We start from the raw sequence: 62,538 nt of genomic DNA, 5'->3' as shown, positions 1-62,538 counted from the left end.
CTACACCCATTAAACAAAGGGTCATTCTATGGTAGCGAAAAGTGTTTTTCGGTACCATACCTCCATTTTTTAACCAATAAGAATAAGCCACATGTAAGGTATAGATGAATAAATTAAAAATTCAGAAAAACCAATACTACAAGTTACCAACCGGTCACTATGTCTTTAAAATGGAAGCTATCTCATCCACATTACATTTAAATTATCTTTACAACCACCATTTATATTATTGAACAATTTATTTTATAAAAATTGTAAAATATTTAAAATTTTGTAAAAATAATAATTTTGTGAAATAAAATTTGCCACTTATTTTATGATATAGGGTTTTGTTATAATTAAATTAAAATGAGTATTTATTATTAAAAATTAGAATTATGATCAATCAATTATTAAATTTTTATTAATTGCAATTTATTTATTTTTAATAGAGAAGATGTGATTAAATATTGAAAGCATTTTTTGGAAGTGGAAAAAAATTCTTAAAATAAAAAATTTGAGAATTTTGGAGAGTTTTAGGGAATGGCAAAAAAAATATGAGGAAATTTTATTTTTTTTTTAATTTCAAAATTTTTTTTTGTGTCTAACTCCCATCATTTGTAAGAATGATTAGTATGGCTGAGCAATATTGATGCTATTAGAAGTGACAAAAAAATTTTAAATTAAAAAAAAAATTAGAAAAATTAGAAGGTATGAAAAATGTGAGTGTAATTAGTATTTTTAAAGAATTTCATAACTATTTGGAGTTGGAATTTTTTTAAAATAAATTAAAATAAGTAGTTATTGTTTATTAGTATTTGAAAATTATATTATTAATTTTTTATTGTAAATTTGATTATTTTTGTTGGGACAAGTTGGATGAAATATTGAAAGTAGGAAAACCAATCGAAGCTGAAAATAAAATTGCATGATTTCAATTAATTCTAAGCATAATTTGAGTCATCTCCAATTTTTTAGTGTATCATTTTTTTAATTTTTTTTTTTGGGAGGATGTTTTTCATCATTTGTGTAATTAGTATGGATAATCAATATTATTACATTTTCAAGAAAAAAAAATTTTAAATTTGAAAAAGATTTTTTGATGTTTTAATGTTTTTAACTTTTTAGGATAATTTCCATCATTTTTAAGATTAATTAGGATCAATAAACAATATTATTGTATTTTCAAGTGGAAAACAAATAAAAAAAATTGTAAAATTTCAAAGTTACGAAAAATGTGAGGAAATATACGAAGAATGTAAGGATTCCTTGTACTCACATTCTTCGTACTCTTCCTCACATTCTTTGTACCCTTCCTCACATTCTACGTCCTCTCCCCACATTATTTATACCCTTTTAACAATTACTTACTATGTTAAAATTTTAATTTTTTTAAGGATAGTTTCCATCATTTTTAAGTTTAATTAATATCAATAATGAATATTATTATATTTTCAAATGGAATTTTTTTTTTGGAAAATTGTAAAATTTCAAGGTACAAAGAATGTGAATAAAAGTACGAAGAATGCGAAGATGGGTATTAAGATTATAAGGATTTCTCACATTCTCCATACGCTCCAATTTTTTAGTATTTTAATTTTAATTTTTTTTAGGATAATTTCCATCATTTCTAAGCTTAATTTCAAATAAGAAAATATGAAAAAAATTTCAAATTTCCACAATACGAAGAATGCGAGGATTTCTCATATTCTTCATATCATTCCTTACATTTTTCATACCATTCCTCATATTCTTTGTACCCTTTTACATTTCCAAGTGGAAAAAAAAAAATCAGAAAATATGAAAAAATTTCAAATTTCCACAATACGAAGAATGCAAGGATTTCTCATATTCTTCGTACCATTCCTTACATTTTTCATATCATTCCTCATATTCTTTGTACCCTTACTCACATTCTTTGTACCATTTACAATTACTTAATGTTTTAAAATTTTAATTTTTTAGGATAATTTTCATCATTTCTAAGCTTAATTAATATTAATAACCAATATTATTGTATTTTCAAGTGGATAAAAATTTAAAAAATTCAAAAATTTGTAAAATTTCAAGGGTACAAAGAATGTGAGGAAGAATACAAAGAATATGAGAATTTTTCCAATTTTTTAGTATTTTTATTTTTTATTTTTTTAGGATAATTTCCATCATTTATAAGCTTAATTAGTATCAATAAATTATATTATTATATTAATAAGTGGAAAAAAATTCAAAAAATATAAAAAATTATCAAATTTCTAGGATTCCTCACTCGTACTCTTACTGACATTCTTCGTACCCTTTACAATTACTTAGGTGGTGTTTGTTTTTTTACTTAATTCTAAATAGAACCTTAATACTTAATAGTATTAAATATTAGGTTGTTTGTTTTTGTAGTATTTTATTTCTATTAAGTATTAAAAAGCAAAAAAAACCATTATGTTATTTTTTCTATTTAGAAAAAGCCACATGTTTTGGCTTTTTCTATTTAGTAAAAAGTTTATAATAAGTCATGAAAAAGTAAAAAAAAAAAAACCTAAATTCTAAAACTAAATGGTTTTCAGCAAAAAGCCAAAAAAACAAACAGCACCTTAGTGTTTTAAAATTTTAATTTTTTTGAGGATAATCTTCATCATTTCTAAGCCTAATGAACATTAATAAAAAATATTATTGTATTTTCAAGTGGAAAAAAAATAAAAAATTTGTAAAATTTCAAAGGTACAAAGAATGTAAAGAATGGTACAAAGAATATAAGGATTTCTTACCATTTTCGTACTCTTCCTTACATTCTTCGTACTCTCTCTAATTTTTTAGTTTTTAAAATTTTTTTTAAGGATAATTTCCATCATTTCGGAGTTTAATTTATATCAATAAACAATATTATTATATTTACAAGTGGAAAAAAATAAAAAAAATATGAAAATTTGTCAAAAGGTACGAAGAATGTGAGGATTTCTCATATTCTTTATATCGTTCCTTACATTCTTCGTACCCTTCCTCACATTCTTTGTACCCTTACTCACATTCTTCATACCCTTTACAATTACTTAGTATTTTAAAATTTTAATTTTTTTAAAGGATAATTTTTATCATTTCTAAACTTAATTAATATCAATAAATAACATTATTGTATTTTCAAGTGCAAAATAAAAATAAAAATAAAAATAAAAAATCGAAAGATTCAAAAAATTATAAAATTTCAAGGGTACGAAGAATGCGAAGACGGATATGAAGAATATGAGGATTTCTCACTCTTCATGCCCTTCCTCACATTCTTGGTACTCTCTCCAATTTTTTAGTATTTTAATTTTTTAATTTTTTTTTAAGATAAATCCATAATTTCTAAGCTTAATTAGTATCAATAAACAATATTATTATATTTTTAAGTAGAAAAAAATTCAAAAAATATAACAACAACCCTTGATCTTTAATGGAGAGCAACTCACTATCTAAAAAGACTTCTACGACTAAACATTAAAATGAACAAATTTGCTAACATACAAACAAGGCTCAATGTCCTAACAATCTTCTTCTTTGACAATTTTGTGAATAAACATCTGTAGACCCTCAATTTTGTCCTTCTAGCACATGTCCTATTAGTTACTTGTTCAATACTTTACAGTAGTTCCTCGGTGGCCCATAGCTACTCACGTTACTTACCTTTCTTGAGCCACCTCGGAGACTCTGGTTAAGGGATCGTCTAACCCCTTTATTGTGACCCTTGGCAATTTTAATTTAGACTTAGACACTTTCCTAAACACCTTAGGCCCACTTAGATATTTCATTGGGCTTAGTTCACTTAGGTCCACTTTAGCACTTTTTTTAAACCCACTTTTTATATGACTTACATGATTGCATGGCCTGCATGACTTGTGTGGCTTATATGGATTTCTTTATTATTTTTATTTTATTTTATTTTATTTTATTTTATTTTATCTTATCACAAGTTTTCTAAATCATATTTCTTAGCTTTTGGGCATGAGGAAACGGGCCGCCATCTATTTGGAAGGAGAGTCAACAGAATTAAAAAAAAAAAAAGATTTTGTTTTTTTAGAAGGATAGCACATATATTATTTCTATGGGGGAATCGGTTATAAAAGGGAAGAAAATAAGAAAGGAAAGAGATTTAAAAAAAAATGAGGGGATTTTCCTCCAGTAGATTTGGAGGGTCTCTTTTGGAAAAGCTGATATATATACGTGAGAGAGGAAGAAAAGTGGGGTGGGGATTCTTTGATTGTCAAGGGCAGAAAAGCGCATAAGGGTGGAAAAGGAGCAATTGCAGCTAACTTTGTCCAGGTATGCTTCTGGTTACTCTGGGTGTTCTGACCCATATTTGATTTCTCCATTTTGGTCATTTAGAAATATCCAATGTCTTGTCGTTTGGTGTGGACGGAAAGGGCCACAAGTTGTTTTGCTGAGATTGGTCGTTTACTACTCCACCTTGTTTCGATTTTGATTATTTTATGTGTCATTGATGTTTTTGGAAATATAGAACTTCATGCTTGAATGTTATCACGCTCGGTTTTTTTTCCTTTAAATCCTATTCTGCATAGTTCCCTCCGCTCTTAACCCATGGATTAATACTTGAAGTGGGGTTATTTATGCTTATTGATCAACATCTTCTACTCCGCCTTTTCCTGATATCTCACGTCCGGAATTCTGTTCGGCCAACGTTCCACCTTCTCCGGATATCTCACATCTGGAATTCTGTCCGGCCAACATTCCATCTCCTCCAGATGGCTGACATCCGGAATTCTGTCCCGCCGCCATTCCATCTCATCTGGATGTCTCACATCCGGAATTCTGTCCCGCCGCCATTCCACCTCCTTCGGATAACTCACATCCGGAATTTTGTCCCCCCGCCATTCCACCTCCTCTGGATAACTCACATCCGGAATTTTGTCCCGCCGCCATTCCATCTCATCTGGATGTCTCACATCCGGAATTCTGTCCCGCCGCCATTCCACTTTCTCCGGATATCTCACATCCGGAATGTCCGGCCAACGTTCCACCCTCTCCGGATATCTCACATCCGGAATTCTGTTCGGCTGACGTTCCACCTCCTCCTCTATTTGCTTCTTTGATTGGGAATTTATTGTTTTTAAATTGAATTTTTGAATCATTTTTCAACTAAATATTCCTAGCATTAAAAAATCCATCTTTAATAATCCCTTGCTGCCATTTTTCCTCTCGGCATGCACTTTCACTACTTTCTTTAACTTTCAACCATTTTCTTGATCTTCTTGATTTTTCACAAGCATGAATAACTTTCATGATTCCAAACAATGGAACTCATAGAATCAACTCATGCGAAATTGATTAGGGCATTGGAGGGGGGCCCGACATTCATGATATTCTCTTCGATAGTGTCTGTTTGATAATTGATTGATTGTGCTTCCTCTTTGTGTTATATATGAGATTATTGTGAATTAGTTATTGAGCTAACTTTGTTTCCCATAGAGGAGTATTAGCTTGCTATCCAGGTACGCTCTCCATCTCTCCACTTTTGAAATTCCATGAATATCCATATCTTTGTGTACCATGCCCTTGCTTGATGACATGCTTGATTGCCTTGATGTATATTTGATGTTTGTTTTATTATCTTGGATAAAACACATGTTGTGTGATATATTTCTACACTAACTTTTATGTTTTATGATGGCGCTTGAGAAGCCGTTCAGGTACGCACTTCGACTCTATCTTATAATCAAATTTTCTTGTTAGATATGCCATTTTTTTGTAATCACCTTAGTTAACCCAGGTATCCTCAATTAATCAATTAATTGCCACACTTCCCTCAATTTAGTCAGTAGAGACCTCTTTAGGGCTTAGAGGGATGCTACCTCCTAGAGGTACCTTCCCAATAAGTAATCTGATCCCCGGACCTAGACTCAGGTTTTTCAAAGACATGTTTTTCCAAAAATTATGGAGTCACATTTTAGGGTTTTTCTTTCTTGTTTTATTTTTCCTTTAAAATAAAAATAAAATAAGTGGCGACTCCAACTTTTTCTAAAATTAATTTTTCACAAATAAAAAGCGAGTCTCGCTGATCAAGTGGGGACGCACGTGAAAAATGCGGGTCCACAAATTGGCGACTCCACTGGGGATTTTGAGGATCAAGCTTGAACACTAGTTGAAGAAAATGTGGCGTTTAATTGGTCGATTAGTGGGTACCTCTCTTTTTTAGGCAAAGTGATTCGATTTGCTTGTTTGGTCTGCTATCTTAACATGTTTGACCGTCTTGAATGATCACTTGATTGTTTTGCTCACTTTAGCATGATTCACTCTCACATATACTAGATAGGACTTTGATTGTTTGATATTTATCTGCTTCGCATGACTGCTTGTTGCATGACAACCCTTTCTCTTGCATGTTCGTATGATTGCTTGTCTTCGTTCACTATCTCACTTTAGACCTTAGGTTTTCGGATGCACCCACATCTTTCGTTGTGCACTTTAGATTATCCCTGAGTGTTGAGAGATGGGAGAGCCTTCACCTTTAAGAAACCCCCTGGGAACACGAGGAAGTGCATGTGTGGAGGTAATGACCACCTTGCATGGAAGCACCCCGTCTCCTTGGAGGCATGCAGAGGGTTGCGTACCGCCGGAGGGTACGATCGCTTCTACTAGGGATCCTTTGACCCACCCATTTTATCCTATAGAGCCACCTCAACCTTGTAGGCTAGCCTAGATCCAATTAAGATTTCATTCCTACACGTGGGTGCATCTGTGGACCTTCAGAGCTGCCTTGGTCACGATTGGGATTGGTTATCCCTTCCGTAGTCACCTTTTGGTGTGATCAGAGATGGGTATCAGATTGAGTATATTTGGGCTTTACATCTACGCACTTGGTTATTACAGAGTCACATTCGTACCGCACCTTATCTAGTGCTTCCATATTTGTAGGAGGGTTTACCGTGATCGACCTGGATTCGCCTTTGTGGATTAGAGTTGGAGGTAGATTGACCAGAGTATCAGGCCAGTCAGATCAGAGATCAGATCAGAGGGATATGGACTCACAAGTAGTTACCGTTGATCAGTTTGCCGCAACCATGGCTTCTATCCAAGAGGCTATAGCTAACCTTGGTTAGAGGATAGATGGACAGTAGACCCAGCAGGTCCTAGTTCAGGAGAGTACCCAGTTCGAGACCACAGTATTGCCACCTCCTCTGCCCAGCCAGTCAATACCACATGCTATACCTTTCACTCTGCATAGTCAGATCAAGGCTGCCCTGCCTCCTGTCACATCGCCTATCGCGACTTCAGAGGACCCACACACACGTATGGATAGACTTGAGCAGAAGTTGAGACAGATGAGGGCTTTAGATGGAGTCATTACTTGGGAGGATTTTGATGGAGGACCAGTGGCTAGTTTGCCGGCCAAGTTCAGGATGCCCGAGATTGAGATATACACAGGCATAGGCTATCCTCTCATCCATTTGAGGCTCTATAGTTTAGTTATGAGGGCCCACGGACTGGACGAAACCTAGATGGTTATGCTTTTCCCTATGTCTTTGAGTGGTGCGGCACAGCGTTGGTTCGCTTCATTGGATGCATCTCGCCGCAGAACTTGGGATGACTTGGCCCAGGAGTTTTTGAGACAGTTTGCATTTAACACTGTCATTGATGTTTCGAGGAGAGAGTTAGAGGCTTTGAGGCAAAGGCCAGATGAGTCAGTCACTTCATTTATCTCCCGCTGGAGGGAGAAGATTTCACAGATTATTGATCGTCCTTCAGAGAAGGATCAGATTAGCATGATCATGAGGAGCTTGTAGCCTAGATTTGCTAGACACTTGATGGGATTTCCCCATACGGATTTTGGATCTTTGGTACAGCCTTTGTATGGTATAGAAGAAGGCATTGCTAGAGGATTGTGGTCCGAGTCTTCTCCTATTGATTCTAAGGGGAAGAAGCCTTCATGAGGATATAGATCAGGAGATGTTGGTGCTATCAGTTCAGCAAGGATGAGATCTCCTACACACTATCGGACAGTTGGGCAGACTTCTGGATTCTACTATCCACCATCACCCCATGTGCAGTATAGGCCACCTGTTCCCTCCGGACCCATGACTCCTACTTACCTACATCCAGTCTCACAACCTGTTTTTGCCGCACATGTCACAGAGAGACCTCCTGCCCCATATGCCCGACCCCAAGCTCCACAGACCACCAATTATGTGAAGAGGCCATCACGTCAGTTTGCTCAGTTAGGTATGCCTTTGAGTCGAGCTTTTCAGAAGCTCGCAAAGGGTGGATTATTGACTCCATTAGCATCCAGGCCTTTACCCCAGCCCATACCACCTCGCTTTAGGATGGACTTACATTGTTCCTACCATCAAGGACCAAGGCATGACACGGACCATTGCACTGCTTTGAGACATGCTATTCAGGACTTGATAGGCCAGGGCTTAGTCAACTTAGGGCAGCCAAGTGTGACTACGAACCCTCTTCCTGCTCATTCTACACACGCAGTGTCTCCATCTTCAGGAAATATCCATCACATGGACCTTATAGAGGATGACAGTATACACATGTTGAGTTGGGATCATGGATTACCCGAGCCGATTGTTTTGCATGACAATTATGAGGTTGATGGGGTTTCATTGGTCCCTCAGACTCCTGCACTATTCAGTTTGATCCCGGACAAGGCACCATTCCAGTTGACTCATCCCACACCCTTGATTATTGGATGTCAGGATACTTTTGTCCCGTTCACTTTATGGCCAGAGGATGACAATTTAGAGGGGAGGGAGATATAGATTGTGACTCGTAATGGGAGGATAGCTCAGCCACCACCACCAGCAGTCAGACCATTTGAGGGTCCAGCCTCTCATGAGGAGGTTATGAGAGAGGATGATGAGGTTTTGAGACAGCTACAGAGCACTCAGACTCGCATTTCCATCTGGAGTTTATTAGCATCATCCAATACTCATAGAGATGCTTTGATTCGAGCCTTGAGTCAGATCAAAGTAGAGACTACCACCACTCCAAAGAGATTGATTCATATGATGACGGCCGGCAGGGCCACTTGCATTGTGTTTTCAGATGATGACTTACCACTTGAGGGTCTAGATCACGTACGCCGTTTATATATCACAGTTAGTTGTTCAGGCCGTAGAGTCCCATCTATCCTACTGGACAATGGCTCAGCCTTGAACGTCTACCCTTTAGCCACTGCTATAGCCCTTGGTTTTGCACCTTCAGATTTTGGTCCTTCGATTCAGACAGTCAAAGCATATGATAGCACCAAGAGGGAGGTTATGGGTACTTTGGTGATTGATTTGCAGATTGGTCCAGCCATATTCTCTACTTTGTTCCAGGTTTTAAGGATTCCTGCATCCTTTAACCTATTACTTAGCCGACCTTGGATACATAGAGTCGGAGCTATCCCTTCTTCCCTTCATCAGAAGGTGAAGTTCATTCATGATGGGCAGGTTATCACGGTATAGTCTACCAGAGATATGTTAGCCTCTTCCGAGTCAGTACTTCAGATTAGTCACAGTGAAGATGACCTATTTTTGACTGGATTTACTTTTGATGAGATACAGACTCTCGAGATTGAGGATTTTCATAGAGACTTCGTGGCTATGTCATTTGATCAGCACAGTAGCACAGTGGTTCTTGATATGATGAGAGGTATGACTTTTCTACCTGGCATGGGGTTAGGACGACGTCAGTAGGGACCGAGCGAGTTCATAGCTGCCATTGACCATGATATGACATTTGGACTTGGGTTCATTCCTACTGAGGCCGATTACCGTTACATGGCGCGACTGCGTAAGGAGAGGGTGAGGGCTCGTTTATCCCACACACCATTTGATTATCCTATTCGACCCTATAGGATGAGTTTGGCCGACTACTTCGTCAGAGGATCGGAGATTCGACCCCGTGTAGAGGAGGTTCACAGTGTGGTTCATACAGATAGAGAGATTGAGCTTCAGCGTCTGTTTCACCAGTTACAGTTGAGTAATGGGGTTCATGGCGCTTCTATTTCTATGGCTACTCCTACATCTCCAGATCGAGCTAGCATGTTGTCTCTATGCTTTCCGGAGGAGATCACTGATGATGGAGTGATTGTTGATCCTACTGAGATGGTTGATGGCGTTGTGCCTCATGACGAGTACCGAGATGAGATGGACATGATGACCGTGAGCCAGATTACCAGCATTGTTCAACTTCAGCCTGTTTCAGCATTGGATATGTTTGGGGTGTCTACCAATGAGGTTCTTGAGGAGACCCAGATTATTCATGTTCCAGAGCTTCTAGAGGATGACAGTAGTTTGTTTGAGGGCACTGTTAACCCAATTGAGGGAGCGTCCGACCTTGTGGACCCACCTCTTTCTTTTGATATTTTATCGGGATTTGTCTCCCGTTCTGACGATGTTTCTGTTGCTTCATTTATGGATTTGAGTATTTTTTAGTATTCACCTGCCTCTTGTGATAGTACCTCTATATCTGCACCCCACTCACCCACTTCACATATATTTGATATAGACGATGAAGTTGCATGGCCCGATCCGAATAGGGACTCTTCTGTTCATGACTCTGATTCTGTGGATGAGAGAGTTTCACCTGCTATAGGGGATGTTGAGACTGTTGATTTTGGCACAGAGGATCAGCCTAGAGAGCTGAAGATTGGTTCACCCCTATCTACAGATGAGAGAGATAGACTTATTCATTTACTCAGGTCATACTTGGATGTTTTTGCATGGTCTTATGAGGACATGCCTGGTCTTGATCCCTCTATAGTTCAGCACCACTTACCTATCCTACCACATGCCAGACCGGTTGAGCAAAAATTGAGACGATTACATCCACGTTGGAGTCTGCAAGTGAAAGAGGAGATTCAGAAACAACTCAGTGTTGGATTCATATCAATGGTTGAGTATCCAGAATGGTTGGCAAATGTCGTCCCAGTACCCAAAAAGGATGGCAAAGTTAGAGTTTGTGTGGACTTGAGAGATCTTAATAAAGCCAGCCCTAAAGACGACTTCACTCTCCCACATATTGATTTGTTAGTTGATAGCACTGCAGGCCATTCGATGTTGTCTTTCATGGATGGGTTTTCAGGGTATAATCAGATTTTGATGGCTCCAGAGGACATGGAGAAGACAACCTTTATTACTGAGTGGGGTACCTACTGTTACAAGGTTATGCCATTCGGGTTAAAGAACGTAGGAGCCACTTATCAGAGGGTCGCTACTACTTTGTTTCATGACATGATGCATAGGGACGTTGAAGTTTATGTGGATGATATGATTGTGAAATCTCAAGGCAGAGCAGATCACCTAGAGGCTCTAAAGAGATTCTTTGAGAGGATCTGGAAGTTTAGATTGAGGTTGAATCCCAAGAAATGCACCTTTGGAGTAACTTCTGGGAAGTTATTGGGACATATGGTCAGTGAGCGGGGCATAGAGGTCGACCCAGATAAAATCAAAGCCATACTTGACATGCCTACACCAAAGACTGAGAAAGAGATTAGAGGTTTTCTCGGCAGATTACAGTATATTAGTCGTTTCATAGCCAGATTGACAAACATATGTGAGCCCATTCGACTTTTAAGGAAGAACCAACCAACAGTTTGGAATGATGATTGTCAACTTGCATTTGAGAAGATCAAGGGGTATTTGCTTTCTCCTCCTGTTTTAGTGCCTCCTACGCCAGGACGTCCGCTTCTTCTATATTTGTCAGTTTCAGACATGGCCTTGGGATGTATGTTAGCTCAGATTGATGACTCAGGGAAGGAACGGGCTATCTACTACTTGAGTAAGAGGATGCTGGAGTATGAAGTGAAATATGTTATGATTGAGCGCCTATGTTTAGCACTAGTTTGGGCCACCAGGAGATTGAGGCATTACATGACAGAGTACTCAGTGCATTTGATATCCCGCCTAGATCCATTGAGGTACTTATTTGATAGACCTGCATTGACTGGTAGACTGATGAGATGGCTTGTACTTTTGATAAAATTTGATATCTAGTATGTTTCTTAGAAGTCTATTAAGGGAAGTATTGTCGCCGATCACCTAGCCTCACTACCGACATCTAAGGATAGACTAGTTGATGATGATTTTCCAGATGAGGAGTTTGTTGCTATGACCAACTTATCAGGATGGTGCATGTACTTTGATGGTGTAGCCAATCAATCAGGGTATGGGATAGGTGTTCTGTTGGTATCCCCTTAGGGTGATCATATTCCGAGGTCCGTTCGTTTGGCATTTTCTGATCGACATCCTGCCACAAATAACATAGTTGAGTATGAGGCTTGTATCCTTGGTTTAAAGACTGTATTGGAGCTTGACATTAGACAGATGGAGGTATTTGGTGACTCAAATCTGGTACTTAGACAAATTCAGGGGGATTGGAAGACTAAGGATGTGAAGCTTAAGCCATATCACGCTTATTTGGAGTTGCTGGTTGTGAGATTTGATGACTTGAGATATGTTCATCTACCTAGAGCGCAGAACCGGTTTGCCGACGCCTTAGCTACCCTAGCTTCTTCTATGGACATTTCGATTGATGTAGTTATACGTCCATTGCTGATTGAATTGAGGTCTGCAGCCGCCTACTGTTGTTTGATTGGAGAAACAGAGGTCCAGGATGATCTACCTTGGTATCATGACATTTATCAGTTTCTTAGATCTAGCATATACCCTGAGGTAGCCACTACCAAGGATAGGAGAGCACTGAGGAATTTGGCCACTAGATTTGTCATTTGTGGAGATACCTTATACAGACGATCAGCTGATGGTATGCTTCTATTATGTTTAGATCGAGCCTCTGCAGATCGAGTGATGAGAGAGGTTCATGCAGGAGTTTGTGGTCCGCATATGGGAGGACACATGCTAGCTCGTAAGATTATGAGGACGGGTTATTTCTGGTTGACTATGGAGACAGATTGTTGTCAGTTTGTTCAGAAATGCCCAGAGTGTCAGATTCATGGTGATCTCATTCATGCACCGCCGTCAGAGTTACACGCTTTGACCTCGCCATGGCCATTTTCAGTATGGGGTATTGACATTATTGGGAAGGTTTCACCAAAATCTTCCAGTGGTCACGAGTTCATCCTAGTTGCCATAGATTATTTCACCAAGTGGGTGGAAGCCGCATCATATGCAAGGTTGACATCTGCTAGGGTTGCCAGTTTCATCAGGTCACATATCATTTGCCGCTATGGGGTTCCTCATGAGTTGATTTCAGATAGAGGGGTGCACTTCCGAGCTGAGGTAGATATTTTGTTGCAGAAGTATGGCATCCGACATCATAGATCTTCAGCATATAGGCCACAGACCAACGGGGCAGTAGAGGCTGTGAATAAGAATATTAAGAGGATTTTGAGGAAGATGGTTGAAACTTCTCGAGATTGGTCAGAGAAACTTCCTTTTGCATTGTGGGCATACCGTACCTCTTTTCGCGCCTCTACAGGAGCTACACCTTACTCTTTAGTATATGGTATGGAGGTTGTTTTGCCGGTTGAGACAAAGATGGGTTCTTTGAGAGTAGCCTTTGAGCAGCAGATTTCTGAGACAGAGTGGGCTCAGGCTCGGTTTGACCAGCTTAACCTTTTAGATGAGAAGAGATTGAGAGCAACTGATCATATTCAGGCCTATCAGAAGAAGATGGCTCGTGCCTTCAGGAAACGGGTTAAGCCTAGACCATTACAAAAAAAGGATTTGGTTTTGAGGATTCTCAGAGGTTTGATTGGAGACCCTAGAGGAAAGTTCAAACCTAGTTGGAGTGGGCCTTATGTTATTTGAGAGTTGACTCCAGAAGGGGCTGCATGATTGACTGACTTAGATGGAAACCAGTTTTCAAAGCCTACCAATGTGGATCAGCTGAAGAAGTATTATGTTTGAGATTATGGTCGCAGGATAGGTGGCCATCATTTCGGTCAGCCTTTCACCTTATCACCTTTATTAATATATTAAACCGTTGCTAGCCCATTGAGCCTCACGTGGTATGTTATAGCTTTATTTCTTTCTTATAGCCTTGATTACCATTTCTACACCCGGGTTGGGGCCCTTTGATGTATATGCATGCTCTGCTAGGAAAGTTTCATGAGCTTTAGACTTATAGGCCTATCTTCTCATTCTTGTTACCATCCCCTTATCGCCCTGTTTGTTCTATTTTACTATCATTACATTTTCATTCTCTCTCTTGTGTTTATCATTATTTGCTTCATCTTATCTCTTCTATTTCTTGGGTTGATGATTCTTCACATCTTGGTGCAAAAGAGGGCAATCATATCACTTCATCCATCCCCTCATTTGGCATTGATTCGGAGATTTTAGTTTGAGAGGTTGTCTCATGGGTTGGGGTTCATGTATTCATCAGTGGTCTGAGAGAGTTTGTTCATTCCTTGTATCTTTCCCATTGGAGTTTGATTTATTGATGATCAAAGCATGCACATCCAAAAAAAAAAAAGAGCAAAAAAAAAAAAAAAAAAGAGTGCAATGACATGTTTGTGTATGGTATCTTGCTCAATTGGGCACTTATATCACCTTTTGAGGTTTATTTACTGGGTACTTTGGTTGTTGTGGGTTCTTGTGAGATTTTTATACGAGTTTTCACTCATTGAGTCACTCTCGTTATGCATTTGGAGTGTTGAGGGTTCATGTGAGAGTTCTATGGTATCCTATGCTTATCGGATCATGGTTGATATGTATTAGATATGAGAGATGAGTAATCCTTTTACTAGGGTCTCCGGATCTTGTCTAACTCATCATTCCATCATTGGTGACATGACTTTCCTTTATTGTACTAACATGGGTTGATCATCATCTATTCTACTTTCTCATTGCCTTCTTTTATATCTCATTACCTCTTTCCAGATATTCATTCCACCTTTTATCTATTCCATACATATTGATACACGTTTTTTTTATTCGATACCTTCTTCACATCATTCACATGTTTCATTGATGGTTCGACCACTCATCATTTCTCTCATCTCGCCATTGACATTTCCTTTGGCTACCTTTAGGTCCATGGCTCATGAGATTTTTCTATGCATTGCATCTGGTACACGAGGGTATGGGTTTGATCATTGGGTATTTGAGCCTAGTTTCTCTTCACTTCTTTCACCCTTTCACCCTAGCCTACGTTACGTCCCGTGTCTTAAGACCACCCTGAGGCCATGAGATCAGGCCTTATCTTTGACAGTCTTCACTCGGACAGGCTTCTATAGACTGGTTGACGTATAGTCGTTATCATGTTCTCTTTTATGAAAGATACTTTTGGAAGCATTTGGTCTCTCTCTTGCTTGACATATTGATGTTTGATGGATTTTTGAGTTTGGAGACAGTTCATTGATGACATTAGATTCATCATTTTGTTGACGTCAGATATCCATACTGGGGCATATTCCCCTTTCATTCGATTGAGATGAGCCCCTGGTGGAGCACCTTCTTTGAGCTTGGGCATTTTCATCGATCAGAGACCCCTAGTAGAATATGTTGAGATGATATCAGTTCCAGTGGAGCATTATTAAGCTCATTGACAGTTTTCATGATTCCAGATTCCATCTGCGGAGTATTTTTGAGATAGACTAGTGGATCATTTTTTAGTTGGAGGGAGTTTTCAGTGCAATGTATAGATCTTGTACACTAGGGTATATTCCCCCATTTGGAGGTCACCAGATTCCCATCAGATTTAGTTAGGGATTCATCAAAGACGTGCTTCTACTCTCGAGATTATCATATTCCTCATCATTTTGATTATTCATTTGAGATCAGATTTAGAGAGTCTTCCCTGGGGTATTGGCTGATACTTCATTCTGATTTCTTAGCAGATTATTGTTGAGTTAGAGACAGTTGATTGATGATGTTGGATTCATCCTTTTTGTGCGTCAGATATCCACACTGGGGCATATTTCCCCTTTTATCTGAGGTTTTCTAGTTTTGTTGGATGATATGACTATTCATATCCATAGTCATAAAGTTGTTTGATTGATTTTAACCGATTCTCTATTGTACATCAGTTATCCATACTGGGGCATATTCCCCTCTCCATGATGAGATTATGTTCGGGCAGCGGTATATAGATGGATGATCATTGTTGGTTGTTTATCTCACGACTTCGACATTAGATATCATACTGGGGTATATTCCTCTCTCCTTTGCGAGATTTGTTTGGGCAGTGGTGTGAGGATGGATCATTAGTGTCGTTTGTCTACCTCATGATTTTGATATCGGATCTTATACTGGGGCATATTTCCCCATTTTCTTTGAGTATCCTTGAGATCGAGACAGTGGCCAGCTAAGTTTTAGATTGAGATTAATTTGGAGCTTTCGACGATTGATTATATTAGGACCTCCCTACATAGATTTATCGAAATAGAGATGGATCATATTGACTTTCACCAGAGGAGCATGGTTGGATCCTTTAGCCAAATGTTCATGAGATAGATCGTTTTTGTCATTGTTACCTTGCAGATTGGGTTATCCAGACGAGCAGTATTTTGTGCACTTCGAGATTTGCTTTTAGATGAGCCATGATATATGCACTTTGAGATTTAATTTTTGAGATTTGTCGATAGAGCAACTTTTCAGACACAGAGAGTTCTTTCAGTTTTGACTTTTCAGAGGTTTTTTGCGATGCATCGGTTTCTGACCCATTGATTTCAGCGGATGATTGATTTACTGGTTGTTTCAGCAGTGTGAGCACCCTGGATACTGGGGCATATTTCCCTTCTTGAGTTCAGTAGTCCGAACCTTGGCATTTTAAGTATACGAATTTGAGCCCATTTACTTCCTATCCCCTTTCGAGTTGGTCTTCTTTATCTGTTCCTTCTAGGCCTTGAGCCTCATAGCCCTGAGCTATCCACTCCTTCTAGACCTTGAGTCTTATGGCCTTGATTTATCCGTTCCTTCTAGGCCTTGAGCCTCATAGCCCTGAGTTATCCATTCCTTCTAGACCCTGAGTCTTATAGCCCTGAGCTCTCTTTCTTCCCTTAGGCCCTGAGCCTGGTAGCCCTGAGCTATCGTTTCCTATAAACCCGGAGTCTTTCCAGCCCTGAGCTGAGCCTTCATCATTTGGTCGCCCATGAGTGGTTTGACCTGGAGTTCATGTATCACATTCTCCTTCTAGTCGATCAATCATAGAGCCCAGAGCTCATAGCCCTGAGCTATTCATCGTAACCCTGAGTTACTCATTGCATCATGACCCAGAGTCATTCATTCCATCCATAGCCCTGAGCTGTTCATCGTAACCCTGAGTTACTCATTGCATCATGACCCAGAGTCATTCATACCATCCGCAGCCTTGAGTTATTCATCGTACCCCGAATTACTCATTGCATCATGACCCAGAGTCGTTCATAGCACCCCGAGCCCTGAGCTCACGACCCGGAGTCGTTTGCATCATTCACATCCTTGAGATGTTTTGTTTTCATCATTCTAGCCACTTGTGAGTGGCCTCGACCCGGTACCTTGAGTCGGAAAGTATCCTGATCGGCTATCCATTTAGAGCTTAGAGCTCTCGACCTAGAGTCGTTTTCCATTTATGACCCCGAGTCTCCTCTTTTCGTTTAGAGCCTAGAGCTCTCGACCCAGAGTCGTTTTCCATTTATAACCCAGAGTCATTTCTTCTCCATTTAGAGCCTAGCTCGACCCAGAGTCGTTTTCCATTTATGACCCCGAGTCATTTCTTTTCTTTCTAGAGCCCAGAGCTCTCGACCCAGAGTCGTCATCCATTTATGACCCAGAGTCATTTCTTTTCACTTAGAGCCCTGAGCTCACGACCCAGAGTCGTTCATCCTTTTTTAAATCCAGAGTCGTTCATTTTGTCCTTGACCCATATTCATCCATCTCATTCATGACTTTGAGTCATCCTTTTCACTTCTTCCCTTCTCATTGAGACCCCATCTTTTGACCTTACCTCTTCATGTGCTAGGACAAAATCTCCGGTCCTTCTTTAATTCTTCAGTATAGTTCACTTCGTTTCACTCATTACTCGTATTTCTACTCACATTCTCTATGCTCGTGATCTATACCGAAGAGGGGCATATTTGTAGACCCTCAATTTTGTCATCCTAGCACATGTCCTATTAGATACTTGTTTGATACTTTACAGTAGTTCTTCGGTGGCCCATAGCTACTCATGTTACTTACCTTTCTTGAGCCACCTCGGAGACTCTGGTTAAAGGATCGTCTAACCCCTTTATTGTGACCCTTGGCAGTTTTAATTTAGACTTAGACACTTTCCTAAACGCCTTAGGCCCACTTAGACATTTCATTAGGCTTAGTTCACTTAGGTTCACTTTAGCACTTTTTTTAAACACACTTTTTATATGACTTGCATGATTGCATGGCCTACATGACTTGTGTGGCTTATATGGATTTCTTTATTATTTTTATTTTATTTTATCTTATCACAGGTTTTCTAAATCATATTTCTTGGCTTTTGGGCATGAGGAAACGGGCCACCATCTATTTGGAAGGAGAGTCAACAGAATTTAAAAAAAAAAAGATTTTGTTTTTTTAGATGGATAGCACATATATTATTTCTATGGGGGAATTAGTTATAAAAGGGAAGAAAATAAGAAAGGAAAGAGATTTTTTTTTTTAAAAAAAAGGGATTTTCCTCCAGCAGATTTGGAGGGTCTCTTTTGGAAAGGTTGATATATATACGTGAGAGAGGAAGAAAAGTGGGGTGGGGATTCTTTTATTGTCAAGGGCAGAAAAGCGCACGAGGGTGGAAAAGGAGCAATTGCAGCCGACTTTGTCCAGGTATGCTTCTGGTTACTCTGGGTGTTCTGACCCATATTTGATTTCTCCATTTTGGTCATTTAGAAATATATAATGTCTTGTCTTTGGTGTGGACGGAAAGGGCCACAAGTTGTTCTGCTGGGATTGGTTGTTTACTACTCCACCTTGTTTCGATTTTGATTATTTTATGTGTCATTGATGTTTTTGGAAATATAGAACTCCATGCTTGAATGTTATCACGCTCGATTTTTTTTTTTTTCGTTTAAATCCTATTCTGCATAGTTCCCTCCGCTATTAACCCATGGATTAATAATTGAAGTGCGGTTATTTATGCTTATTGATCAACATCTTCTACTCCGCCTTCTCCTGATATCTCACGTCCGGAATTCTGTCCGGCCAACGTTCCACCTTCTCCGGATATCTCACATCTAAAATTCTATCCGGCCAACATTCCATCTCCTCCGGATGGCTCACATCTGGAATTCTGTCCCGCCGCCATTCCATCTCATCCGGATGTCTCACATCCGGAATTTTGTCCCGCCGCCATTCCACCTCCTCCGGATAACTCACATCCGGAATTTTGTCCCACCGCCATTCCACCTCCTCCGGATAACTCACATCCGGAATTTTGTCCCGCTGCCATTCCATCTCATCCGGATGTCTCACATCCGAAATTCTGTCCCGCCGCCATTCCATCTCATTCGGATGTCTCACATCCAGAATTCTGTCCAGCTGCCATTCCATCTCATCCGGAGACATCTGGAATTCTGTCCCGCCGCCATTCCATCTCATCTGGATGTCTCACATCCGGAATTCTATCCCGCCGCCATTCCATCTCATCCGGATGTCTCACATCTGGAATTTTGTCCCGCCGCCATTCCATCTCATCCAGATGTCTCACATCCGAAATTCTGTCCTGCCGCCATTCCACCTTCTCCGGATATCTCACATCCGGAATGTCTGGCCAACGTTCCACCCTCTCCGGATATCTCACATCCGGAATTCTGTCCGGCCAACGTTCCACCTCCTCCTCTATTTGATTCTTTGATTGGGAATTTATTGTTTTTAAATTGAATTTTTGAATCATTTTTCAACTAAATATTCCCAGCATTAAAAAATCCATCTTTAATAATCCCTTGCTGCCATTTTTCCTCTCAGCATGCACTTTCACTACTTTCTTTGACTTTCAACCATTTTCTTGATCTTCTTGATTTTTCACAAGCATGAATAACTTTCATGATTCCAAACAATGGAACTCATAGAATCAACTCATGCGAAATTGATTAGGGCATTGGAGGGGGGCCCGACATTCATGATATTCTCTTCGATAGTGTCTGTTTGATAATTGATTGATTGTGCTTCCTCTTTGTGTTATATATGAGATTATTGTGAATTAGTTATTGAGCTAACTTTTTTTCCCATAGAGGGGTATTAGCTTGCTATCCAGGCACGCTCTCCATCTCCCCACTTTCGAAATTCCATAAATATCCATATCTTTGTGTACCATGCCCTTGCTTGATGACTTGCTTGATTGCCTTGATGTATATTTGATGCTTGTTTTATTATCTTAGATAAAACACATGTTGTGTGATATATTTCTACACTAACTTTTATGTTTTATGATGGCGCTTGAGAAGCCGTTCAGGTACGCACTTCGACTCTATCTTATAATCAGATTTTCTTGTTAGATATGCCATTTTTTTGTAATCACCTTAGTCAACCCAGGTATCCTTAATTAATCAATTAATTGCCACACTTCCCTCAATTTAATCAGTAGAGACCTCTTTAGGGCTTAGAGGGGTGCTACCTCCTAGAGGTACCTTCCCAATAAGTAACCTGATCCCCGAACCTAGACTCGGGTTTTTCAAAGACATGCTTTTTCCAAAAATTATGGAGTCACATTTTAGGGTTTTTCTTTCTTGTTTTATTTTCCCTTTAAAAAAAAATAAAATAAGTGGTGACTCTAACTTTTTCTAAGATTAATTTTTCACAAATAAAAAGCGAGTCTCGCTGATCGAGTGGGAACGCACGTGAAAAATGCAAGTCCACAACATCGTTACATAAACCAACTTATACTCTTATAAAGGAGTTTACATAACACACATTAATAAGGGAATCCTTTTCATAGTCTTGTACTACTTATTTTTCAATCTTGTAACTTACACACATACAAAAAACTATACCAAAGGTAAAGCAATGTGTAGGATAAGATATGATCAAAAAAGCAATACAAGATAATTAAATATTTTGTTGAATGCGTTGTGAATGCATGAAAGAGGAACAAATTGTTGTAGAGACACCAAGGTAGGAGGCAAAAGCTCAAGGGGAATCTAGATCCACGTAAATCAATCAAACATAACAGAAGCTTGATAAGACACAATAGGTCAACAATAATGCCTAGAGGTCTACTTCCAACTAGAAAATAGGTAGTGAAAACCATGAGAAAAAAATTCTATGACTTAGAATAGTTTTAGAGAGAGAGACAATTCAAACAAAAAATCTCATAGGAAATATCTGTGTTAGGTATCTCTCTTAAACTTCTAAGTTATGCTTTCAATAGTTGACTTAATTTCATCTAGTGTCTTAGGTTTAATTTCCTCCAATATTTCAATTAAGTTCCTTTAAGAATTAAATGAATAAAAGAATGAGTTAAATAAATAATTCTTAACTCTCCCTATTTGTCAGGGAGTTTCTTTATCTTTTCACTATTATCTCGATGCCTATGCTCTCCCTATTTAAGTGAGTTAAATATGGTCAATGATCTTCCTTTTTTGTCATAAAAATGGCATAGCATGTGGATTAAAAACATAAAAGCACACAAAAGAGGAAGATAAACAAGAACGGTGTGTGTACATATAACAAAAATGATTCTGGATACAAAAGATATGCAAGAAAACAAATAGATCTAGATCAATAATACAAAAAGAACATAAAATAAATATCTAAACATCTTAAGGAGGTGGAGGGACAAAGCTTGAGGCACCCTATGAGTGGATCTAGGAAATGAAATAATCAAGTTGTCCCTAGATCTCACGAAGCTGAAGATCCTATGAGTTCATTCGTTGATGGTAACAATCCATGGAATCCAAAGTCTTTCGAGTAGTCAGGTCGATGGAGGAACATGCCTCGTGAGTAGCTCGTGATGAACCTGCATTACCTTGACCAAAACAAGTCCTCGGAGTAGGCTCGGGATAATCTGCCTTAGGAACTATGCCCTGCTCCATAGGTCGAAGCTCATCCTCCTCTATTAATACCTCATATGCTACTTATTGTGTCGGTGTTGTATCCTTAAGGCCCTAAGGAGCTCGGGGTGCCATGGGACCATATACGCCATTATAACGCTTGGCCCATAAGTTCTTATCCAATGAGGTATGAGAAGCTTGAACCCTCTCGGCATGCTCCAGATTGAATCCGATGTTCTCGAGGATACTAGAGACAAATAGTGTAAAAGAAAGACCACCAGATTGAAAAAATGAATCACGATAGGGAGTCATGATATCAAAAATGACTTGCCAATATCAAACTGTTGACCAAAAAGAATGGCATGGATAAGCCAAGTAGTTAGTCGACAGATCTGAGTGCAATGGGTCAAAGGGTAGAAGGAGTATGTGAAAAAAAATAGCAAGAAGCCATACTGGCTTGGAGAAGCTAGCGATCGGAATATATGACGAAAGAGGGTGAGAAGCGTCATAAAGAGATGTAGCAATATAAGAAAAAAGGTTGACCATGATGTTTTTAATTATTAAGAAATACATTCAATGGCGCTTCCCCAAAGTGTCATATTCTAGCTTGTCATAATAAGTATTTGCTTATAATGGTGCTTTCTAGGAACCTTGATGCTTAAAAAAAGTGTCTTTGTTAGTTTCATTGGACTACATTGACACTTTTATAAGTGACATTATTGAGTAGAAGAAACCTTGATGCTTTTTATAAGTGTCATCATTTAGCAATTTCAAATATCTAACTATAATGACACTTTTAGAAAGTGCCATTGAAGAGAACCTTGATGCTTAACAAAGTGTCGTTGTTGGGTTGAATATACCTTGATGTATAAAAGAAGAGTCATCTTTCAATGGTTCAACAACCTTGACGCTTTTGAGTCTCATTGTTGGTTGCTCTCATTCCTTGCACTCAGTAAAAGCGTCAAGGAAAACAATTGTTTAATTTTAATTTTTACTTTAATTTTGGTTTTAATTTTAATTTAACAACAAATTCAGGTTATATACAAAGCTAAATAGAGATTTAAACACCAACCTATCATGCAATACATTACACAAAAGTAAAGCTTAAGGAACTTTAGCTTAAGAATTTTTGTAATACAAACACATAAAGTGCAGAACTGGAATTCATTTTTTATAATCACTATTTCTCATGTATACTAAATTTTTTATAATCATACAAAGTGCACAAAGTCAAAATGCAGTCATCAATACAAACATGCAGTTCAAGTTTTTTTAAACCTCATGCAACAAAAATTCAACAACATTAAATAAAAGAGGGCCACTAACTAGTGCAGGTCACTTTTTGTGAATTTAGGAAATGTTCAACAATTTGTAATAGACCCAAATTCAACATTTTTGGATAAAGTGGTTCCACAAAATTTCAAGTTGTAGTTGCTCACTTCACTTGAAAACACGTAAGTTACCAATGCACCTAGCAATGGGTGTCCTTTAAGTTGTACAAATTGTGCAGGAATTTAAACTATAAGTTATTAATTAAGTCATTAACTCATTAAGTATTACATAATCAATACAATTGATGATGATGTTACCCCTTATGAATATAGCCAATGGTTTAGTCCTCAATGACAATTGGAAGGAAGTCTGATTGCTTTTCCTACAAGAAATTTCAATCAAGAACTACTAATTTGATGCTTCGTATGGCTAATGAGAAAATGTAAGGAAAATAAGAGTAAGTTATGACATCTCCCAATTCTTATCACAACCAAAAATCTTCGCTGAATTGATTTCAATACAACTTGAGTTCTATTCATATAAGCAATTTCAATTAAGAATTACTGAATTAGTCAAGAACCAATCTACTAAAAAAATTGGATAATGAAAAAGCAAAACCTCTTCCAGATGAATGCAAAGAAAAAGCATCAAACACCAAAATTAAGTTTATGCACAATTAATACTATAAATCACTGTAGTAACATCAAAATTATAAAAACTTGCACAATAGAAATATGATTATTTCTACTAGAAACTTCATATTAATAAAACGGGAGTGAATAAAAGGGATGACAATGGAACCAAATATAATAAGAAAGAGATAAAAGTAAAGCTATTAATAGAACATCCAACATGAATGCTCTAGTTTAGAAACACTAATCACTCTAACGTAATGTTGAATCATTATATAACTTAGGGAAATCAAACTCAAAGAAATTGTGCAAATTGTGGGTTGGAATATGTTCTAGAAAAAAGCTGAAAGCACGAATTTCAAGTTAATAAAATACAATAAAACGTCACATGAATTTAAAAAAAAAATCTAAAATAGAGACAAATAAAAAAAATGCAAGAATTTTTTTTTTTTTTTTTAAAAAAAGGCTTTTTGAAACAAAAAGGAAGGAAACAAAGCTCAAAATTCTAAACATTATAGGAGCCATTGATAGGATAATAAGATCAAAATGGTTGAACTGTACCCCTTAAAAGTCTAAATCAAGTCCACTTCTGCGCAACCAAATACAACCTTGGCATGCCTACTGATTACTACTCAAAAAATGTTATTTTGTAGCTTGTAATTAACTCTTTTAAACACTCTTGAGTAGTAATTATTACCTTTTAACTCAATTGACATGTTAAGGACCCTTGCAATTGTTTCTAATCAAATTGTGTTAAGTTTTGGTGTTTTTGATAGCTTTTAGCTACACCAAAGCAATCCAAGAATGAGGGAGAGCTGTATATAGTTCATGGCAAAGCTCTTGGAAGCTCAAATTCATGAAGAACCAAGCTTTGGAGCTCCATAGCCCTTTTCCAAAGTCGTTCAAAGTATGCAAGGAAAGAACAACGGAGAGAGGAAAAACAGAGTGAAGAAAACAGAGGACAGCAGCTTCAGTCTTCTTTCGCACTTTTGGAGCACTTCCCGAAGTCCATTTTCTACATGCTATATACCATTTCAAATCTCAGGAAGTCAAGAATCCAACGCTTCAAACGGTGTACGAATTGGAGCTAAAATGAGGAAGATATGGCCTTCGCAAGACAACTGCATCCAGCTAAAGGACAAATTCGCATCTTGCGAATTTGGAACTCCAACGTGCGAAATTAAAGCCTACCTTGCAAAATGGAAATGGAATACAGCCACACAGTCACAGAGAAGCCCAACTTGCGAAAGTGATTTTGCAACTTGCGAACTTGGAGCTCAACGTGCGAAAATGGATTCCAAGTTGCGAAATCAACTTGTGAGATTTTCGCAAGTCACCATGCAACGTGCGAAATCTACATGCGAACTGGGATATTTGTGTACCGACTCTTTTAGATCTTTTCTTCAGATATTTTTGTATAAATTTCCATTCTTCTCCTTGTAATCCACCAACCATAAGATTTCTTAGCTAGGAAGGTTGGAAAAACTTCTCTATATATATTCCCTTGCATCCATTGTAAAATATAGATATCATATATAGAATCAAGGAACAGAGCACTTGCTCTGTTTTTCCTACATATTTTTGTTTTCTCATTAGTTTTCTTTCTAGCCAATCAAACTCTGAGGATTTTTCCTCAAAGGATGAGAGGCTAGGCTCTTTGTCTCTTGGAGTGAAGAAAGTCGGGTAAGTTTCCTCATGCATAAATTGGAAGTTTTGTTGTTTTAGTTTTTAATGAAGAGAAAGTGTGACTCGTTAATGGTTTTTATCTTTTTAGTTAACTTAAAACGCCTTTAAATCACTTGAGCCAACACTTGGTAAGGCAAGTGATCTCCGTCCATGGAGATGCACTGATTTACCTCTTGCGAGCTTTTGGGAGGTGGTTTGAAGGTAGGATTTTCTAGAATTGCCAACACTTGGTAAGCTTTTGGACTCCAAGGAGACATCCATTAGTTATCTCTTGCGAGCTTGTGAAGGGAAATCCAAGGTTAAAGATCACCTTGAATGGCAAATGCTAGGTGAGAGGCACGAGCCATTGCAAGTTGCATCAGTGAAAGGGATTTAGTGTTTGAACCCATTAAGGGGAAGCATCTGTATCACACCGGTTAGAGAATTAACTATATGTTAATTCTCTAATGCGAGGAAAAGAATCAAGTGACCGGAACTCTCCTTTTTGTATGAGGAATCTGAGCCTAGTGATCTGAAACTCCAAGAAACACTTTTCTTTATAATTAAAATCAGTTACTATTATTTTTGGTTAGCTTAAAACCAATCTTTGTTCAAACGTCTTTATGTTTTCTTTTAAAGCTAACCTTGAAATGAAAAGGCACCAATTCATCTTTGAATTAATATCAATTGTGAAGTGAAAACCCATCCCAGTGAACGACCCTAGAGCCACTATACTATGCTAGCTAAATGCTACCCCGGTATATGGTGAAATAGGTTTATAAATTTTGTTGATTACTCCCGTCTGAGGATTGAGATCAAAGCACATCAATTGAGTTAAATCAATTGGAACACCAATCGGGCGCGAATCACCTACCAAATAAAATAATAACAATAATCACAAATTGCACATAAGAATTAGCCATTTTTGTTATTGTGAAATTCTTAAACAATGACAATAACAATCTAGAGTATATTTTGGTAAGAATTTGGGCTAACTTGTCTTTGAAAATCTGGGCTAACTTTCCTTGGAAATCTAGACTAAATTTGGTCAAATGTAGGTTGACTTGTCTTTAAAAACTTGGTTTGATTTTCCTTGGAAATCTGGATTGAATTTTGGTCAAAATGTGTGTTGCCTTATCTTTAAAAATTTGGGTTGATTTTCCCTTTGAAATCTGGATTGAATTTTGTTCGAAATATGGGCTGATTTGTTTATGAAATATTTTATAAATTTGTTTATAAAAATCAAACAACTCCATGTAATGATAATTTATTTTATGAACCAAATATTTTAAGAGTCAAACATCTTCATGTCATACTTTCATGGAACATCATATTACTTCATGTATAAACCCCAACAATTATCAACCAAGAAACCCACAATGAATCTTGAAGTAAGTGTTTGTATTCTTTAAAAACCCACGAATCATGACAATACTACCATACAGTGTTCTGATTATATTTATTGAACGTGCCTTAAGTGTGCACATCGTCTCAGCCTGCTTGTAGTTTTTCGGTTTCAGCTTGCATACCACATTGTTAAGGCTACAACTTCTAGCACTTTGGTTTGCTCCTCTTCTTCACCAAAAGAGGAATCATACTCAATGTACTATGTTGCCTGCATTGCAAAAAGTAAAAATGAAAATTACGGTTTAGTAGTTTACAACCAACTCTTTTCCCGACTCAGATGAACCAAAGTATGTACAAACACCTTCTTAGATAAGAATGAAATCAATGAAAATAAAAGAAATTATTAAATTAAATTAGAGAATACATGCCCTATATTGGGAACATAAAAGTATGTATGTCTAAAAAGCTTACGCATGTATTTCTAATATTCTTGAACAAAATAATAGATGGAACCATAAATTTGGTGAAAAAAATTAACTTTTAGTGTATAGTGTATAGTTCATATTAAAGATTTTATTACCTCCAGTTCTTGAGTCTTCTCTTTGGCCAGGATTCTTTCAAGCTCCTCCCTTGATATGATTTTTCCATGCTAATCAGACAATTTGGTTCAGAAAATAAAGTCAGGGAAAGAAACCCACACATCAAATCACAAAGTAAACAAAAACTGGTGCCATAGCTAACATGTACACTCATCTATGTAGATGTTAAGTGTCTTAGAGTGTTTAGTAGTTACCTGTTTATTCTCTAAATACCCTAATTAATTGTGTGTAATCAAATTTCAAGATAAGCCTGCACCATATTGGCTGAGAAACTGCTGCTAAAGTGCTTGATGAGTCAAACAAAGGCTTTTTTTCCCTCATTAATTGTGTAAGGTAGTTAGGTTTTGGTTTGATCTTGATAATGGAGCAGAGTTGGGTTAAAAATTTGAACCCAACTTGCAACTAGGAAAGTTTCATGTTGGGCAGTTTTGAACTTTTGATCTTACCTGGACTTATTGGTTGTCAACTATATACATATGAATATCATGGGTTTAGGATGCACAATAACCATCTGTTTGAGACAAGGTTAGCAAACCTGAATGAAGGTTAAGATTAGTCCTTCAGTGTGGAAAATTTTGGCTCCAAACTAGTTTAGCTTTAGCTTTTCCCCTTCAATTTCTACCCCTTAGACTACCGGTTCCTGCTCCTTTGAACAAGACTAGAATTGCTTTAGGTCATTTCATATGGGCATAATTTAGTGAAGGTATATGAACACTTGCATTGAACTTTGATTGTAAGACATTTTTCCATGAAATTTACTTCCATACCAGGCATTGGTTCTGATGCCAATATACTAGACACAGTTGATTCTTGCAATATTTTTTTTTCCTAGAGATCAATTTTTAATGTTTATAAGATGAAATCATTCTCAGCATAATTTGGGTTTTAATGTTTCTTATGCTAGATGAATTCATTCTCTACATAGAATGGTTACATGTGAATGGATTGATATTTGTTGTCTATTCTTCCATCATCCAAACTATATATTTATTGTCTCTAATTGAAAATTGAAAATTAATCATTAATGTTGGTTGGTTTTTTGTATAGTAATGAGTCAAAATGTTGAGAATAGTAGGGCAAATTGGACTGACCCCATCCAAAGAAAGCACTTTATTGATCTTTGTCTTCAAGAGGAAAAGAAAGGCTTTAGATTAAGTGGAGGTTTAAAGTCTAGTGCTTGGCCTCGAATTGTTGAAGAGTTGGAGAAGTTACTTGGAAAACGTTATATTTCAAAACAACTTAATAATGGGTGGGATTACATGAAAAGACAATATCTCATTTGGAGTTAAATGATGACTATGATAGGGCATGGTTACAACTCTATAACCAAAACTTTTGATTGGGCAGCTAAAAAATGGGAAGAATATCTACAGGTAGTTTTTTTTTTTTATGGATTTGAGTGAATTTTAAAAATAATTGTCTTATATATGTATGCATGACTAATTTGTTGTTTATCTTGTAAAATAGAAATATCCAGAAGCTAAACAATTCCGTTTTAAACCATTAGTAAATGTGGAAGAATTAGAGGCATTGTTTGGAGGAGTGTTAGCTATTGGGTCTAAAAATTGGAGCTCTGGAGGAGTGATAGCTTCTGGGCTGAGGAATCATCAACACATTCTACATCTATGCCTAGCAAAACTTCAATTAGTTTAGAAGAAGATGATAATTTGCCAAGAAATACTAATGATGAAGCAGAAGGTTCTAAGAAAAAACAGAAGAAAGGAAAGAAAGAGCAAACTCAAGAAGAAATGAATAGAATAATAAATGTGTTGGAGAATTTTGAAGGACCCTCAGTCAAAGAATGCATGAAGATTTTGAAGAGACTCTTGACTTATGAGGATCCATTATACTATGTAGCAACTAATGCATTTTGCAAGAAGAAAGAGTATAGAGAGGTGTGGGTGGAGATGGAAAGTGACGAAGAGCGAATGGGATGGATTCAAAGCTTGCGAAAATAACTTTTTAAATATTTGTATTAGATTTGTGGAATGCATAGGGTATATGACTTATATGATGATTTTAATTTGGTACATTTGGTTTGTTTGTTTTGTATATTTGATACATTTAAACTTTTCCAATTATAAGACTTTCTCTCTACATTTTATGGATATTTGTTTTGGATATTTGTTACTCATACATTGTTATAATTATTTGATTATATTACTACGTTTTTATTTCATAACTATTGTTTTTTTATAATAGATATTCTTATGGAGAATCCTTCACATCACTCAAATAGTTCAAGTTCATCATCATCAAGTGAAGATGAAGATACAAAGTTAGAAGTGACAAGAGTTTTAAAAAAATGATTGGTTGTGTTGTTGCTCCAATTATTAAGTGACTCATCCATTAATAAGGAACGAGTCTCTACATCATCATTTACAAGTTAACTTTTCATTCAAGAGCTTTTAGATGGTTCATCTAGCACATGTTATGAACTAATGTAGATGGAAAAACATGGATTTATTTCTCTATGTCACATGTTTCGAGAAAAAAGGATGGCTTGTTGATAGTAAGCATTTGAATGTTGAAGAGAAAATAGCCATGTTTCTTATGACTATTAATCATAATCTTTGGAATCGATTGATTAAGAATAGATTCCAACACTCAAGTTAAACAATTCACAAATACTTCCATGAGGTTTTGGTGGCCATGGTGAATTTCTCAAAAGAGATGATTACTCCATCATTCAATGATAGTTAAAATGGTATCTCCAATCATCGACTAAGACAAATTTTTAAGGTATATTATTTTTTATTTCTAATTATTCATATCATATTTGTATTATTCTCATATACAAATAATTATTTATATTTTAAAGAATTATTACCATGTAGGATGCTGTTGGTGCAATTGATGGAACTCTTATCCATGCATACATTTTTACTAATCAACAAGTACCTTATCAAGGTCGTGGGAGAGGAGAATGTTTTCAGAATGTTATGGTAGTTTGTGATTTTGACATGATATTTAGGTTTGTTGTTGTTGGATGGGAAGGAACAGCTCATGATTCAAGAGTCTTGACGGAAACTATCCGTAACCCGCAACATATATAGTTTTCCAATGCCCCCATCAGGTAAATATTATATTTTCATTATTTTTAATATAATTTGTATTTATTCATTATAATAATCAACTCAATCCTCTCTTTTTTTTTCAGAAAAATATTATTTAGTAAATGCAACATACACACACACTAGAGGTTTTATGGCACCAAATCGTAATGTGCGCTATTGGTTGAGTGATTTTCGTAGTGGTGGTAAAGCTGTAGGAAAAGAGGAGATATTCAATCAATGTCATGCAAGATTAAGAAATGTCATTGAACATGCTTTTGGTGTTGTTAAGATGTGTTTCCCAATATTGAAGAGAATGGCACCTTATTCGTTTACTACTAAAAAAAAAATTGTCATGGCATGCTTCTCCATTCACAATTTTCTTCGACAAATCTTAGTTGTGGATATATTATTTTCTGAATATGACAATGAAGTGGAATTTGAAAGTGACAATGCAAATCAAAATCAAAACTCAACTACAAGCAGTTTTTTTGCCGCATCTGATCAAGAATTCATGCAACAATTCTGAGACCAAATCACAAATGAACTTTTTCAAGTGTTTAGTTAACTTGTCATTTTTAACTTTTTACCATTGTAAGAAATGCAATGTTTAGATATTAGCATAAAATGTGATGTCTTTAGATATTTGAAAATATGTATTTGAATTGTTATGTTTTTTCTTTAATTTGATTTAGGTTTTATCAATCCATTATTTTTCAGATTATTAAGTTTAAATATTTTATTTTAATTATATAAAAAATAAATATATTAATTATTTTTTGTAAGAATGATAATGATAAATTATTTATTATAACAATTTTATTATTTTGAACTTTTTAGAAATACGTTAAATTATATTTTTTTAATACATTAAAATATTAAGATATTAGATTTTAGTATATAAAAAAACAAACAACTTAATACTTAATAGAAATAAAATATTTAAAAAACAAACAACTTAATACTTAATACTATTAAGCATTATTTAATATTAAATATAAGTTCAATTTTATTAAGCTAAAAAAACAAATGCCACCTAAGTCAAAGCAAATTAAAAATATGAACTTTCAAACATGAGATCAATTTTATTAATGAACTAAAACTAAAAAAGTATCTAAACTAACTAAAATAAATCAAAGCAAACTAAAAACATAAACTTTCAAACATAGAATCTAACTTTTCAAATTAAAAAGATGGTGGATCAAAACAAAAACAAAACAGAATTCTAACTTATTGCGATCCGAAAGTAGTGCAGCCTCCTTTTTCCAAGTTGCAGTGCGTTCGTGTGGAGAGGCTCCTAAGGTGCGAGCAATCCAGATTTTTTATTCCCCGGCAGCCCTATCTACATGGTTCCTAAGGTGTGATGTTTTTCTTTATGGCAGTTGTACGTAGACCTCTTGAATGGAAGGTGAATCTCATGAATATCCTCATGTGTGTGTGCATGCGTGTTTCTTTTTTCAAAAAAAGAAAAAATTCTAGTTGTTTTCCTTCCATATGGCAGCATGCTGGTTCCCTTGAATCTCGGCTATGCGTGATCTCCTTTTGGAGAATGCCATTATGCGTGAATGGAGACCCCCAAATATGCATGGCTACTGCTCCAGTAATGCCATGGCTGCTACCCTGCTAATGCGTGGCTATTACTCTCATGGTGTGTGCTCTTCAAAAATTTCTTTCCATTGTTTTTCACCTAAAAAAATTTCACCATTCAATAAACATTTACTTGGCCAACTTTCCATTGAAACATTTAAAAAAATATATATATTAACTACCAAAATTTGTTTACATACATGGCGTTATAAATATTATATTCGAACACTTTAAAAAATTAACTTAGAATTCATGCATATGCCCATTAATATCAAAATTCTATTTACATACATACCACTAAAAATTTTATATTAAAACGCTTAAAAAAATCAACTTACCAAAAATTTATTTACATACATACCATTAAAATTTTCATATTCAAACACTTAAAAAAATTCAACTTACCAAGATTGTTTACTTATATGTTATTAAAAAAATTACATTGAAACATGTTAAAAGATTATAGCTTACCAAATTTTAGTGAACTAAAAAAAATGCATCTAAATTAACTAACTTAAAGTGCACCTAAACTATTATAAACTAGGGAAAAAAAAAAAAACTTAAAATGCAACTAAGTAAACTAAAACAGGTGAACCTACCTGAAAGGTGCCTAAAAGTGCACCTAAGTGAAGAATGCTAAACTAAACTCAAAAGAGGCTACCAAAGTCACAATGAGGGTCCCGATAAACACCTTAACAAAGGGTCCCTAAAGGTGGCTTAGAAGGAGTAAAGTGTGCAAGTATCAATGGGCTACCAAAGGATGACTACGAGTCAAAAGAGAAGTACAGGAAGACATCCAGTACTACATGTGCTAAGAAGATAAAATAGAGAGTCTACAAGTTACTTGATAGTGTTAATAATCTCTTGGTTACTATCTTTGCATATGATAGATTATTAAGTTTCTTCTATTCAATGCCTTTTTTAGCTCAAAGTAGTCTCCTGGTAGTATTTTCATTTATTATGCATCTAAATAATCAAATGCTTGGTGATTAACATTTTGAGCTTCATTATTTCTATTTTGATCTGTGTTTGGGTTTATATCATTTGTTTTAAAATCATTTTTGCTTTTTCCTAAGGTTAAATAGATTTTTTTTAGCTTATTTTTGGTTATTTTTAGCTTAGCCCGATTAATCGACTATATTGATTCTATTTTTGTAAGCAATATCTAGAGTTGCTCTTGATTGAAATAGTGATTCATCAACTGTATTTATCAACTGTTTGAAAGCAATACCAAGAGTTGATTTTGTATAATCGAAAAATGTTGATCGATCAACTATCTTTTAAGAAAAACTGAGAAGTGATCCTGTATGAATGAAATGGTGATTGATCAACTACATTGATCAATTGTATTTGACCAAAACTGAGAAATGTGATTGCATGATCGCATTGATGATTAATCCTTCATGATGGATGGAACCTTTTTTGTTAAAAAAAAAAAAATCATCTTTAAAGAAAAAAAAATCCGCAATTTTTTTAACCAGCCCTAAATTTTAATTGCACGTTAAATTCACATTTTGGCACGTGGGTCTTCTTCTACATTTCCTCAGTTACTACCGTCAAGAATGTCTCTGTCAGCCCTTTTCTCTAGTAACATAGAGTTTCCATCGAATCAGTTAATTTCATGTTTGGTAGTTAGTTTTGACTAATTTGAACTTAGGTTGTGTTAAATATCTCACAGTAAGGTTTTTAAATTTCTTCTCATTTTGATGTTCATTTTCAAGTAGCTAGAAATGCTCTTTGGTTAATTCATTAATCTTCTCATCGTAGTCTATTTGATTGATTGACGCCTTAGTAAGAGTTTACCTTCCTTATCTACTAGTGGTTTCATTGTTGGTTATGACTATTTATTTTTTATTTTAGGGTTTGATCCTCTATCTTTCATTGAATCTTTATCAAGGGACCTTTCTTGAGATTTGTGCCAAGGTTTCAGACAAAAAAGAACTAGGATATTCAGAGCTAGTTTTTAGTGTTGGTGTTAGTTTCTTAGTGTTTTCAGTATTGGTTTTGACAATTGGATCACATGTGTGTGTGGTATTGAAGATTGGAACTAATGTGGGTATGTTTGTGTTTTTTTTTTTTGCACTCTCATGCTTAATTGTGGTTCTTTCGTACTTATAAAAAGGTTGTTTTGGTAGACCTCATAATCATAACTTCGTGTCTAATCCCATGGGAGGGGTTAGGGGGGAGGGATGCCCATATTGAATACTTTTCTAATATATGTTAGAAGGAATGTGCTCTATTAGAGTTTCTTTTTAGATATTCAACTTTAGAGCATGGTTGGTATATTTGAATGTTCTCTTCTTTATTGGTCCACTATTTGTTTCCATTGTTAATTTATCTTCAGGTTTTTGAACAAATTTCTTCCTTCCCTTTTCTCTTTCTAGGGCAAAAGGAGGAGAGAATTGTACAAGTTGATGTTGCTTGATAATTGCTTTTGTTGTTTTATGATTACTTGTTCAACTGCTATTAGTTGTGAATTTTGTTGAGTCTCATTTGTAGATTTCATACTAAGTAGGTTGCAAGTTTGAGTGAGTGTGTTATATAGCTTGTACGAGCATAAATGGGCATACTTGTACTTCTTCATGTTATAAATGGTTTTGTTTCAAAGATTGTGGGTGTCTTTATGTTACTGTAAATTCCAAGCCAAAATTTCCATTCTATACTTCTCCACATCCTTTAGATTCTTCCTTAAACTCTTATCATTTCAAAGATGGTCATGGTTCAAGATAGTTAGAGGAAACGATAACTATTTTAAAGTAGTTGATGGTTCAAGAAATTGATTAATCAGATTTTTTATTATTATACTTCTATCAAAAATTAGGTTTGAAGCTTAAAGGGTGCCAAAACCATTTGTTTTAAACCAATTGGCTTATTTTTTTGATCGATCACACTAAAATGTGATAGATCAACTAGTACATAGAATGTTCTAGTCTTTCGAAGGATCACATTTCAATCACATCCTATTTAATTTAATTTTCTCTCTTATTTGATTTGAGCTATTAGATTAAACTTGAAACCTTACTATTTAAACTCATTTTCAAATTAAGGATTCATGGTGATAAGAGTTGGGTATGCTTCTTAGATTTTTATCTTTTTTTTCTATATTGGGACTGTGTCTTGGGAAAATTTTTGGATAGTTGGTTTGAAAATCAAATTTAAATGAGAAATTTTCTAACAAATGTGTCGATTGATTTTTTGTTTCCACTACTATTCTTGTTTTCTATATATTAGGACAAAACTCAAATGTTTTCTTGTGTGGATATCAAGAAGAGGTTGAAATCATGTTGGAAGGGATTCTAAAAGGGTTCTACATGAAGATGGTAGGAAGCTGATATTCCTAAGGTACTAGGCAAGAACTCCAAAAGAGAGTTGGGGGTTTTGGGATACACAAAACCTTATACTCAATGTCTTCTTCATAATAGATTTTGCGATTATAATCAACCCGCTGTTTTTTATCTCTTTGAAAATTTTTCACATTATATCATTGTGTCTTTGTCTCTCATTTCCAATTTAGATATCTGTTTTGGTTCATTTTATAGCTTAAATATTATTTTCTTGTGGCTTGCATATATTAAAATGTTTGGGAGAGTGTTGTTGCATTCTTTTTTGCATGTGCCTTTTTTTTTGGTTGAAGATTTGAGGAAAAGGAAAAGCAGGGAAGATAACTTTTGTGGGTCACTTTTTAAAACTGTTATAAAGCACCAATTCACTTCCCTCTAAGCTCTAATCCATAACTGAGATTCACTTACAGTCTGGCTTCTAAATTGGGTTTAAGAGTATGACAAGCCTGTGTAGCAATAGTTTACGACATTAGACATAAGTAGATAAAAAAAAAAAAAAAAAAAAAATATTGATTTATAAGCAGGATTCTTACTCTTAATCATGGGTTGTTGTCAAGCTTTGAAAAATAAATAGAATTAAAAAAAAAAACAAAAAAACAAAAAATTTAGGATTTTAGAGTTGAACTTACAGCATTCCTGTTTATTTATCATATTTAATCATCAGAATACAAAAATTAAATACAAAAGATCAAACCCATTATTGATAACAGAGGTTTAGATACTAGATTTTATGGAAAATCAAGTGAGCACCATATTGGGGTTGCAAAGTTAAAACAGAAGTAGGAGCATGAGTATATGATGGTGAAAGCTCAAATGTGAAGCATTGTAGTATCATTGCCAGCGCCATTTTTGCTTCTGCCATTGCAAAGTTTTGTCCGATGCATATGCGAGGACCCCAGCCGAATGGAAAGTAGGAGAGTTGCCCTTTTGTTGCCTTCATAACACCTTCAGAGAACCTCTCTGGTTTGAACTCCTTCACATCATCTCCCCAAATTTCAGGATCATGATGCACTAGGATGGTGGGCAGTACAATCTCCACTCCAGATGGTAAATAAAGTTCCCCCAGATTGATGTCCTCATAAACAGCTCGATTAAGTGTGGCACCTGGTGGATATAGCCTAAGGACCTCATAGAAAATCATTGTAACCTGTGGAAGAGAAATATTTAGAGGTCATGTAGAATGAGAAATTTGTTACTGAAGTTGAACATTGCAAATCATTAAAAATCACAGTTGATATACTTTTTTAAAGTATCAATGATATGTTTTAGGTAATCAGGTAATGTGAACATAGTTGTTCGCCAAATAGTAAATTAAGTACTAAAACTTAGTCCTAAAAGTTTTTTTTTTCTGAAAATTCTTGACGTGAGTAATGGATTAAGAATGCTTACAACTTTTAGGTGACTTAAGCCAGCAAATTCTGGCTTATTTTTCCCAAAAACTTGAAAAACTTCTTCCCTTGCCAGTGTTTGCCAGTTTGGATGCTTGCTTAACAAAACCATTGTCCAGAGAAGTAAATTTGAGGTAGTCTCTTGGCCAGCTAAGTAGAATAGCTTACACTCCTCAACGACTTCTTGCATACTTATTCCAGCATTCTTACTGTTTCCTCCCTCTTGAATTTCTTTAGAATTGGATTCCATTAATATACCCAATAAGTCCTCATTAGCCGTTTTGCCATCCTTCATTGCTTTATCTCTTTTGGTAATGATATCATTCAACAATGTGTTCATCTCTTTGTCAATTTTCTTCATCCTCTTGTTCCTTTTCGTTGGCAAATACCTGCATGTAAATGATCAAAACAAGAAAAAAATAAAAATATAAAGAAATATACAACTGTTCATTCATATATTTTACTCCATTTTCTTGGAACTTCCATGAGATTTATATAAAAATAAGATGGTACATATATATACTACAAGTTTCCAAACTTAAAAATATTTTATGCTTACCACCATCCAGGAATGTATACTGATTGAAAGACCTCCATGGTTAGATATGTTTGTTCTTGTAGGAGTTGGAATAACCTTCTTCCTTCTTCATAGCTAGAACCAAATGATGTTCGAGAGAGGGCATCAGCTGTCAAATTTTTTAGAAAGGGCCAAACATCCAATTCACAGGACCCCTCTGGGGATACCATCTCCTCCATTTTGCTTATCATTTGGCGACAACTCAAATGAAATGCAGGTGACATAAGCTGTGGGAAAGAGCAAATTAAATAAATAAAACAAGTTAACACATTTTCGATCAGCAATCCAATGTTTTCATCCTAGTAGAACTAATTATCATTGAATTTCTGAAACAAGCATGTCATATAGTGCGATATAGCTAAACTAAACAAAAACAATTTCCCATTGAAAGAACAGACTACACAATCTGTTGTTGAAACTAAGAGGAAAATGAAAAAACAAAATAATTGCTATCTTGGCAGCTCTTAAGAATTTGGCGGATCAACAAAATACTTTTGATACAAAAAGGAAAAAGAAAAAAGTAAATTTCACAGCAGGGAACAATTAGCTACCAGTACGTCATCAAGTTGTACAAGTACTTTGATGAAGGGAAAAATTTTAATTATTATCTTGCTGCATATATTACAAACTTGTCCCCTTCTCAACTATGAAGCAAATGTATATACATATAACAAAAAGGGTATCTGGATTGTTTTAAAAGTAAGATAAGAATGAAAATCACCTTCAATTTTTCTGCATGGAATGCTGGATTCAGAAGCTTTCTGTGCTTAGCCCATTTCTTACCCTCATAGCTTACAAGTCCTGTTAAAAGAAAATTGGCTAGCGGATTTGGTTTTTGCTTTTGAAAGCGACCAGCCTCGAGGAAGACCTCCCTTATCAGTTCAGGCTTCATGATATTCACTCTCGGAATTGGACCAACCCACGTGAAGGAATTTTTACCTACACCATCACACCTATATTTTTATGCTTTTGTTTGTTTGTGATTAGTCCTAACACTCCAAAAAAAAAAAAAAACCTAGTATCATAGTCATAAGAAAAAGATAAGGGAGAATTGTGTTTTGGACCTAGCTGGGCCCAAAAATTGACCAAAAATCCATATATCACACACATTTAAGCTTAAGACCCAAATAAAGTGTAAAAATTAAATTGAAGTATATTATTCTTCATTAATTCCTAAAATACCCTTAACCCCTACATAGGCACATAGTGAGTATAAATTTCAATTTTTTTTATATTTTATTTTTGCCATTTTCTATTCCCAATTAAATATTACTCATTTCTAACTTTTTTTTTTCTTTTTTAAAGATATTGAATCTTTTTACTCTTATTATAAGTAAGGATATTTTTTTTCATATAAAATTTAATGGATAATCAATGAATGAAATTTAATTCTTTTTATTATTTTCATATAAAAATAGTACTAAACAAGGTTTTCAATTTTTATTTTTAAAAATAGTTTTCATTTTTTAATTAAATGTTTTTTCAAAAGAAAATATAAAAAATATAAATCATATTACCATTTTTTTAGAAAGTATTTTTTAAAATAGTTTTTGAACATAATTTTTCTTTATTTATAATTTAAAATAGAAAACAATGCTAATTTTCAATTATTTATATATATATATATATATATATATATATATATATATAAAAAGTACTAATTTCAAGACCTAGAGTATCAAGAGAATGGTTTTACTTAGTTTCAAGATGTGTGCAAAATAAAAAAGAATAGACAATGAGCCACAATATGAAACCACTTTATGCAAAATCAAAAGGATTTTTAAAATATATATATACATATAAAAGAAACAAAAAAAAAAACATCGAAAGTTTTTACCCTTATTTATCAAGTAATGGATGAAAAAACTTTTTAAAATATTTTAAGTGCAACCACCGTCAATAAAGCATGAAAGCATGAGATATTAGAGAACACATAAGTCGATAAGGTAAGAAAAATTAATTTTCAGATACTTGAAGAAGAATATGAAGTTTTGAATGAAAGAATCAAAATAATCAATATTTGATTATTTTTCAAGAGTAATGGTAATTACAAATATACTGAAAAGAAGGGGTAAAAGTTTGAATAATATTGAAAAGCTACTTCAATTTTCATATTATTGGGAACAATTTAAAGATTTGGATTTTATGACACTTCATCAACTCATAAAATCAACATAACCCCATGGAAATAAATATGAAAGACCAAAACAACTTCTTCAAACAAATTAAGCTTACAATTAAGGAAAATAAAGATCTTGATAATTAAAAAAACATCAAAATATAATGACAAAGAAAATAAATGAAGAGGTAGTTTCAATTCATCAAATAATAAAAAATAAATTATATTACTCCTCAAGAGCACATGGAAGAGGATGCAGTTGAAGGAAAAACAAAATGAAACTTATAATAAGTCTCAAATTCAATGTTATAATTGTTAAAATTGCTGTCTTTATGCATATGAGTTTAGAAGCATTACTAATTAATACTTTAGAAAGGAAGCCAATTTGAAAAGAAAGATCATATTCTTCATAATAAAAATTCAGAGCTTGAAAGAAAAATTAAAATTATTCCTAACATAGCCAAAATTATGTTAAAAAGTTTTTTAAAAAGATCTAAAAAAATTTTGCGAAGGAAATTGATTATGTGATTTACCGGTCAAACTATTCTCCTAATCAAAGTGTATGAATTAAAGCATTGTGACAAACTTCCCATGAAAAAACAACAAAAAAAGTCCCTCATATTTTACATTTCAAAGTGTTAGGAAGTATCAAATGTTCATGTATCCAATCAAAACTAACAAAATTAGAAAATACACATTTTGTAAGTTATCTCTCAAGCCCCAAATATTACAAGTAATAAAATCTAAATAATGAGAATATCATCATGAATAGAAATATCAAGTTTATTTGAAGAAACACGGGATTAGAGTATACAATAAGACAATTAGGTTAGTCATCAACTCTTTGAAGAAAAATAAGAGAGTGTTTATGAGAGTTCGCTATCCAACCATTATCAACTCATAAATATTCAATAACATCATCTCCATTGGATAGTTCAAATGAAAGAACTACCAAGTTTCAAGAGTGTACAAGAATCTTATGAAGTAATAGAAAATTAAATGATTCGATTTATTTGTCTTTCTGAAATTTTTTGAATTAATAGATTTAGGAAAAATAATGTAAATAAAAGATAGAAAGATTCCTTAGAGATGAAAATAATAGTAATAAACAAAACTGATACATGAGAATTGAACTCTCTTCAGAGGACAAGGAAGAATCCAAAACGAGAAGCCAAGCCTACAATCACAAAAGAAGAATATGGGTATATGGATTCAAATCCATTTCATATATATATATATATAGATATAAAACACATGAACGGTCCCTTAATTTACAGCATATATCACAAGTAGAGCTTTTAAATTTAAATTGCATACCATACTGCTGGATGGTTTTATAGAGAAAAGGAATGACGCGCGGCACTATATCATCTGAGAGATTGATTGGTCTTGAGTTGGCCTCTTTTAACATTATTGAAGCCTTCTTTGCGTCTCCGTGCAATAGTCTGTAAGAGTTTCCCATAAGGCCTTGCCGTCTAAGGCACCTCTCAAGCCTCCTCGGCCTCAGCCACACCAAATAAAATGCTCTCCATGCCAATGATAAAAGAGCAAAGGCACAGAAGATTAAAATTGAATCATATGCTATCTCCATTTCCACTAAGAAAGAGTGAGACGTTTATGTTTATGATGAAACCGAGGGAGTGGGAGTCCTTTTATAAGGTTGTTCATGTGAAGCATTTTAGGAGAGAGATTACTCCTCATTTTAGCACGTGAGTAATAAACAGACAAATATTTGAGAATCAATATTTCATTCATTTTTTCGCCTATATTTTCATATTTTGATAACAAATGATAGGGATCAAATTAAAAATAATTAAGTAGAAACCTAACTTTAATTGCTCTCCAACAAGAGGTATTTTGAGTACCTCTCGGTAAGAAATGATAACAAAAAATAAAAATAAAAATAAAATTACTATTTTATCCCTTTATTTTTACAAGTTTGTATGACTTTTTATGATTAATTTTATTTGTTGAATAAATACTATTTTCTAGTTTTATTATTTAGCAAAAAAAAAAGACTTAAAAAGTTATTTAAAAATTAAAAATATATATTTTAAACTATACGTAAGAATATTTCTTTCAATTAATATCATTTTACATTTGCATCCTCAAATTATTACCAAACATTGAAATGAAAACAAATAATCAATTAAATAATTAACTCTTATGGTTAAATTTGGTTTGCTAGATATAAAATAAGATAGGATAAAAGAATGGTAATATATCTTATATTGTATTTAATTGATATTAATCACTAATTTAAACTTTATAAATATTTTTTTTCTATTATGTTATTCAATATAAAAAAATAATTTATATATCATACATTAATATTATCTTATAAACTTTTTTAAAATTTTTATTTTTTTACCTATAACTTTAATTTATAAAAAAAAAAATCAAAATGAGTATATAAAAAAATAAAAAATGATACAAAAAAAATTAAATTTATGTTACATAAGATATGCATATTTTATATCTTAATATGAGATTAACATATCTCATATAAAAATAATAAAATAAATAAATGGATAATATATCCTACTACTTATCTTATACTATATTTGGTTAAACATAGGATAAGTTGAGATAATTTATCATGTTTTTTGGATATAATATTTAAAGATATCATATTCTATGTGAAATAACGCCCTAAAATATACATTTTCTATTTAGTGGTATATGTGACATTTTAACATATATATTTCCTATCTTATCCCATCAATCAAACTTAACCTATATTCTTAAATATATCCAAATACAAGATTGAAATCACCAAATTCATTACAAAGAAAAAATATATTAATAAAAATAAAATATTCATTTCATCATGCGGGCGTATCACCTAAGCGAGATCAATGAGGCTAAAGAGTCACCAAATTTTTTCCAACTCTCATGTGAAACTTCAGAAAGCATTTCGATTTTGGGTAAGCCTCTTTGTCAATGACTGCTTAGAGAATTTGTATATGGCTTTTCATGCTTTAAGAATTTATCCCAAATTTCTATAGAAATTGCCGTGTTTAATGGGCTAACGGAAGTGATATTTGAATTTTTGTACATTTGCAAAGGAATCGTTTGAATATTTTTGCCGCGCGCGCAAAGGAGCGTAAAAATCAAATGTAAAACTTACAAAGCAAATTATTCATGCTTTGCAATGTGTTACCCACCTCCAGACGTAACAAAATGTCAGCATTTTATAAGTAGAGAAAGATTACTCCCCATTTTAGCACAGATAATAACAAACAAATATTTGAGAATCAATATTTCATTCATTTTTTCACCTATATTTTCATATTTGGATAACAAATGATAGGGATAAAATAAAAAATAATTAACTAGAAACCTAACTTTAATTGCTCTCCAACAAGAGGTATTTTGAGTACCTCTCGGTAAGAAATGATAACAAAAAATAAAAATACTATTTTATCCCTTTATTTTTACAAGTTTGTATGACTTTTTATGATTAATTTTATTTGTTGAATAAATACTATTTTCTAGTTTTATTATTTAGCAAAAAAAAAAGACTTAAAAAGTTATTTAAAAATTAAAAATATATATTTTAAACTATACGTAAGAATATTTCTTTCAATTAATATCATTTTACATTTGCATCTTCATATTATTACCAAACATTGAAATGAAAACAAATAATCAATTAAATATTTAAATATTATGGTTATATTTGGTTTGTTAGATATAAAATAAGATATGATAAAAGAATGGTAATATATCTTATACTGTATTTAGTTTATATTAATCATTTATTTAAACTTTATAAAAGAATGGTAACATATCTTATAAATATTTGTTTAGTTTTTCTTTTTTAACTATAACTATAATTTATAAATTTTTTTTTGCAAAATAAGTATATAAAACAATAAAAAATGATATAAAAAAAATTAAATTTATTTTACATAAGATATGCATATTCCATATTTTAATATGATATTAACATATCTCATATAAAAATAATAAAATAAATAAATAAATTGATAATATATCATATTACTTATCTTATCTTATATTTGGTTAAACATAGAATAAGTTGGGTTCATTTATTATGTTTTTTTGATATAATATTTAAAGATATCATATTCTATTTAAAACAATACCCTAAACTGTTTAGTGGTATATATGACATTTTAACATATACATATCCTATCTTATCCTATCAATCAAACTTAACTTATTTCTTAAATATATCCAAACACAAGATTGAAATCACCAAATTCATTACGAACAAAAAATATATTAATAAAAATAAAATATTCATCGTCATTCATTTCATCATGCGGAGTATCACCTAAGCGAGATCAACGAGGCCAAAGAGTCACCAAATTTTTTCCAACTCTCATGTGAAACTTCAGAAAGCATTTGGATTTTGGGTAAGCAAAGCTCTTTGTCAATGACTGCTTAGAGAATTTGTACATGGCTTTTCATGCTTTAAGAATTTATCCCAAATTTTTATAGGAATTGCCGTGTTTAATGAGCTAACGGAAGTGATATTTGAATTTTTGTACATTTGCAAAGGAATCATTTGAATTTTTTTGCCGCACGAAAAATCAAATGTAAAACTTACAAAGCAAATTATTCAATCATATCATACTATGCAATGTGTTACCCACCTCCAGACGTAACAAAATGTTATGGGCCCATCGTTGCGTGCTTATATTGGACTTCTAATTCCAATTTTAATTATTTACCAACAGTTCCACCAAGCTATAATTACTTGTGAGATTAAGAACCCATGAATCTGCCTCCTCACTTAGCTTATGAAATACTGATTTTGTCATATATGAAGGCACAAGTGATTAATTATTATTTTTTGAAACCTATACATTGATATGCTTATCATAATTTGTTAGATCTATAATAATTATTAATCCATTTTATCATTTATAGCTCAAATTTAAATGAATGAATTATATACCTCTTTTAATTTTGTTAGAGCAAAATTATGATTTAAATCCCAATAGTTTAATGTTTTAGGATAATCGGGTACTCAATGTGTTATACGATTTCGTGTTAGTACAAAGTATCTAATTCAAGTTCTCAAGTTGAAGTTGTCTTTCATCTAATCATGCACAATACACGACCTAGATTAGCTAAACTTTGAAAATTCAAAAATAGAAAAATTGTGATTAGCGTTAGCTCATAAGGTATTATAATTATTAACATTTTATGATACTTGAATTTCAACTCCAATGGGTTCTACAAGATTCCTTCAAGTATCCCTCAACTTTAAACTTTGAATAAACACAACCTCATTTTAATAATTAATAAAAACATTCTCTTCAACTTTCCTAACTATTTTTAATTTAATTGGATTTTTAATTACTATATATATATATTAAAAAAAAAATCGAAAAATTTCCTCTCTAAAAATTTGGAATAGGTTTATTATCAATAATTATAAGTGAGCTTAATTATCAAATAACGAGTTTCAAGTAATTCAAGTTTATTAATTTTTATAAGTGAAGTTCGTGACAAGAGATGCTGAATTTAAAAGAAAAATAAAGTGAAAGGGTTTGGAAAAGCCAACATAAATCAATTTATTTTTTATATACACAATACTATTAATTTTTTTATTTTAAAAATAAAAATAAATAATATATATATATTGATACATACACATGCATCGTACCAACATACCTAAATGATCTCAAAATTTGAAAAGTCAATTATTTTCTTTAAGTTTATTAATAATCGAGATTCATGAATTCTCGTAGCTCACCGACACCAAGTCAATGAAAGGATATGGACACTGCATCACAGAATCCGTGAGAAACACGTCGGTCGTGGACACGCTCTAACACTCATCGACTCATGTTTGTTGGAAACCAGAAACGACAACATCATTCATGTCTAAACTCTTATCCTTCGAATAGTGTAGAGGATGCGTGCCTCTCGTGGATCGACGACATCTTGTACAAATTGAATGTTATCTATGTTAGCCATAAGCGTGAATCGTCTCATCGACGGCTTTTACACGTTTGTTATCATTGAAAACACGTATTTTACTTTTTGTTTTAAATGCTTACAACGATTAAAAACATGCCTTTTTTATTTCTTGTCCAAAAGTTTGTGGAAGATATTTTCTCTCTCTCTACGTACTTTCACTAATAATTGTAAACATATTTATTGAAATTTTTGTTGCAAAATAAATTAAATTTGAAAACATGTTGGGAGAATCATGTAACAATGCATCATCTAAAAAAAAATTGTATTTTTTAGAATTTTAACTTTTGATTTAAAAGAAAAAAAAATCTTTAAAACATGCCACAAAAATTAATCAATATTCTAAACTTACCCTCAACACCCCCGGCCCCCCCCCTCCCCCCCCTTCTTTTTGTTACTTTGACAAAACAAATAAACTCATTATTATTATCGTTATTATTATTTTTTTTAAAAAAAAAATTTGACATATGACAATGACTAACCACATGATTTTTCCTTTTTTCTTTTCCCCTCTATAATATCTCCATCTTCTTTTTGTTTTTCTTTTTTTTCATATATGTTGGCTTAATGAAATCTTTTTAATTTCAATTTTTTAATATTTCATCTTTTTATATTTACTAATTTTAATTATTTATATTTAAACATAAAATAATAATATATAATAAATAAATTTAATATAAAAATAAATATATGATGAACAAATTTAGAGAATTAAGACATGAGATTTTCTATATTTTTTCTAAATAAAATATTTATTTATTTTATAAATCTTATTGTATTTTCATATTATTTATTTTTATAATTTTAAATTTTCATAAGTAAATCACAGTTGATGATTATGATTTTAATTTTTTGCTTATGAATTCAACTTGACCACGATTTTGATTTTTTTTTTCTTCACTAAAATGTTTAGCATTTTTAATTAAAGAAGACAAAAACTCGGTTATGGTTCTAATATTTTTCTTTATTAAAATTTAAAATTTTTATTTATATAAAATAAAAATAAAATATATTTTTCCCAAAAAAATGTATTTAATCATTTATATCAATTTTCTTAATTTCATTAAAAATTAATTTTTTTGCATAAACATAACTTTTGGAAAAAAAAAATGGTGCCACATGAAAAAAATAACATCAAAGTGTGTTAAAAGTAACACAAAATTTAAAATATATTTTATTGAAACTTTTGTGGAAGATGGTAACACAAAATTAAAAGTAACACAAAATGTGTTACTTTTAACAAGCTTTAGTGTTGGTTTTTTTCATAAAAAAGGTGGTACTTTTTTTTTCGATAGTTGTGTTGATTAACATGTAATTTCAGTATGTAAAAATGTTAATTTTTAATAAAATTAAGAAAAATTGACATAAATGATTAAATACAATTTTTATGAAAAATATATTCAATTTTTATGAAAAATATTTTTTATTTTATATAAATTAAAAATTTAACAAAGCAAAATTATAGAACCATAATCAAGTTTTTATCTTTTTAATTAAAAAATTAAACATTTTAACTAAGAAAAAAGATAAAACTACATTCAAGTAAGAATCATAACAAAAAAAAAAAATTAAAAATCATGATAATTGATTTTGATTTTCAATGAAAATTTAAAAATTTTAAAAACATATAAACAATAAAACAATATGATAAAGCTATTTTTATTTAATCTAAGATTTATCAAATGTTTTTTTAGATAGCTCATATTTACATAATTCACCCAACATGTTTTACCATTTAGGAAGAAGCATCTTAAAAAAAAAAGTACTTGAATGTAATAATTTTGACCAGTGTTGATTTAATTCATTAATTCTTCTACGTACACATGCATGGGAAGTAAATTCACTTGGAAGTTGAATGATCACTAAAGGTAATTTAACAATATGATTGCATGTACAAATTTCATAAAGTTGTACAAAATAAGTAAAAACTATAGAAAAATAATACGAACAAAAAAAATTATTAAATTTAATAATTGTGGGATGCAATCTCAATGTTAATCTTCTTTACAAAAAAATACTCTCTTTGATTCTTTTACTTTTTGATCACAATCTATAAAGCAAATGATGAAAGTGTTTTCTTGATTTTGAAAGTCAATTGAGGGTCTAAAGTGACTTATTCTTGACGGACTTTGTTGATAAGAGAAGAACATATGTGTACTTTTGAGATTTCTCAAACTTGTAGAAAGATTTTGTAAAACCTTTTCTTCTTTGTGAAGCCTCTTTTCTTGTGTGGAGTCATTTTGCCAAACGATTTCCCTCATTGAAGGAAGTCACCATTATTTATAAATGAAATTATAGAATTAAATTTGGAATCCCCAAGATTTGGTTGTTTAATTCAAAGAATTTTATTCCTTGATTTTTAACAACTTGTCTCCTTCATTAAGGAAAATTGCCAACAAGAGAATTTTTTTTTTTTTTTAATTCTCTTTTGACTTCAATTTGAAATTTTGATTTTATTTACAAAACTAAATTTTGTAACCTTTCAAATTTCATCATGTGTCACCTTTTGAATATATGTCATATGTCCAATGTGTATAACCCATCACTTATCATGTTCAAATTTTGTTGAACTAGAGGATCACAATTTTGATGATCAGTTTAGTGATAATTTAATCCACTAAAAATTTTATGCCTACAAATACCCCAAATTTAAGGCGCAACATGTACATGCCTTGCCATGTGTACAAGATAGATCTTGAAGTTAACCTTCATTCTTCTTTGATTTGATGATGTTTTATTTTTCAAAGAAATATTTTAATAGGAAGTTTCCTATTTTAAAATATCTTTTTCCCACTTTTCCCAAACACTATTTTGTTTTCTTTCTTTCTTTCCACTTGGTATCAAAAGAAGACCGTGTGTTAATAGGAAAGTTTCTAATTTGATTATCCACTTTCCTTTTTTCATAGGCATCTTCCCTTCCAATTTATCATCCCTATATATATATATATATATTAAGAGGATAAATCTTCTTGGTGAAGCATGGCGAAGTGCATGTGGAGTAGCACTAGTGGAGCCATACCATGACGAGCATGGATGGCTCACAATGAAGATGATTTTATGTGGATGCTTCATCATGAGGATGGTGGTGAGGACGACAACTTAACATATATAAATGTATGTTATGGTGGAGTTGCACAATGGATCATTGTCTCGAACACATGTCTATCACTTATAGAGACAAATTTGCTTTTAGCTATTTTTATTTATTTATTTTTAAAAAAATTACTTGAAAAATTCATGAGGAATTTTTTAAAACTTAAATATAAAAAAATAAATATTTAAAGTTTAACCCTCATGTAATCAAATTGTAGCCCTAATGTAAAGTGGTGTTATATATCTCAACACTTAAGTGTTAAAGTCTTCACCCATGCAAATTGATTTGACTTAGATGTATAGCGATGTCCAAACTTTAACTCTTAAGTAAAATTGGATCTACACTTTATCCTTATGTACATAAGTTATAACCTTGATGCAACATAGTGTTATACTTTCAACACTTAATGCAACTTAATGTTAATGTCCTCACTTTTGCAAATTGACTCGATTTGGATGCATAGTGGTATTTAACTTCTAACACTTAATACATTTTTTTTTTTTTTTGTGGTGATTGAACTCATGTACTTTCTCCATGTTGCCTACGTACCCTTCACAAAGTTGATGCTAGGCTAGTGACGATATTGATGCTAGTGACGATATCGATCGTGACCTTGATACGGAGCTGGAGCTGCTAACTATGATGAATGCGCTAACTATGGATATGATGCCGGAAATAGACCGATTTTATATCACCCTTCAATTCGAATTAGCAAAAGCAATGTCTCCTTGCATAATATGGATTCCAAACATTCATGATCTGGATGTGAATGAGTCGAATTACTTATCCCTCGGTCTATTAGTGAACTATCTCTCCAGGGATTGTGAAAGATGTTCCACTAGAAATATTCTTGTTATTGCTTCGACTCATATTCCCCAAAAAGTGGATCCCGCTCTAATAGCTCCGAATAAATTAAATACATGTATTAAGATACGAAGGCTTCTTATTCCACAACAACGAAAGCACTTTTTCACTCTTTCATATACTAGGGGATTTCACTTGGAAAAGAAAATGTTCCATACTAATGGATTCGGGTCCATCAAGTCAAATATAGTTCACTTTTTTTTTTTTTTTTTTGTCATACATAGTTTAAGTTCATGGGGGCCAGGAGCATCACTTGTCTTGATTTTGATATGAGGGCGATAGATACATGTTCTTGAAACAAAGTTTAATTGAAGATCAAAGATGACTTACTCAAAACTAGAGTTTTAAATATTTCATAAAGAAAATCTTTTTTGAATGAAGTGTTAGAAGTTGAATACCACCATGCATCCAAATCAAGCCAATTCACATGAGTGAGGACTTTAGTACTTAAGTTGCTTTAAGTGATGAAAGTATAACACCGCATAGTCAAGGTTATGACTTGTATATATAGGTATTAAGTGTAGTTCTAATTTTAATTAACCGTTAAAGTTTGGACACCACTATGCATCCAAGTCAAGCCAATTTGCAGGGGTGAAGACTTTAACACATAAGTGCTAAAAATACAACACCGCTCCACGTCAGAGCTATAACTTGATTATATGAGGGTCACACTTTAAATATTAATTTCTTATATATTTAAGTTTGTTAAAAATTTCTCTTAAAGTGTTAAGGTAATTTTTTTTAAAATAAAATTACTTGAAAGCAAATTTGCCTCTATAAGTAGTGAAGATCAACACATGTTCGAGATGGTAAGGGTCCATTGTGCTACTCCACTATAACATATATTTATATATGTTAAGGAGTCATCTACACCACCATCTTCATGGTGAGTTAACCATATAAAATCCTCTTCATTGTGCACCATCCACGCCCATCATGGTGTGACTCCACTAATGCTACCCCACATGCACCTCACCATGCTCTACTAAGAAGATTTCTCCTCTCTATATAAAAAATAGGGAGGATAACTTGGAAAGGAAGATGTCTATGGAAAAAGGAAAGTGAATAATCAAATTAAAAACTTTCTTATTAACACAAGGTCTTCCTTTGATACCAAGTGAAAAGAAATGAAGAAAAGAAAATAATGTTAGCCTAAGGGTTCTCCTAATTGCATTTTAATGATAACAAACCATGGTTAAGTTACTAATGTCTTTAAAATCTAGATAAGTTTTAGGTTTTATACAATCAACTCTTTTGAAATTTAAGATAATCATCAAGGCATCAAAAGAACATAAGTTGAAGTGTGCATGAAGACCATTCAAGCCTAGGATCTAGTTGTAGGATGAATGAAAAGGGTACAATACTAGAACGGTTTCCAAATGAAAATCAACGCACCAAAGATGGAAATGAGAGCTTTTGGTGAGAAACAAAAAGGTATAAAATTGATTATAGGTTTTCTTTATGTAATAAATGAAGTGAAGTTCTCAATTTATAAGTATCTAGTCTTAGGAACCAAAAATACCAAAAAGTGGCTTTGTCCGATCAAGCTCTAAATCGATCGGTTGACTAGTTGTTGGGCATTAAATGTAAAGTGACTGTTAGGCCTTGACCAAGCCTTGACTAGGAAGACCTACTACTCGATCGAGAGGTCTCACCCTCAATTGAGAATGCAACCTTTATAGAAGATAGAGAAGGAAAGTTGCACTCCTTGATTGGTCCTCGACTTGGAAGGTTGAAATGATTGATCGGTTCCCTGATCGATTGAGTTGATTGAGTAGTCCCCTTAACCGGTTCACCTAGAATGGCTCGAAAACCTATCTTTTTCATTTTCTTTCACATCTAACACTTAGGTTTAGTCTTTAAGAGCATTAATAGGTCAAGTTTGAAATAGTTTACCCAAGGTTTATGTGAGAATACTCAAGTTTTATTAAAAAAATAACTTTAATGCATAAATCATGTATTTAAAAGATGCGTGGTATAACATAAAAAACATAGGTGCACCCATATATTCTCCTTACAATCAGATCCTAGGCTTGATGGTCTTCAAGCATACTTTAACTTCTGTTCTTTTGATTCCTTGATGATTATCTTGAATTTCAAAAGAGTTTCATGTATAAAACCTGAAACTTATCTTGATTTTAATGCCACTAGTAAGTTAACCATGGTTTATTATCATCGAAACATGATTAGGATAACCATTAGGCTAACAATCTCTTTTTTATTTTATTTTTTATGATGAAAAACCTTGGTTATCTAGGAGGAAATGAGTCTCCCCCTCAAACCAAGCATAGTTGAAATCAAGACTTTTAAAAACTTAAGTATAGATATATATTGGAAATGAACAAGATCAATTCATTAAGCATAAGAACATTGCATAAATAATAATCAATCAAAAAAATATCCAAGCATTCAATATAAGCCATCATAGGATAAGAAAAGCATCAATATCAATAGATTATATAAAATCATCATTTTTAGATAATGTTAAGTGTAACACCATATATAATGATGATAAACATGTCTAAAATAGAGGATTAGCCCATTTTATCCAAAAAGTAAATAATATAGTGTATTATGTCAAAAATACAATAGTGTAATATGTCACGTGTAAACCTAACTACCCTCCTAGATAGCATATAGAATGTTGGCCCCTTTGGCAACATAAAAAAGGGATAGGGGGATCTCCAACTGATAATTAAGGCTATGAAGGAAGTGGAGGAAACACTAAATGCATGAAGCTCAGGGTTTATTCTATCTTGCCTTAATGTGATTAAGCCAAGTAGACATCCGATCATATTAATACATGCTCTACTCCTTACGTTGATCGACTTGATAGTGAAGGTGCTCAAACTATGAAACGAAACTAGCTTGATATTGATCCATGTGATCCTCTAAAGATTAAAAACAATGACCACTCACCATAGAAAGTTTATTCATTCGAGTACCTAGAGAACTAATATGGGTTGACAAATCGGTCCAAGGAGCATAGTCTGAAGAGAGAGGTGCCTAAGACTGAGGTATCTTAGTGTAATCAGGCTCGTTGAAGATAGACTCAGTGAAAGTAGGCTAAGCTTCAACTAGTGTTCAAGCTTGATCCTCAAAATCCCCAATAGAGTCGCCAATTTGTGGACCCACATTTTTCATATGCATCCTCACTTGATCGGTGAGACTCACTTTTATTGGTGAAAAATTTAGTTTTGGAAAAGTTAGGGTCACCACTTATTTAATTTTTATTTTAAAGGGAAAATAAAACCCTAAAAAATGACTCCATAGTTTTTAGAAAAGCGTATCTTTTGAAAAACCCAAGTCTAGGTCCGGGGATCAAGTTACTTATTGGAAAGGTACCTGTAGGAGGTAGCACCCCTCTAAGCGCTATAAAGGTCTTTACTAACTAAGTTGAGGGAAATTGGGCAATTAATTGATGGATTGAGGGTACCTAGGTAGATTGAGGTGATTTAAACAAATAGCATGCTAAATAAGAAAAGTCAAATCATGATCATAAAAAATATTTAAGGTGCGTACCTAGACTGATTCTCAAACGCTATCACAAGATGATTCGTTCCCAATTGGTGTATTAGCTGATTCATGTCCTCTCAAAGGTCCCCGACAACGGTGCCATTTGATTTCGTGCTAAGCTAGTGTATGTCCTATTGATTGGTGCTCAATCAACTGGAGTCCCTTGATTTCGGTCCTCAGACGGGAGTAATCAACAAAATTTATAACCTATTACACCATGTACTAGGATAGCCTCAGCTAGCATAGCATAGTGGCTCTAGGATCATTCACTGGGATAGATTTTCACTTCATAATTGATATTAATTCAAAGCTGAATTGGTGCCTTTTCATTTCAAGGTTAGCTTTAAAAGAAAACATAAAGATGTTTGAAAAAAGATTGGTTTTAAGCTAACCAAAAATAATAGTAACTGAAATTACTAATAAAGAAAAGCGTTTCTTGGAGTTTCAGATTACTAGGCTCAGGTTCCTAATACAAAAAGAGAGTTTCGGTCACTTGTTTCTCTTCCTCGCATTGGGGATTTAACATATAGTTATTTCCCGAACCGGTATGGTACAAATGCTTCCCCTTTAATGGGTTCAAACACTAAATCCCTTTCACTGATTCATCTTGTAATGGCTCGTGCCTCTCACCTAGAATTTTCCATTCAAGGTGATCCTTAACTTTGGATTATCCTTCAAAAGCTCGCAAGAGATAACTAATGGATGTCTCCTTAGAGTCCAAAAGGTTACCAAGTGTTGGCCATTCTAGAAAATCCTACCTTCAAACCACCTCCCAAAGGCTCGCAAGAGATAAACTAGTGTATCTCAATGGACGGAGACCACTTGCCTTACCAAGTGTTGGCCCAGGTGATTTTAAGGCGTTTTAAGTTAACTAAAAACATAGAAACCATTAACGGGTCACACTTTCTCTTCATTAAAAGCTAAAAACAAAACTTCCAATTTTTTCATGCGGAAACTTACTTGGCTTTCTTCACTCTAAGAGAAATATATCCTCAGAGTTTGATTTGCTAGAAATAAAAATGACGAGAAAACAAAAATATATAGGAAAAGCAGAGCAAGTGCTCTGTAGATATATTTCTTACTATCGTCGATTACATATTTGATATATGATGGATCATCGATTTTATTTACATTGGTTCAAAGATATATATAGAGAAGATATTTTCTAAGAAGTATCCCAATAATATCTTTGACTGATTACAAGGAGAAAATAGAAATTTACACAAAATATCTTGAGAAAAAATCTAACTAAGTCGATTGCAATTATCTGAGATTGCACAGGTGGATTTCGCAAGGTGATTCACATGTTGAATTATCCATTTTGCAAGTTTGAACTTTGATTTTGCAAGTTGAATTTGTGATTTTGCAACTTGGAGGTGATTCCGCAACTTGGAGATGATTTGCAACTTGTTTCGCAACTTGGAGGTGATTTCGCAACGTGGTTCGCAGCTGCGAAGATGGAGTTTTAACTTGCGTAGTGGCACATGTGTGCTTGGAGGTGGTTTCACAGCTGCGAAACACCTTGCGAAATTTCGCAAGTGGATTTCATTTCGCAGCTCATTTCGCAGCTGCGAAATTTTCGCATAGCTTCATGCGGTTGTCTTTAAACGGCCATAACTTCTTCGTTTCAACTCCAATTTGCATACGGTTTGAAGCGTTGGACTCCTGACTTGCCGAGCTTCGAAAAAAAATATAGTATGCGTGAAATGGACTCCAGGAAACACTTGAAATGTGTCCAACAGTTGCTGTCCTCTTGAATTCTTCATGTTAGATTTCTCTCTTTGTTTTCCCTCCTTGCATTCATGATTTGCTTTTGGAAAAGGATTATAAAGCTTCAAAGCTTGAATTATTCATGTAGATAAGCTTCCAATTGCTTTGCCATGGATTCTATAGAACTCTCCTCAATCTTGAATTGCTTTGGTGATCAAAAAGCTATCAAAAACACCAAAACTTAACACAATTTGATTAGAAACGATTGCAAGGGTCCTTAACATGCCAATTGAGTTAAAAGGTAATAACTACTACTCAAAAGTGTTTAAAAGAGTTAATTGCAAGCTATAAAATAGCACTTTTTGAGTAGTAATCACTCTCCCCAACCGACATATTGCTAGTCCCTTAGCAATGAAGGAGAGAAAAAGAAAAATAAAAAGTACTATAATTTACAACATCATGCTGATCAAAAAAATAATTTTCAAGTGGCATGATGATCCAACTCTCACATGGAACATTAAAGAAATAAAACACAAACTTCAACAAGAGTTATCAAATAACTTGTCTAATCACAATTCATAAAGAGAAGGCATTGTGCAAATTTAAGCTTTAAAAGAGTTTCCACTCCCAAAGGGTCAAACCTTACTCTTCCACAAAAATCTAAGTGTTATTTATTAGCTTTCGAATATAGTATGTTGAACTAATCTCTCCCCTCAACCTAGTTCTTTTTCAAAGCTTAGCAAATTGATCAACCTCCAATAGGCTAAGAATGCACCCTTTTGTTTCACAATTTTTTTTTTCTTGTAGGAGTACAAAGCTAAAGGTATTCTTTTCTAAATTTTCCATGTAACGGGGGTCCATCGATGACTCCCAACCAATCAAGGCTTAGGGAATCAAGCTTTAAGGATCTTTCAACCACCAACTCCTCGGATTTTACCCCGGACTTTTGAGAATGAATTTTAATACCCAAGCACCTACAGTATGTTAAACTCCACCTATTCACCCTTGTAACGAGCATTGAGGTCGGTAACTCCCAACCAATGAAGGCTTAGGGCACCAGGTTTTAAAGATTTTCACCATATACCCCTCAAACCTTGCTCGGGTTTCAAGGTAAGCAAACATTTTTCTTCCTTTTTTTTTTTTTCAAAAGCTCATTGGACTTTTATAAGGTGTCCCAACACTATTAAATGAGGTCAAAGGTACCAAGTCTAAATTTTCCTAAGTCAAGAGGGAAATAGTTTTTCATCTTATAATCGGAACCTATTGTGCACAGTGTGTGAATAGCTTAAAGTGGAAGAACTAAGGTTGAATTCAATAGAAGTTTCAACAATTCATCAACTTTAGTAAGCATAATACAAATTCTAAGTCAAGTAAAAAGACAAAAATTCAATTTCTCCCATTCCATTTTGAGAATTTTTCCTTAATAACCATGGAGAGTAGAATAAAAACTTAAATTTTTTTAAAATTAAGTAAAAACAACTAAATTACCAAAATAACTTAGCATTAACAACAAAACTTCCTTCCTCAACTCTCCCCCCAACCAAGCTGAACATTGTCCTCAATGTGACGAAAGCGATTAAAAAATATGGAGGAAGTGGTACCTCCTGAGTGACATGAAGTTTGAGTCATATAGGAGAAACCACATGTTTCAAAAAAAACAAAAGAATTAGTGAGTAGAGGAAATAGAAAAATGCTAAGTTTAAACAAAAATGATGTCTATATGTGATGTATCATCAGTAATACATCCAATCCTAGAATATAAAACATCAAAACATGGAATTATCTATACTAATGTAATAAGTAAATACAAAAAAGTAAAGAGATGATCAAGTAATGGTAGGGTCCTATGGAGCTGATGCATCTGTGGTGGCCTCTTGAGTGGGTTGGATCAGGACTTTGACCTCTGTTCTGGTAGTCTCCTTAGGTGGCATAGTCTCCTCAACTGGAGCTCTCAGTTGGAGCTATGGGCTCTGATGGTTTAAGGAGGTTAGAAATGGAGTGAGAGGCTTCGTGTGTGTGATCTCAGGGTGTGCGGGTCTCTCCTCTTCAGATGCATGGTAGCGGGGCTCTATTGGCATTTTCGCAACTTCCCTTGGCTTCGCAAGGTGTTTTCGCAAACCTCCCTCCATTTCGCAAGTCAATTTCGCAACTTGAAGGCCATTTTTCAGCTTGGAGGTGATTTCGCAGCCATTCGAAGCTTGAAGGCCATTTCACAGCAAAATGGTGATTTCGCAGTCAATGGCGGATTTCGCAGCCCATTTCGCAGCCAAGGGCCATTTTCGTAGCCAATGGCCAATTTCGCAGCCAAGGGGCATTTTCGCAGCCCATTTCGCAACTGCGAAATGGGGTTGTGGGGCTGCGAAATGGCACTCTTGTGCCAAGGGGTGGTTTTACAGCTGCGAAAATTTTCGCAGAGGAGGTGCATGAGGCTGCGAAATCATTTCGCAGCCAAGGTGCGATTTCACAGCGGAGGCCTGATTTCGCAGCGGCTTCTTAAGGCTGCGAAATTATTTCGCAGCCAAGGGCCATTTTCGCAGGGGCCTATTTTGGGCTGCGAAATTTCGCAGACCACTGAATTTTTCTTGCTTCTGAGCTTCTTTTGGCTCACTGAGACCTTCCTTCACTTCTTTTGTAATTCCTCCTGATTTTGATCATTCAAAAACCTATGTTAAATCAAAACAAAGTAAAATTAAAGCATTGAAATCAAAATTAAAACAAGTAATAAAATAAAACAAAAAGATATGGACTAGCTAGTCTTTAAAAAGACTAAGTCCATCAAAAAATTTGATCCTGGTTCAGCTTGCCCGGATCCCATATGAAGTTTGCATCTCTCACTTGAGACTTGCTCTATATGATTTTGCCATACAAAGCTTGGGGGAAAAGTGGAGGCATGTGTTTCTTCATCATTTCTTCCTTGATGACTATCCTTTGTGGTTCTTCATTAAAATCATAGTCATCTTTCTCTGTACTTTTCCCATTTTTCTTTCCTTTGATTTCCTCCCTCTTTTCTTTCTCTGCTTCACTCTCTACCTTATGCTCTAGCTTGCATGTGGGCAAATCAACCTCTTTACCACTCCTCAAAGTGATAACCGCTTTAACTTCCTTCACCATTGAAGATTCTCCATTTTGAGCCTCCACTTGATGGATACCCTTGGAATTTTTGATAAGGTTGAGAAGGAAAGTTTCCTTTTTCTTGCACTGTGTTGAGGTTGGCAAACCTTGAGATTGAATATTGGAGATTATCTATCTTTTGAGATTGATCATTTTGCACTCCATCCATCTTTTTGTTCAATGAACTCTCTACACTGTCAATTCTTTGACTGAGCTGAGCATTGATGGATTTCTGAGCTCCAACAAAGTCTCCCACGACCTTGCTAAGATTCACCATAGCTTGTTCAAGGTTTGAAGCTTGCGAAAGTGCTTGAGCAGGTTGCTGGTACTGAGGTGGTTGTGGTTTCCAAGAGAAATTTGGATGGTTCCTCCAATTGGAATTGTAGGTGTTGCAATCACCAAACATTTCTCTCACCGCTAGAATGGTAGGACACTCCTTCACCAAGTGCTCATAAGATCAACAAATGGAACAAGGCATAACTTGTAATGGTGTCTGAGAGATGGCTTGCACTTCTTGCATCTTCTTCCTTTCTAGCTCTTCCAATTTCTTTGCCATAGCTGCAATCTTTGCCTTCATGTCTATGCCGTCATTCAAAATATACATCTCACCCTTAGCATTAGGTTGAGACGCCATTCTTCCCATATCTCTAGCATTTGGTTCATCCCATCCTCTTGAAACTTCAGCCACATAACTCATGAAGTTCATGGCTTCCTCTGCTATCAAATATTCAATATGACATGCACAACTAGCAATTTAAGAATTAAAAACAAAGAAAACAAAACAAAACAAAACAAAAGAAACAAAAATTCTAGAGAAGAAAAAATTATTAAGATTAACTAAAAGCTATACTAAAATATGAACAAAGAAAAAGAAACAAATAAAAAGAGTTAGTAAAAAGAAAAGAAAAGTCACCAAACTTGTGATGAAGATCACAAGTACTCTAGAAAGATGATATCACTGTAAAGTGGCACCATCCCCGAAAATAGCGCCATTTGATTCGTTCCCAATTGGTGTATCAGCTGATTCATTTCCTCTCAATGGTCCCCGGCAACGGTGCCATTTGATTTCATGCTCAGCTGGTGTATGTCCTGTTGATTGGTGCTCAATCAACTAGAGTCCCTTGATTTTGGTCCTCAGACGGGAGTAATCAACAAAATTTATAACCCATTACACCATGTACTAGGATAGCCTCAGCTAGCATAGCATAATGGCTCTAGGATCGTTCACTGGGATGAGTTTTCACTTCACAATTGATATTAATTCAAAGCTGAATTGGTGCCTTTTCATTTCAAGGTTAGCTTTAAAAGAAAACATAAAGATGTTTGAAAAAGGATTGGTTTTAAGCTAACAAAAAATAATAGTAACTGAAATTACTAATAAAGAAAAACATTTCTTGGAGTTTTAGATTACTAGGCTTAGGTTCCTAATACAAAAAGAGAGTTTCAGTCACTTGTTTTTTTTCCTCACATTGGGGATTTAACATATAGTTATTTCCCGAACTGGTGTGGTACAGATGCTTCCCCTTTAATGGGTTCAAACACTAAATCCCTCTCACTGATTCATCTTGTAATGGCTCGTGCCTTTCACCTAGTATTTTCCATTCAAGGTGATCCTTAACTTTGGATTATCCTTCAAAAGCTCGCAAGAGATAACTAATGGATATCTCCTTAGAGTCCAAAAGCTTACCAAGTGTTGGCTATTCTAGAAAATCCTACCTTCAAACCACCTCCCAAAGGCTCGCAAAAGATAAACTAGTGTATCTCAATGGACGGAGACCACTTGCCTTACCAAGTGTTGGCCCAGGTGGTTTTAAGGCGTTTTAAGTTAATTAAAAACATAGAAACCATTAACGGGTCACACTTTCTCTTCATTAAAAGCTGAAACAACAAAACTTCCAATTTTTGCATGTGGAAACTTACCCGGCTTTCTTCACTCCAAGAGACAAAAAGCCTAGCCACTCATCCTCTGAGGAAATATCCTCAGAGTTTGATTTGCTAGAAATAAAAATGACGAGAAAACAAAAATATATAGGAAAAGCAGAGCAAATGCTCTGTAGATATATTTCTTACTATCGTCGATTACATATTTGATATATGATGGATCATCCATTTTCTTTACATTAGTTCAAAGATATATATAGAGAAGATATTTTCTAAGAAATATCCCAATAATATCTTTGACTGATTACAAGGAGAAAATAGAAATTTACAAAAAATATCTTGAGAAAAAATCTAACTAAGTCGATTGCAATTATCTGAGATTGCACAGGTGGATTTCGCAAGGTGATTCACATGTTGAATTATCCATTTTGCAAGTTTGAACTTTAATTTTGCAAGTTGAATTTGTGATTTTGCAACTTGGAGGTGATTCCGCAACTTGGAGATGATTTGCAACTTGTTTCGCAGCTTGGAGGTGATTTCGCAACGTGGTTCGCAGCTGCGAAGATGGAGTTTTAACTTGCGTAGTGGCACATGTGTGCTTGGAGGTGGTTTCACAGTTGCGAAACACCTTGCGAAATTTCGCAAGTGGATTTCATTTCGCAGCTCATTTCGCAGCTGCGAAATTTTCGCACAACTTCATGTGGTTGTCTTCAAACATCCATAACTTCTTTGTTTCAACTTCAATTTGCATACCATTTGAAGCGTTGGACTCCTGACTTCCCAAGCTTCGAAACAACATATAGTATGAATGAAATGGACTCCAAGAAGTACTTGAAATATGTCCAACAGTTGCTATCCTCTTGAATTCTTCATGTTAGATTTCTCTCTTTGCTTTCCCTCCTTGCATTCATGATTTGCTTTTGGCAAAGGATTATAAAGCTTCAAAGCTTGGATTATTCATGTAGATGAGCTTCCAATTTATTTTCCATGGATTCTATAGAACTTTCCTCAATCTTGAATTGCTTTGGTGATCAAAAAGCTATCAAAAACACCAAAACTTAACACAATTCGATTAGAAAAGATTGCAAAGGTCCTTAACATGCCAATTGAGTTAAAAGGTAATAACTACTACTCAAAAGTGTTTAAAAGAGTTAATTTCAAGATATAAAATAGTACTTTTTGAGTAGTAATCACAAGACATCAAAGTTAGTTCAAATAGTATATCATCCAACATGCGTTTTATCATAAATAATCGAACAATGAAACATATATATCAAGACACCCAAGCACTATCAAAATATAGGTGCAGTTCACAGTGACAAGCATATTTACAAAATTTAGAAGGTGGGTGATAGAGGGCATACCTGGATAGCATGGATAACTTATAATCCATTTCCACAAGACATGAGGGGTTAGATAATAATAAAATAAAGAAATCCTAGCATGCTTTTATCACATACATCTTGTATATAATTCCAAAAAAAATAGATAGTTATGACTACCACAAGTAGCAAAGGTGGAAGCAAAGATGAGTTTTGAAAAAATAATTTTTTTTTATGTAGGGGTTTCACCAATTCCCCAATTGATATACACGAACCTAGCCTAGAATTATCCCATTTATTTGGGACCACAAACTTGGATTCATTTCTTACTCAAAACCGTAGTTTTTATTGAAAATTGAGAAAGATGCGAACCGATCAAAACATGGTTGCATATTATTTAGGACAATGAGGCTTTGATGCTAAGGACTCTAAATGAGCTAAGGACTCTAAATGAGTTTTCAAAATAGATTTTCAAATGGATCTTTGTAGACCCTCAATTTTGTCCCTCGACATTGACATTTATCCTTTGGGTGTCACCTGCACCCATCGTTCTCATATGGCACCATTGGGGCCCCTTTTGGGCTTAGTCGGTGTCCGAGCCTCGTGTGGGCTTGTCTGTGGTCCATTGTGGTGCGTATGTGGTTCATTTTGGAGGGTCATCATGACCATTTTCCTAGTCGTTCACATCATCCTATAGGAAGGAAGTGGGGTCATCCCGATGTTTTAGCTTAGTTGGAGTTTATAGGGGCATGTTGAGGTTCGGAGCACTCGGGCTTGTTTTGATCATATCTCCCTTTTCCAAACTCAGAATTGCACATCGTTTTTTTTCATGGATTCCTCACTCTTCCAGGAACATTTTATCAAATTTTAAAAATTTTGGCAACCTGTTCGACCGGTTGGCATCCAGTTCAGCCGGTTCATCGAGTCAGCCGGTGTAAAACACTGATTTTGGTAATTTTGGGACCCAAATCCTACATGGCTCAGGCCCATAAGCTCTAGATCGGTTTTGGGCAATGTTTTGGCCCATTTTGGGCCTTGGTTTGGGTTCCTTGCAGCCCACCACGAATCCATATGGATTCTTGGTGGTGAAGCAAGCTGCCACCAAGTGAAAAGTGAGATAGAGAGTGGGTATAGCAGCAGCTCTGTATTTGTTTTCCGTTTTGCAGCAGCATAGGAGAACGATGGCTTCAGACACTTTTGTGCAGCCAGCCATTCCACGTTTTGATGGTCATTATGACCATTGAAGCATGCTCATGGAGAATTTTTTGAGGTCCAAAGACTACTGGCCAGTTGTGGTTTCTAGAGTAGCAGAACCAGCAGAAGGGGTGGTGCTGACAGATGTGCAGAAAATGGAGCTCGAAGCACTGAAGCTGAAAGATCTCAAGGCAAAGAATTATCTTTTCCAAGCTATTGATCGCTCAATCTTGGAAACCATTCTTTGCAAGGACATCGCCAAGCATATTTGGGATTCCATGAAGAAGAAATACCAAGGTACAACAAGGGCTAAGAGGCAACAACTTCAAGCACTTCGCTCGGACTTCGAAATGCTTCGAATGAAGTCAGGAGAATCAGTTACAGACTATTTTTCAAGAACGATGGCAATCATTAACAAGATGAGGATCCATGGCGACAAGACAGAG

At 34.3% G+C, this 62,538-nt stretch overlaps 1 protein-coding gene across 2 annotated transcripts; it reads right to left on the bottom strand.

The window, feature by feature from the left end:
• Positions 1–35,951: 35,951 nt before the first annotated feature.
• Positions 35,952–40,995, bottom strand: LOC117909368 (cytochrome P450 CYP72A219-like). 2 transcript variants are annotated; one of them, XM_034823386.1, is made up of 5 exons: positions 40,760–40,995; positions 38,045–38,262; positions 37,306–37,550; positions 36,748–37,135; positions 35,952–36,505 (listed from the first exon to the last, which is right to left on the bottom strand). In XM_034823386.1, exons 1-5 carry the CDS (start codon positions 40,902–40,904, stop codon positions 36,080–36,082), a joined length of 1,422 nt encoding a protein of 473 aa, XP_034679277.1. In that variant the 5' UTR covers positions 40,905–40,995; the 3' UTR covers positions 35,952–36,079. The 2 variants fall into 2 exon arrangements, with proteins under 2 accessions (XP_034679277.1, XP_034679276.1); XM_034823385.1 differs by having other exon boundaries at positions 36,748–37,117; positions 40,760–40,978.
• Between the last annotated feature and the right edge of the window lie 21,543 nt (positions 40,996–62,538).

The sequence above is a fragment of the Vitis riparia genome, chromosome 19 (genome assembly GCF_004353265.1).
Source record: "Vitis riparia cultivar Riparia Gloire de Montpellier isolate 1030 chromosome 19, EGFV_Vit.rip_1.0, whole genome shotgun sequence".
In the NCBI taxonomy this organism is placed as follows: Eukaryota; Viridiplantae; Streptophyta; class Magnoliopsida; order Vitales; family Vitaceae; genus Vitis; species Vitis riparia.
Note: the sequence above shows the minus strand (reverse complement) of the source record. Positions and strands in the feature narration are given on the sequence as shown.

What these genes read in the sequence shown, in the direction of transcription:
- LOC117909368 (XM_034823386.1), bottom strand. Translation starts at nt 40,904, where the DNA reads ATGGGAAACTCTTACAGACTATTGCACGGAGACGCAAAGAAGGCTTCA. An exon ending in TCCATGCAGAAAAATTGAAG is followed by an intron (nt 37,551 to 38,044) that starts GTGATTTTCATT and finishes TCTTTCCCACAG; the next exon opens with CTTATGTCACCTGCATTTCA. An exon ending in GTATACATTCCTGGATGGTG is followed by an intron (nt 37,136 to 37,305) that starts GTAAGCATAAAA and finishes ATTTACATGCAG; the next exon opens with GTATTTGCCAACGAAAAGGA.